The 69,764-nt window shown below is 42.1% G+C and overlaps 4 protein-coding genes across 11 annotated transcripts in view; 2 read left to right on the plus strand and 2 right to left on the minus strand.

Annotated features, from left to right (window-relative positions):
* Window positions 1–1,710: 1,710 nt before the first annotated feature.
* On the minus strand, window positions 1,711–20,080 carry LOC133271074 (MOB-like protein phocein). 5 transcript variants are annotated; one of them, XM_061456888.1, is made up of 9 exons: window positions 20,000–20,080; window positions 17,846–18,010; window positions 8,289–8,351; window positions 7,678–7,778; window positions 6,019–6,061; window positions 5,675–5,761; window positions 4,024–4,103; window positions 3,112–3,223; window positions 1,711–2,196 (listed from the first exon to the last, which is right to left on the minus strand). In XM_061456888.1, the coding sequence occupies exons 1-9, from the start codon at window positions 20,063–20,065 to the stop codon at window positions 2,065–2,067; spliced, it is 849 nt and encodes a 282-aa protein (XP_061312872.1). In that variant the 5' UTR covers window positions 20,066–20,080; the 3' UTR covers window positions 1,711–2,064. The 5 variants fall into 5 exon arrangements, with proteins under 5 accessions (XP_061312872.1, XP_061312838.1, XP_061312846.1 ...); XM_061456854.1 differs by lacking the exons at window positions 17,846–18,010; window positions 20,000–20,080 and adding an exon at window positions 10,365–10,541; XM_061456862.1 differs by lacking the exons at window positions 1,711–2,196; window positions 3,112–3,223; window positions 4,024–4,103; ... (2 more) ...; window positions 7,678–7,778; window positions 8,289–8,351 and adding exons at window positions 15,546–15,902; window positions 16,472–16,561.
* A 120-nt stretch (window positions 20,081–20,200) lies between these two features.
* HSPD1 (heat shock protein family D (Hsp60) member 1) lies at window positions 20,201–30,363 on the plus strand. The gene is made up of 12 exons (XM_061456828.1): window positions 20,201–20,348; window positions 20,967–21,142; window positions 23,944–24,196; window positions 24,755–24,837; window positions 25,506–25,601; window positions 26,017–26,110; window positions 26,506–26,674; window positions 27,027–27,126; window positions 28,033–28,278; window positions 28,595–28,769; window positions 29,271–29,449; window positions 29,540–30,363. Exons 2-12 carry the CDS (start codon window positions 20,969–20,971, stop codon window positions 29,690–29,692), a joined length of 1,722 nt encoding a protein of 573 aa, XP_061312812.1. The 5' UTR covers window positions 20,201–20,348; window positions 20,967–20,968; the 3' UTR covers window positions 29,693–30,363.
* Window positions 30,364–32,130: 1,767 nt separating this feature from the next.
* On the minus strand, window positions 32,131–43,454 carry COQ10B (coenzyme Q10B). Its single transcript, XM_061456842.1, has 5 exons — window positions 43,304–43,454; window positions 39,482–39,622; window positions 37,828–38,020; window positions 35,300–35,401; window positions 32,131–32,395 (listed from the first exon to the last, which is right to left on the minus strand). Exons 1-5 carry the CDS (start codon window positions 43,387–43,389, stop codon window positions 32,228–32,230), a joined length of 690 nt encoding a protein of 229 aa, XP_061312826.1. The 5' UTR covers window positions 43,390–43,454; the 3' UTR covers window positions 32,131–32,227.
* A 5,003-nt stretch (window positions 43,455–48,457) lies between these two features.
* The window catches only part of SF3B1 (splicing factor 3b subunit 1), a 23,606-nt gene continuing 2,299 nt past the window's right edge, over window positions 48,458–69,764 (plus strand). The window contains exons 1-23 of one of the 4 annotated variants that reach the window (XM_061456786.1): window positions 48,458–48,593; window positions 54,587–54,753; window positions 56,062–56,163; window positions 56,813–56,927; window positions 58,763–58,842; window positions 60,011–60,178; window positions 60,322–60,556; window positions 61,315–61,527; window positions 61,918–62,039; window positions 62,664–62,861; window positions 62,952–63,053; window positions 64,476–64,655; window positions 65,083–65,169; window positions 65,296–65,566; window positions 65,822–65,967; window positions 66,056–66,202; window positions 66,330–66,455; window positions 66,846–67,067; window positions 67,316–67,498; window positions 67,602–67,713; window positions 67,829–67,949; window positions 68,348–68,479; window positions 69,233–69,505. In XM_061456786.1, coding sequence (XP_061312770.1) covers window positions 48,566–48,593; window positions 54,587–54,753; window positions 56,062–56,163; window positions 56,813–56,927; window positions 58,763–58,842; window positions 60,011–60,178; window positions 60,322–60,556; window positions 61,315–61,527; window positions 61,918–62,039; window positions 62,664–62,861; window positions 62,952–63,053; window positions 64,476–64,655; window positions 65,083–65,169; window positions 65,296–65,566; window positions 65,822–65,967; window positions 66,056–66,202; window positions 66,330–66,455; window positions 66,846–67,067; window positions 67,316–67,498; window positions 67,602–67,713; window positions 67,829–67,949; window positions 68,348–68,479; window positions 69,233–69,505 — 3,530 coding nt within the window. In that variant the 5' untranslated portion in view covers window positions 48,458–48,565. The other 3 variants (XM_061456796.1, XM_061456814.1, XM_061456805.1) reach the window with 3 other exon arrangements.

Raw genomic sequence — 69,764 nt, forward strand, 5'->3', positions numbered from 1 at the left:
GTGTGTACACAGTACTCATGTAAACAACAGCAAGGGAAAATACAAGCAGTGTTTCACTTAGGCCTTCTATAAAATCAGATTAGTAGAGCAAGTTAACTTTACAGTGCAAATCCCAATGAGAATAAACAGGACCAAAACTTCCCAAGTTTTGTTTTGAAGTGAAACTCTTTAAAGCATAAGAGGACAAAAAGAGGTTTTAAACTTTTAATGCAGTCCTGAGCACCACATCGTTCTCTTCAATTTTGCAGAGGAAATGTCATTAGCAACACCAGTGACATGGGCTTACCCACCACAGTCACCATGGCCAACAGCAGCATGCAGTGTCTGCACTGCAGAACCACCCTGGATGGTCCTGCAGCGGACTGTAACCAAGCTAAATACATCGTACTCCATCTAGAACACAGTTCTCCTACCTGCAGCACCAACTTCACCATAGCTATCACAATCGAGTAACCTGGTCCATACACGGCAAGTTACAGCTACGTGTATAGACAGTAACTAAAGCTACTTTCACTCAGACAACATCTCATGCGATTACCCTGCTGACAATTAAATACAGTGATAATCATGAGACAAAAAGAGCTGTTGAAGTACTTAAGTTTAGTCTCTCCATTTTCTCATCGTTTAAATTCCCTTTACATCCAGGTGGTACAGTTGCTTGAGGTGTGCTTGATTCATAGAAAGAAAAACAGAATTTAAGGCATGTTTAGTAGTATTAATGAAAAATGACTTATTAAAAATAGGTGGATTCCCTTCTTTCCAAGTAAGTATAATGTAGAAAACAAAGTGTAGATTACCAAAACCAGCAGTGTTCACCCATTCTGACCTGCTTATAGAAATAAAACAAGGGCCCTTGGCAACCTCAGAGAGAAACAACCAGCTAACTTCTTAAACAGCTAAGTAAAATTCATATAACATAAGAACACTGCTAGTGCTTTTAGACCCTGCATTCATGTAGGCTTAGCAGTATGTCTGCTGTATGCATCTCAAACATTTAATTCTATCATTCTAGACAAAACACAATTAAGCAGCACTCATGGAAATTGTCAGTTATTGCAAATCTGCAAACACAACTTGAAATAAACACCAGATAGGGAACAGAAGCATGAATCCAAATCTTTCTGTCAGAGAATATAATTGTGGTGAATGAAGAAAAACAAAAATTCTTGCAAAGAATCAGGGTCAGTATTTCAGATACTTAGAAGGTTTATACTAGGAATACAAGCAAAGACTGATCTAGTGTGTTATGTAGTGTAACACAAGTATTGATGAGGTATAATCTGTAAGCAGTTGCCATAAATACACACAGGCATAAGCCATTGACTTCTCTGCCACAGTTACTCTGTAGAGAAGTTGTGGACTGGAGATCAGCAGAAGTCTGCCTTAGCAGGACGGAACCTGTCCCCTGCTGTACACAAACCTCTTCTGCTTACAAAAGTCCAGAGTATGTTAGACGTATAGCAAGAATATATATGTTCAATAGCATAGTGAAATTGTCCTTTTGGTATTACTAGTACTATAGATCCTATTAGTATTTGGATATACACATACAGGAATATGCACATCCAAAAAGTAAATCTTCAAAGCCATTTTAAAAAAATAGAAGCTAAATTAGGAATAAGCTACATTGCAAGAAGCTTCCTGCAGAATTATATATTTAAGGTAATAATCTTTGAACTAAGACTTAATATAGCTACTGCATTAAAAATGGCTTGCTGTGAAATCTTAATCTCACTTTATTCCCACCCAATCAGACACATCTTCAGGATTGTGATTCAATGATTGTTTAGCAGCAGTTTTAGAGAACTGTAAATTCTTTTATTAACAGGCATTATAAACAGATACTACTACTTTTATTTAAAAACCATGAGTGCCACATTGATGAATATACAGCTCATGAATAACTTAAAGTATTTCCCATATTAAAAGGCAATGCACACAGCATACAAAAAGTATACTAAACAAAGCTATGAGGATACGTGATTGAAGTGTCTAAAATGATATATACAGTACATAATTAATGTTTGCTTTATATTCGGTACAGGCTCTGTACTGCCATTCCCATCATGCCTCACTCTCCCCTGACACTGAGTTTTGCACTTCTTCTTCCAAAATGGGTACAATCAGGTTATCCTTGGACATCAGGTTGTACTTCATCACAAACTTAGTGAACCGGTGACACAAGAACGTTTCATTCTGGAGGTGAAAAAAGGGGAAAAACAATATATACAGAAGGAATATTTTAAACAATTGAGCAGAACATACTAAAAAAAATCTGCTTATACGTGAGTATTAGATTTACAAGTCTTAGACATAGTAATGCTGAAATGGTAGATTTATATTACTTCTTTTAAATCTTTCCTTTACTGCTTTGCTTATAGTTACTGCAATTAACAAAAAACCCTGCTGAAGTTCAGGCTGAAGTCACAGCTCCATTCCGCAGCACTTGGACAAGAATATATTCAAATTTCAGTGTAGTCCTGATCACTCTCCAAAAGAGAATGTTAAGGTATTGTGGAACCCCTCTTACATATGCTATCCCCAACAGACCAGGGCACAGCCCTCCCATAGCTATTCCAGCAGCCTTAAGTGAGATTGGCAAAGGTTTCTTCTTCCTCCAGCTATACCCAATACATCCTTTCTATCTGGAAGTTTCTACTTTTCCATAAAAAAAACAAGTTGGCAGTTCCTGGAGGTGCACAAGCTGACACCAGTTACTGTTTCTTTGGAGTTTTACAGTTCCTTAACTGTTGTGTGACATACATACAGGAACCATACACCTATAAGCAGTACTAACTACACCAAGCGCTGGCATACATTCAGGAATCTTCACGATGAATTTGAGTTGTTTCTAGAAAAACTCTCAAATTCTGACCTTTCATCCAAATGAAACCATAACTGGGTAAACTAATTCTACAAATTAATTTTCATTGTTATATATAGGTATAACATAGCAATTCAGTTCTTGTAAAACTGTCATCTACTATAATCAATACTTCACTTGAACACAGATCTTCTGCTAGGACTATCAGAAAGCATGTAATACAGTTACACCACAGTTATTACTTCAGTAAATGCCCTTCCTCCAGGATGTAATTTAAAACTACTTACTTCATATTCATCAAATATCTGCCGGTGATGAAAATAAGCATGTGAAAATATTCTGTAAATCCTTCGGCACACCGATCCTAATTTGGCTACAGAGGATTCCTTTATGCTAACCCTGTAAGCACCAGGACAGAGGTTACAAAACAGCTCTACCAAAAAGACGACTGAGATAAGATACATGTCGACACGAATTCTGATTGTTAAACTATACTAGAAAATTCCATTTGTAATTTAGACTTAAGTGTTACAGATACCTGTGTCTGCAGTTGCTTCTTTTTGGAAGGAAAATAGAAATGTCAGTACGTACTGCATATTTAAAAGTCATACTCTGCAAGGTTTTGCCTCTAGTTAAACACCACTCGTTATTCTGCTACAGGCTGTACTACTGGTTTCTAGCACTGATGGGCAAAGGGAAGAAGACTTCCTATTGTATCTCCTTTGCAATACTGGATTCCTAGATAAGCACAATTTTGACTTCTCCAGTTAGGTTTCTATGAGACGACATGTGGGCTGCCCATCAAGTACGCTCCATCTCTGTATTCTGTGGTCACTGATGTCCCACAGTGAATTGGTGTTGGCTTCTGGAGGCTTTCGGTGCCGTAGCATCCTCTGAGTCACTGTGTCTCTCTAAAAGCCATCCTGTTCTTTAGGTTGGCACTACACCACTGGAAGCCCCCTAACACTGGTACTAGTGAAGCAGTTCCCACCTAAGAAGGACCCATCAGCTCCAGTAAACGGCAAGGAATTCCTCCTTGGCTTAAATGTGACAACAGGCCTACCACCAAGTGACACATGCAGGACTTGACATGCTTTCAGTAGCAGTCCATGAAAAATGCCTTTCAATATACTTCCTAAGTGGCTAGGTACCACCTATTCCCTCCCTCTCTCCCTCCTCCCAAGAGAAAGCATTTTTACCTGCTGGGGAAATATTTATTGCTATTCAGGAGACATGCAGCTCCATCAAGTGTGTGTCTGGTATAGTCTATAGCAGGACACTACAAAAAGAGACAGTAAGTGAACACATGTATGAGTGTGTGCATGATGCTGTCATATAGCTTGTTGAAAGAGAAGCATTTTAATTATGTTTCCTGATGCTTTTATTCCCAGAAGTTTCACGTGGCTTCTCTGAAGGTCTAACTCCACTTCTTCCTTAGGCGAGCCATTTCTTTTCTCTCTTTCACAACCCATGTGAATCAATCAAGAAAAAAGTTACTATGGAAATGTGACTGTGCATGAGCAGTGAATTTCATGCATCTCATGAAGTAAATCTGTATAATAATACATACACCCCTTAAAGGAAAGACAATCATTACCTCGCCAGTCCATTTGTTTCCCACACAGAGTCAGTATTTTACAGGCTATATTAACACCTTATAAAAAAAACTTAACCAAAACCACCCAAAACAAAGCCAACCAACCAACCAAACCTGAACCTAAGTTTATCAATGCTTTTTGCCTCGGCAAAGAAAACCAAAATTAACAGATAACCAAAAAGCATAGTAAGAGTTCAAGTCCTGGCTCTGCAATAAAGTACATGTAGAGAAGGAAGAAAGTAACAATCTGAGACAGGCTGAGAGCACAGGAATGAATGTCTGTACATTTTGCCATTCCCCAGTTTCAGGAAGGACTTCTCAGTTGCAGATTTTTGTCAGCAGGTTGCATCACCCACTATCTGACCATTAGTTGACAGCTATTATTGATATGGAAAACAGCAGGTGACTGGTGCATGTTGAGAGAGAAAAAGCTGCCTGAAATTCTCCAGCCTAGCTGAATAAAACAGACTGAGTGCATGCCAATACACTTGGTAGCAACGAGCGTTAGAGGAAGGAGTGGAAAAGAAGTTGGCCTTCAGAGCTAAATAAGTCATCTCAGGAAACTACAAAACAAAAACAAAGCAAAAGGCTAAGGTTAAAAAAAAAACCAATACCTTATTCTGGAAGGGGAAATACAAAGATAAATATGTCAGACTGCCCTGCCACCATAACCAACAGCGACAGAGACAGACCTTCTGAAGGACAAGGAAAAATAAAGCTGTATCAAGTGCTTCAACAGGAGATCAGAACAAAATTAAAGTAACTGGACAAGCTACTGCCACGCTGATACCCCAACTGACATACAGGATTTTTACGACTCCACTACCTTTTAGGAGTAACTCCCCCAACAATGTGCACATGCAGCCACTCTCAGTGTCAGGCTCACATGCCTAGTGCTATGGATTGAGGCCAAAGTCTGAAGAGGACACCCTATTCTCAGCATGTACTCTTCTTTCTGTTGAACAAAGACCTTTTCCCACTCAGTTCCAGGCTATCTCAACACCAGTTAAAGGACAAAAGAGGGGAATATGCGAAGTCTCTAATACTGTGTTAAAAAGCAGTTTTTTCCTACCTCATCCCGTTCTTTCATAACCACTACAGAATGGGAAAGAAGAAAACCTTAAGTGATATTCTTAGCCCACATAAACCGTCAGTTTGACTAAGGAGCTACTATAATTGTCTCCACATGAACAAAAGAACTGTAACAGACAATCCTACATCAATAGGGTCAGTTTTCCAGAATACATCCATACCTCTTTGGGAGTTTTATGAGCTGCACAAAGAAAAATCCATTGTTCAGTTGCTGTCATCTGAGTACATGTGTCTGGGTGACATTCACTCTGTTAAAACAATTGTTCAGTCATGAAAACCACCCAACAGCAAAAAACGGGCTGATCTTTTCAAATCACTTTCTTGTCCTGTCCCCCACCAAAAAGGGAGTTTTGCCCCTTTAAAGCCCTAAAAGACTCTTACTTCAAACCACTGCTTAAGTCAGTGTGTATAAATTTAGATGAAAGCTCTGCAAACTCCGCATCTTACAATACAAAAACACAGTCTCCTCCCTCATACAACATAGAAACATCAAGAAAAGAATTACCTGCAGCTTGACAGCTAGTCCATTGAGCTCAAGGCAGAATTGCCTAAAAAATAATGAACGTAGCAGCATCAAAATCAATTTGGTTTTCTACTGGAAACATCTAATAAAAACCAAGGTGATACATTCTGATTGTCACAGATACCTTAACAGTTTGGGATTCTTGTGAAGTGGAAGAAATACAACAGCACATGAAAAATATACTTAATGGATATTATCAAATAATATCAGCTGTCACACCTGACCAGGCAATAGGCTAGGAATTGACACGCTATAAAAGGACTAGAGGTTGAGAGAAACAGAATTCATACCAGCAATTTGTACTCAGCAAAACTATTACAGTTTAATTCTTACCTGAGAGTAGAGGCTGAGCTTAACAAATAATTTAGTGGAAGTGTTTCAGATCCCAACTTTGTTAGGGAAGAAAGCACTACCTCAGGCTAAAATGAGGAACACTTCAAGAAAATGTTAGCATAATTTTTAGCGTAAGGTGTCCCTGCCCACGGCAGGGGGGTTGGAACTAGATGATCTTAAGGTCCTTTCCAACCCTAACTATTCTATGATTCTAAAATCAGTTTCTTAAGAATGTTTTAAATTCAGACAGCTGGAGCATTTCATCTTTGTAGGATATTCTTCCTCCAGGTCAATCAAGTGGCTAAAGCCCCATCACAGATCATTAATAGAGTGGGCTTTGAGAAACCCTGCCTTCACTGGAATGTACCTGAAAGTGCATTCTTCAACTTCAGAGAATCCACCCCTCCATCCTGCAGGAAAATCTGAATGAATTTTCCAAAAGCAACAAATATTTAGTGACCAGTCACTCCTGTGAATCTACAGTGATTTTAAGTGGTGTATGTGAAGGACGGAGGAAATCATACATATACACCTTTTATACTTTTGAGGATTCTCTGCATCTACTGCAACTATTCCAGAGCAGAGGAGAGAAAAACAAAACAGGAGGCAAAAAGACAAGATATTTAAATCTAGGGGTAGCTTAGAACTATTCCTATTCCTGAAAGTGTATTTGGCAATTTGTATTTATCAAAAAAGAATCAGGACACAAGGATACTAAAGTAATGCCAGGAAAAAAGGATTACTACACACGTACTAATAAGGTGTAAACCTACACTACAACTGAAAAAGACTTTCAGGCACAAACTATCAAGGCTGAACGTATTTGTTACACTGCATAAAACAAACTGAAGAAAGACAAAAAGTTTTGGGTTTCCTTACAACTAGGTAAAGAACCGTGAGACACAGGTACTCCTGCTTTCCCACCTAACGCAAGTTTCAGAAGCACTGGGAGCATCTGGAAATCACATTCCCAGTTACTGAAGATGAAAAACTGATGATACTAGGAGAAGGTTGCCATGGAAATTCATGACTGTATTTTCACATTCAAAACACGCTAATACAACTTCTGAAGTGAGGTACAAACATTTTCTTCAAAACCTTTAAAAAAAACACTAGATCAGAGCACATCATAAACCTTAAGAACAAGGAATTCAGAAAATAATCAATACCAAAGTATAATAATGTTTAATAGTAGGAATATCAAGGTTCATTTAAGTTTCTTTTGATTTGTCATATTCAAAAAGACTCAGTATCTATGAACAAAACTTAGAATCAGGACACTTATGTTGACAAAAGATGGATTCTCACCTTAAATGTTCATACTTCCATACACCTTCATCCTGGCCTTCAGGAGGTTCAAGGATCTTATCAATGTTGGAGCAGTCTGCCCTTATGTTTTGCTGAATATACTAGGAAAGGGGAGGAGAATAAGTGGCGATCTTGTGGCAATTATAGTAATACTGTGTATTTAGGGCATTACATCTTTCAGGGTCTTACTTTTTCTCTTTACTTAAGGAGTGACTGACAGGTTAAAAATTAAGAAGTAGACGGGCAGGGTAAAAAAACTGGTATAAAAAAAAAAAAAGCCAGATCTGCAAAATGCCTTTGCTCAATTAGAAAAGGTAAAAGAATGGGTGAATTATACAGCTTTTTGCAACATCCATCCCAAAACAAAGGAACCCCCACTATTTTCTTTAACCTGCTTTGTTTAAACCAGACATGGGAATTAAGAGTTATTTATGCATACACAATTGATAACTCCTTCCTTTAAAATCTGTGTAGGGTACTTATGAAATTCACTTCTGTTCAACACAATTCTGAGCAGACACAGCGCATACCCTGTGTTCTACGGGTTTTCACCAAGATACGAAACTTGGGAAACTGAACTTAATAACAACATTCCACAAAAGGAAGAATACCTGCTGAACAGCTAATGTGCTATCCATTTCTTCAAAGGATTCATCAGGCCAATTGTAGAAATCCTGTTAAAAGGAAAAGTTTAACCTAATTTAACAAACATGGAGGCAGAAGAAGGAAAGCACACAGCCTACAGTAAGCTTGGACATGCAGGAAAATAGATGTAGTTTATACAATTCCAGGAAGCTACATCTGAACAGAAGCAGCACAGAGTCTTGGCAAGAACAGGGACTTATGTTCCTAATGTTACAATACTGGAACATCTTGAAGTTAAAGTCTTGGCATATTGTCTTCATCATCTGTCCCCTGCATCTTCCTGCAGCACCTTTATGGCCTGTATTCTTTAATGCATGCAGTGCCCATTTCACATGTTAGACCATGTAAGACTGGGGAAGAAAAGAGGTCTGCAGAGAGCAGCATTGTACAATGGTTATGAAACTAAAAATCCCAGTACGTTCTAGTAGTAACACACCACTAAAAACACCTCTGAACTCAGGTAATGTAACGCAGCGTTGGTCTAACTTGGTACTACCCCTCTTGGTACAGCCAGTAGCTGCATAACTGGATGGCTATCAGCTGTGCTAACCCACAGTGTTTAATATTGTTAATTATAAAACCCTCCTGAAGTTTCACCTCAGATCCATCAGTGTTCTGCAGGAATTCACATCTACCTGCAGCTACCATCATCCCAGATGGTGTATTTGTTACTTGGCCACAGCCATCCTAGCAGACACAGTGACTGGATGGAAATGCTCCAGCTGTGAAGCTTAGCAATCTATTCTTGAGACAATAGTCTCATGTCCAGAGAACATATCTAGAGTGAACACATTCTGCTGAAATACCACTAACTGTATTTGCATACAGAATAGCCATACCACAGCGCCATCCAAAATTAACAATTTAAATACAGCCATATAGATTTTTTAACTATATGATTGCATCACTATACACAAAATTCTTCAACCTACATGAACTCTTAACAGAATAACAGACCAAACCTAGGTCTATGTCCGGTTTACCAGCTTATTTTTCAGAATACCCCAGATTTATCAAAGGCACACAATGTTCTGTTTCCTTCACAGATTAAACATGTACAGAGTGAACCCATGTACAAGGCTGTGCATTAATTTTACCTCCGTACCTTACGACAAAGCATAGAAGAGATGCATTTTTTCAAAAGCATTGTGTCATACGCTGCTGTTTCTGACCATGAGCTCTCCTCACCAGAGTGTGAGCATAAAGGCCTCACAGAGGATTACACCTCTGACACTATCTAAAACCCGCAGGTTACGTGTTTGAGATGCACCTTTTCACGACGGCCTTGAAAGCACAGAAATACCTTAATTTCTACGAACAGAAGCGCTCTCTCGCCGGCCGGGAGCGCAGGTTACGCAAGGGAAGGATGACTTGTCTCTCCTGATGCGCAGGCCAGGTATCTATCGCCTGTGTGACGGTGCAGAACTCCCAGCCCACACTCCCAGATCATACAGGGGCCTCGCTCAGCTCGATCCGGACCCAGCATTTGAACAGCAACAGCAGTCACACACGGTGGCTGTCAGAACAACACCCTGCCTGCAGGAAGCCCCGGGCCCCAGGAGCAGCGCTTCGCCTCAGCCAGCACCCGGTCATTCCACAAGAGCTCTCACGCTACCGCGGCTACCGGCGTCCCACGGCCAACGCCAGCCACCGCGCTCCGGAACGCCGCACGGCTCTGCCCGCCGAACCGGAGCCTGGAAACCCGAGGGAAGCACAGCGACCGAAACGTGCGGGCTGGGGGCAGGGGACGCGGTGGTACCGCAGCGACCGCTCTCACCGCGCCCGGCAGAGAAAGCAGAGCCACGACCCCCGGCCCGCTCCCCTGCCGCCGGAACTCGCCCAGGCCGCGGCCCGGCTGCGCGGAACAAAGCGATCCCGCGGAGCGGGGCCCGCCGCCCCAGCCCGCCCCACCGGCCAGCGCTGGGCCGCGGTAGGCCCGGCGAGACCCGCGGCGACACCCCGACCGCCAGCCGGGCCCGGCGCCTCTGCGGCGGAGCTGCCCGTCCCCGCGCACCGGCCTGGCGGCGGCGGCGACATCTCACCTGGGCCTTGGTGCCCGGCCTGTTCCTCCTCAGCACTGCCGTCCCCTCCGCCATGACCATAGTGACAGCGGCGCCAGGACCCGGATGCGGCAGCGCCGGGCGGGGCGGCGGAACAGGGGGAGGAAGCGGAACAGCCACAGGCGGGCAACGCGGGGAGCGGGAACTGCCGCGGGGCGGGGCCTCTCGCGAGAGGAGCCGGCCCTGGGCAGGGGCGGGCGAGCGGGACCCGGGCGCTTCCCTCCCTCGGCCTTCGGAGCGGTCCGTTCGGGTGTTGTTCCCGCTCCTGCCGCGGGGCGGCGCCGGACAGCCGTGCGGGAAGCTCCCCGGTTGCCCGGGACGGCTCCCTTGGAAAGCAGATCTGTGAGCCCTGTACTCGTGGGGAACAACCTCCCCTCCTTTTCCCCCTTTCCCCTGCCCCGGGAGATGGGGACAGCTTTAATGGTGGTTCCTGTCGCTTTGTGTCCTGCGGTGCCTCGCCCGGGTGAGCGTGAGGCCGGCTCCACGCTGGGCTGCAGGGCGGCGAGCGGAGCTGTTGGGCTGGTGAGATGAAGTCCCTGAGGTGAATGAGCTGAGTGGTTGGTGAGGAAATGCGTTCTTCAGGTTTCAGCCCGTTTCATCAGTACCGCACTGTCGGCATCTGACCGTGTGCGCTCCCACAAGGTCAGTCCTCCATCTGCACGACACAACTGAGGCTGTGGCATTTCATACAGTGTAAACCATAAGGCTGGGATTTTTACAAAATATCTTAAGCCCTAGATTAAAGATACGTATTTGCTAATGCTAAGAATAACGAATTTGAAAAACTCGCCCAACAACAGTGATTTGGGACAAAATACTTCAAACAAAGCAGGCCTGAAGTCTTCCAAGGTCTTCAAAGGCGGGATTGACAGCCTTGTGACTGGTGTGCAGAGGTCACAGGCTGCTGTGGTAATGGAAAACAGCTTAAGTTTCAAGGTTTCCTGTGTCAGGTGTTGACTGTATTTGGGAAGAAAACATAAAAAGGCACTGTTAGCTGAGAGATGTCTGATAAACTGGGCACTGTTAGAAGCAAGCAGAGACTTTGGAAGGCTCGAGTCAGTTGTTAGCTCTGTAGGATAAGTGAGAAGAAAATGTTTTGGAAGCTGTTCTGTTCCCAAGGGATAAGCAGTGCGAATAAGGACAAATGTAATACAGTGTAGGAGTACAGAATAAGTAAGGAAGGGTGAACTAATTCTATGAGTAAGAATGATGCAGCCCCAAGGTAGAGATGTGAGAGACAATCAGCAAGTAAATAGCTGCAGTTCAATGTTGATTCCTGAACAGTGGAGAGTGCTGGTACCTGATGCTGCTCCTACTTCCACTGCATTACAGGATGCACTCTGGGTGTTTCCCCCCACTGGGTTCATTTGCTTCCCCACGTTAAAACCTCTCCCTTCTACCCAATGAGAGCTAGAGTGTGCGCAACGTATGTGTATTGGAAACACTGGAAAATCCCTAATTAGGTTTTCTCATCAGAAAGAAAGTGCATCTTGAATATGTATTTCACTGAGGCAGTGCCATGAGCAGGATGTCTCCTTATTCAGGAGGTCAAGTTAGAGCTGAAAGCTGGGCAATGTGCGAGAGACCAGAAATAGGTAACGGGGTCACCTCCTGCATGGGTGCCTGCACCCACCTAAGGGGCTCCATTCACGTTATACTGTAACACAAAGGGGGCAGTCCAGCTGCAGGCACCCAGTTGGGTTTGCATTAGTTACATTTTTACTGCTGGTCAGCATTCCTGCCCCAGAATGTTAGCTGTTTGACCTGTGGTGAAACTCTACTCAGCAGTTTGTGTAAGAAACCATGGAAAGGTGAATAACCTCGGGAGAAATTGGGGCAAAGAAAACAGAGGGTACAAATGGCCTATTACTTCTCTGCCCATGGCAGGGGGTTGGCACTAGAGGATCTGAAGGCCCTTTTCCAACCAAAACCATCCTATGATTCATGAGAATTTATGAGATTGCTATTAGCCAGCTCTAAAATAAAAGCAATTCCAGCAGTCTTTAAAATTTAAGTCCTTTAAAATTCAGCAGCTTGTTTGGATTTGCTTTTTTGTTGTTTTGGCTTTACTTTTTCTGTCACCAAACTCAAGGTTTAACTGTAATCTAAACAACAGAGGAGTTGAGGATTTGACATTTCCATTTGTCCCTGACTTTAATTTCATGGACATCTTGCTTCTAAAATAGAAATAAATCTGGCTGTGAAGAAATACCCCCCAGAGATAAATATCTGTTAGCTCAATCTGCAGCTGCTTTGCAGAAAAGGGAAAGAAATGTGCAGTGCTTGTTAATGAAGATGTTAAAGTCTGTTGATCTGTTGAGTTGTCCCTTGATATTTAACCCGGTATTTCTGGAAGCTTCTCATTGTTTCTGTTTTATTGGATGTCAAGTTGGCTTTAAACAAAACGTGATCAACTTTGTTTGGTTTTCACCTGGTCCTCATTGCCTCAAGACCTTTGAGGGTGAAAAATGGAATATTTAGCCAAAATCTTACTGCCTATTCCTGTGCTGTTAGGGATCTGACCTTCCCTTCTCCTCTACTGGTGTGTAAAGGTTTCAACCTTTTCTTAGTATAGCAAGATAACAATGAGGATGATAAAGGTTTTATGGAAACAATATAGCTGCTGCTAATGGTGGTTCTGAAATGTTAAGAAAGAAAATGAATGGAGGTAGATGGAGTTCATCTTGTTTCCTTGTGATTCAGACAGCCTGAGGAGAGGCTGGGAAGGGCTGTATCCACCCCGAGAAGGAGGTAGGGCAATATATAACATTTTAACCAAAATTGAAGCTTTGGAGTAGAAAACAGGGAATAAAGAAGTCTAAATTCCTCCAGGAATGACACAGCAAAGAGCATTTATGATTGATATACAGAACCAGAGGGGTCTAGAGTTTGGCATTCCCTCATGGACTAGGGCACAGTAGAAGCAGATGGACCACCTTGGCTGTGTAACAGTTACCTTGTCCTTGCAGTGATAGCCTTGTGGTGCAAGAATGAAATGTTCTGTTTACCATTCCAGCAAATGTTCATGTATGTCCTTCATTGGGTTAGGCCGAGGAATACTTTGGGTTTGCTTTTTATCTACATCCATAAATTACTTATTCCCATGAAAGCTTTCAGGAAAATGTGACTTTTGTGCTTAATCAATTATGTGAACAGTAGCGGATATAGCCACACAAAACAGCTTATTGAATAAACATACCAAGCTGCTGCAAGCATGGTTGGGGTAGACCTGGGGGGGGACAAGCTTGTGTGGTGGGCACTTGGCAGCACTGCTGCATGGATTTGGAGTTCGCTGTGATCCTACTGGGGAGAGGGCTGGTACAGGGGTGCTACCTCGGCTGAGGAACAGCAAGTGGAGGTAAGGGAGGAAGTACTGCCTCAGGTGGCACCCTGACAGCTTGTAGTGCCTCCTTTTCAAGAACTGCAAATGTCATGAGACCATTTGCTGAGTGGGGATCCCATGTAATTCGTATCTCTGGAAGACATCATTGAAAGAAATGCTGAAAGGACTAAATGTTTCTCTGTTGGGAGTTGATTCTCACTGGGATGGGGTCTAGTTTCCATTTGTAAGTATGTTAAATATCTTCCCCCTCTTTGGTATGTGACTACAGCCGCATACCTCCCTTATCATGCAAGATAATGCTTCCCAATCAGTTTGCATTTCATTACACAATCAATTGTCTTTCAGGATGCTGGTAGTGTGGTAAGGTTCAGCTGTGCATTGCTGCAGCTAAAGTAAAGGTGCAGCAGGGCAGGTTTGAAGAGGTAGGCCTTTTATACTAAAACATGTATTTTAATATAACAACTTCCCTGGTAGTTACATCAAATTATTTGATTTGGAAAGGACCTTAAGTTCATCCAGTTCCAACCCCCCGCCATTGGCAGGGACACCTCACACTAGACCATGTCACCCAAGGCTCTGTCCAACCTGTGATCGTTCAGTGGTTTTTAACAACCTGAACTGTGTGACCTTTGCCTACAGATCTGCAGTAGGTAGGTGGTAACCAGCAGCACACCCCAGTTTTGGGAAGCAAAAGACATGATAGCCAAGACTGTCAAACACAGTAGCTCCCAAGGGAGTGGGTGGGTGATTAACTGGATTATCTAAGTACAAAAGTGGCTCTAGCTCACCTCTGTGCTGTTTATTACTGCTGTGGGGAAGAGCCTAAAACTGCCCTGGCGGAAAATACCTTGTTTCAGAATATGTCAAAGCTGCAGCCCCCCACTGCAGCTACTCAAGCTCTGAAAAATGTATTTCATTACAGTCCTTTCCTGCTACCTCCCAAGTAAGGCTTTTACTGTATCTAGCAATGTTAATTTTGTAGCACCTTCAATGGAAAGGAGAAAGAATTACCACTTAACTCCTGCTATTGAAGTTTCAGGAGCAGTAAGTCATATGCTCATTTATTTCACCTAAGATGGGATCAGATCTCAATGCAGAGTACATTCTTAGAATGCACTAGATCAATGTATACATACCAACTCTGAAAGCATCACTAAGAACACAGGGTATAAAGTCTAGGTTTGTGTATTCCTACACAAGCAACCTTGAATCCTTTTCCAAGGCAAGATAAGGGGGTTGCAAGTAAGCAAATGTGATTGCTTCAGCATTACTTAAATAAATGTCTTGATATTTAGAAATGTTGTTGCATTAAGGATAAAGGAAATTCAATTTGTCAGCTGAAGTTATGGGAAAGCTGGAGACCTGGCCTGAGATAGCAATTAGTGAAGAAGCATGCTTTAAAAAACCAGCATCAGCAGCCCAGTGCTTGACAGAAGTTACTGGCTTTCTAGTGGCAAAATTCAGTGAGAACCATGTAAAAAAACCCCATGGGTATGAATAGTACCAAGCTGCTTTCAGATGGCTGTGAGACAACCTGTTCATGGCAGGGCTCTTTGTGGGTATACAGCCTCTCAGCTGTAGCTAAAACAGGAGTTAAACATGTTATCTTAAGCTAAAGCTCGATGTACAAGAGAGGGCAGCTGGAGGTCCCTTCACCATTGCATCTGTATGTTAACCATTTTAAACTCGTCTCCCAATTCCATGCAAGTTTAGGGAAAACAATGCATCACTCCAATTGAAGTGTTTCAGAGAGATGAGTGCATTGAACAACTGAGACTCAGTTTCACTGAGCAACAGCAGAAACTGAGACAGAAGCAGAATAGTTTTAGAAGTTTATTGTAAAGACCTTTACACTCTCAGTACAGAGATAAGGATATAAAATGATGTTGTTTGGAATAATTAAGGCTGGTTGGTGGTCGTCTGACCTTCACTGTCCAGTGGAACTCAAGCAAGAGCAACTGATTTCTGACTGTACATGTTTTTATTTGCGTTCCATCATTACAGTGAGATCACAAGCTATTTCAGAGACTCAATGCCTGTTTACTATAAAATAAAGGACATTATTTACATGATGAAAGAAAAATTTCAGCATTTTAGTGGAATGGATGACTGATGCTGCAGCAGGTTTAGTCCACGTATTTCCCAAGAATATCACCATCTCTGAACAGGTAGTAGTCCTGCAAGGAAAAGGAACATTAGTGCCTGTTGTATGGGCTGGTTTGTTTGTCTTGTTCTGAAGTCAGGGCTACCACAGTCATGAAGTGCAAAATCAAAAGTGAGCTAACCAAGATTAGCTCCACACATTGACTTCTTGAACAGGTGTTTCTGGTCCTTCTGTCTCTTCTCCTTTGGGAAAGCTACCATGTTACTGGTTTTAGTAGTAGGAAGTACAAGAACTATTAGAAGACAGTTACATAAACTTTCTCTGGCAAAAGCTAGGATACCCTCAGCAATTTCAAAGCCTTTCTGGGCTCCTTCTAATACATGCTTGGCATGAGGAGCCACTTCATCTACTCAGCAAAGGTCAGGCTAGAAGTTTCCTTGGTTACTTCCTTTTAAGCCAGGGTGGAAGTAGTCAGTACTACAAGTACCAGAGGCTGGCTGAATCAAGCTGCTCCTATTCAAATACCAACCACTGCATTTCTTGGAAGCTGCTGACACTATGAAGTAACTACAGGATTTATCACCAGCAGTGCGACATTCTGGAAACCAGCTTACACTGCATTCACGAAGCTGGGATACTCACCTTATCTTCTAGTACAATCTTAGTACCGCCATATTCCGGTAGCAAAACCTTTTCACCAACTTTTACACTCACTGGCTGAATCTCACCATTCTGAAAGAAAAAAAGAAAGCCTTAGTTTTACACTATACAGACAGATGTAACAGAATTCCTCCAAACAACAGCGAACCATCCACATATAAAGCACTCAGGAGATCACAACTCTATTTTCATTGTGCAATGAAACTAGCATACCCAGGTGTACTAGGAAACCAAGCCACCAGTCAGTTGTCAAGCATGGGAGTCCTGCAATATTTAGGCAGCAGAACCACAGTGATTTTGGGTATATAACTGGTTTTCATTTATTTTTGAGTACAAATACAACTGTGAGGTCTTTCCTTGACAAACAAAGTAGGATTTCACTTGAAGAAAACCACCCAGGAAACCTCAGAAATTAAGTGACAGACCAAGAAACCCACTTCTCAAATAAAGGGAGAGTCCATGTCCATACTCTGTAGCCAAGGCTAATTTTTCCCAAATGCCAGTCAGACAAACCTTCCAATCTCTTACCGCGATCAACTTGTCACTGTTGCTAATGAATCAATTGTTTAGAAACACCTGATTAAATCTAATTGTATTTGTGCAGTATAAAGGAATCATTAGCATATTAGTTAAATATTAGCACCATTTCATAATACAAAGGTTTAGAATCAGATATGACACAAACCAGCATGACATGTATGGAAGAACCCAGAGTAAAGACAAAGGCTGAGTCAACATAGCCAAGTTGAAATTTAACCTGTTTTACACTATCACTTCTAACTGAACACTGCTTTGCTGGGGAAACACCTTCTGATGCTGAGGCCCACAGCCACTGGTGGCTTTGTGAAGTGAAAACAGTGTCTTTTTATGATCACAGATGCATATTCAACATGCAAAATTAGCAAAAAATAGTATCTGACATATTTATTTTGATTTCTGATTTCATTTTGTCCAGTAAACCTGATCCTTACAGACACAGCACCAGACAGGGAATGCTGCACTGTGGAATTCCACCCTGCTCGCAACTCACAGGAATTCAGGCATGTAATTGTTTTAACACAGAAGGCTGCTGGTGCTCCAAGGTTTTGGCTGAGAAGTGGTGCAGTTTAAAAGGCAGGTATTTTCCATTTTACAAACAATCCAAGGAATGCTGAAATTCAAGGCCAGAGCCAGTCAGGAGAATTTGAAGTTTCTACCTCCTCCCTGAATCTGTACTTCCAACTTCAGTCATCAGTCACCCATTTCAGTGAGCCACTGCTACACTTACACTGCAGCCATTCCTTCCTTATGATGATATTCCAGCTACCACCACACCATTACTAATCCAACCCAAATGTAATGCCTCAGGATATTTACCTTTCCTCTGGCTCCCGATCCAACTGCTACTACTGTTGCTTGTAGCACCTTCCCTTGAGCTTTTTCTGGAATCATGATGCCTCCTTTGGTTACTGTCTCAGCCGCACATCGTTCGACCAGAACACGATCAAAGAGGGGAAGGAATTTCCTAAAGGCTTTTCCTGCCTGTGGGAGTAATTTACAGTGAAACAAGAGGAACATTACAACAGAACAAACTGATGTCTCTTTTTCAGTTTAAGAAAGCTTTATTAATAGTAGCATGCAAAGGCCACCTTTGATTGCATCAGAAATTGCTGCAGACACAAGCAGATGCTGGGCAATCCTGACAATTCCCAGGAAGATGTACTGAAGCTGGGAAATGAACCAGCACCACATGGAGCAGCTGCCTCTTCCTCTGCCTGAAAAGCTCCATGGGTTTTAATCCCAAGACCTCAGTCACTACAGGATGGTGAAGGTAATTATCAATTATACGAGCTATATTTACTCAATTGACAACCAGATTTAGGACCCTTTGGGACAGTTGTGTTTTTAAAGTCTAGCCAGGTACCTTATGTCAGTCTTCTCTGGGTACTTTCAAGCCTCAGCATTTCACACAGCCCCAAGTTTGCAGTGAGAGTGGCATCACTCGTACTGACTGCTACAAACAGACTGCAGCTTTACAAGGACCTTTAGCTTTGGCCCCTAAAAAGAGGAATGTAAGCATATTTCTGTCTTCATTGCTTCAGTGTCTGCCTCCGCTGAAGTAGAGATGGGGGGGAGGTTGGTGGTGCTTGTTGAGTTGTTGGTTTTGGTGTTTGAGGTTTTTGGGTTGATTTTGAGTTTTTTTTGTAACTACTTACTGCCACTTGTCTGTATTTCAGGAAGAGCAGCCTAACTCCCATGCACCAGCTAAATGCAAGCACTGAATCCCAACAAGCAGGGGTTAGGAAGAAGGAACCTGCTTTGATTTAGGCAGGTTGCCAAGTCACACGGAGACAGGGCTCCGCTGGACAGGTACCCAGAGCCCACATGCACAGAAACAGCCAGAAACAAGGGCATGGCATCCACGTGCCCTTTACTGATGGCTCATCAGCGCACACAGACATGCTTTAAAACTGGGACAAGACAAACTGACAGGCAGAGTATGAAGATGCTACATGAGAGAGGAGTGTTCTGCCAAATAAGGTTATACCACAGCAATAACATTACACAGAATGACTGCTTTCATCCTGTGCCGATGGCATCTCTGATTCTGGGTGTTCTTTTTAGGTGTTCTGTATTTAACAGAAACGAGCAGCCAGGCTCATGACCGTGAGCATTCTACACTAAGAAATGCTATTTTCTCACGCTAGCAAGACTGCAGAATTAAGTATTACTACAATAGCGACCGCAACTCTGCCCTCACCCCATTCCCCTGCAAGGTCTCTATAAAAGATTACGAAAACCACATTGAGCACCCAAGCCCGCAGCACTGACGGGTTCCTTTCTGTCCCCAGGCTCTGCGCCCCGCTCCCTTCCCGCCAGATGCGGCCCCCGTCCGCAGCCTCGCGCTTGCGGAGTAACCGCTCACCCCCCGCGGGCTGCACGACCTTGCGGCGCCTCAGACCCCGCGGGGCGCAGCCCCTGCTAACGCACGGCCACCGCGCCGCCGTCTCCTTCCTTCCTTCCCTCCCTCCCTCCCGCGGCTCAGCTCGGCGCGACTAGGCCGCCACCGATCCCCGTCAGCCTGAAGAAACTCCCGCGCCTGGCGGCGGGGCCGCGGCCCACTCAAGGACCCCGGCCAGCGACTTGCCCACAGCCACAAAGCGGTGCTGCCGGCGGGTCCCGCCACCCCTTAGCGGAACCGAGCCAGGGAGCGGGCCTAGGGACAGTAGTGAGCACTTACCATGGCAGCTCCTCCACAGTCCACGCTAAGTGACCGCACCGCAGCAGGCACACGTGAGGAAGGTCACGGCCTGCGCATGCGCGCCCGGTGCCCCGCCCCAGGGCGGAGTCCCCCCCCCACGGCCCGGCTGCGGCCTACTCTGGTTCCGCCGTTAGCTTTGGGCCCCCGGGGCCGCGCCCTGCTCCCGCAGGCTGCCGGTGCCGCGGTGGTGCCGTGACCGGCGCAGTGCAGCGCCCGCCGGGGCCAGGGGCCGGGTAGCAGCCCGGAAGTGAGCGCGGTTCAACTTTGACCTTCGGCGAGCATGACCGTTCCAGAAGGTTCTGGAAGTGGTGGGCCCCAGAACATGGGTAGTTCATGCGTGAGCGCTCCGCGCATGCGCCTAGCGGCGCTGGCGCTGCGGCTCTGCAGGGGGCCTTGGCGCGGTGGCGGCCGCGCTCCTCCCGGCGGGGCGGGGCTTGCACGGCTATGCTGGTTCCCGGGCTGGGCGGTGCGGAGCCCCACATGGGCCGGCGGCTGGCGCGGGGCGGGGCAGAGGTAGTGAGTGCTTGGCGCGTTCCCGTTCCTGCGCGTAGATCCGCTCGCTCGGCTCCCGGTCCGGTCGGTGGAGGTGCCCGCTGCTTCTCCCCGCGCTGCCCCCAGGTGAGTGCGGTGGCTGGCGCGGTCCGGCCCTGCCCGGAGAGGGGGAGCTGCCCCCGGCCCGTTCCCCTTGCGGTACGGGTTAGCGTTCGGGGTTGGGCTGCCCGCGTGGTGAGTGGCTGGGCCTGCTCCGGGTGCGCGGCAGCGTGGCTGCGGGCCGAGGCGCTGGTGTGGGGCGGTGCGGCGGGGCCCAGCGCTGCAGCGCGGCCGCGCTGGCGGCAGGGGGCGGGCGGCTCTTGACCTTGCTGCTCGTGTCCTGACCATGTGGTCGGGGGCCCGCGGGGCCCGGTCCCGCTCCCGCCGCCCTTTGCATTTACTCGGGAGCCCGCGCTGGGCGGAGGCCTCGCCGCGGGGCCCTCCTGCTGTTTTGTGCTGCCGATGGGCAAGGCCTGGGGGGGGGGCAGCTCGGGCTGCTGCAAGCTGCTCGGTGGGTGCATCGGGGCTCCCCAGCCCTGTTAACTTAGTCACTTATATATGGCTCTACTTGAACCAGCAGGAGCGCTAAAAGCGCGTGGTCACTTGTTTTACCTCATGAATGCTTTTTACTCGTTTTTATGCCAGGAGTAGATGTGCAGAAATATAACGGGCACATTTTGTTCTGTATTTGTTTTAATCTTCTAGACATGCTCCGTTTACCGACAGTCCTCCGTCAGATAAGACCAGTGTCCAGAGCACTCGCCCCCCATCTAACACGAGCATATGCAAAAGATGTTAAGTTTGGAGCAGATGCTAGAGCTCTTATGCTTCAGGGGGTAGATCTTCTAGCAGATGCTGTAGCAGTCACCATGGGGCCAAAGGTAAGGGAAGAATTTACTGTATGTTAACGCTGTGACTTGGTTGAAGGCGCCACAGTAGAAAGCAGTTGTTTTAGCTTGATGGAGCCGCATTATTACCACCCGCAGGTGCATACCACGAGGTGTGGGGTATGGGCACACTGCTGCAAGCAGCCATGTTCTCCTTTTTGTCACCTGAGCAATGACAGTGGCGCCTGTGCTTTTCAAGGCTATCAAGTAAAATTAACTGGATCACTGAGAGAAAGGCAGTTTATTTGTTAAAGCAGTGTGAAGGTTATGGGGATGTGCACTGTAGGTTGCCCTGGCTCAGCTGATAGCGTGTGGCAAGGCAGTGGGTAACTGTGTCTTGACTTGGGTGAAATAGCGTGTGATTTTATAAATATCCATTATGGGTTTATATCACTTTCAATAGTACTTTCACCTTATTAGGTGAAAGGTAATGCTGAGTTCTCAGTTGGCTGGTAAATGTTACCAGCTTAAGTGAAGTTCCATGGCAGTGGCATTAGTTCCTGTGCCTTCCAGGAGAGGACACAGTGTCTGATCCCTGTAAGATCTAGGTCTTTGGAAGCCTGGCTGCTGTATTCTGCACAGTCATGCAATGTGCAGTAAGGCTTGAAATGAAATCCCTTTAGAAGGGAAAGACACCAGTTTTCTTTGGGCTCATAGGGATCTCTGTACACATAACAGTGTATGTATGTTAGTTCTTTGTAGGGCTGCTTGGCGTCTATAAAACTCATTCATGTATTTGTTGCACTTTTTTGGTGCTCTGTTATCTTTATTCAAAGCAAAGATGCCAGAAGCTGAGCAGATGAAGGTTAAGGGACTGTGATGTCAGCAGGCTGTGACTGATTTCCATAAAGGACCAAAGTTTAGCCACAGTGGGCTAATTTAATTCTTTTTTTTTTTTTTTGTGGATCAGATGGCTTGGAATGCCTCAGCATCACTCCAGTGGTTACAGGGCAGTTCCTGATGCAACTTACTGCAACCTTGTGGGGGTTTTGTTCCTGTGTTCTCACTTGGCTGTTCTCATGCATGTGTGAGATGTAGGGATTGCGCTGAGGTGGCTGATTCTGCTTCCAGCGTTTTTAGGAAATATCACTGTGGTGAGGAAAATTCCCTCTGGCACTGTTCTGTGGTGAAACAAATGTGGTTTGCAGTGTCACACAGCCTTTGGTATTGCAGCTGACATGGAGTTCCTTATCAGGACTAGTTTATGTAAATACTTGGATTCATGAGCTGCCGGACGTGTGTGTGTTTACTGGTGGGGCTTCTTGCTTCAGAAGCACAGATAAAAGGTGTCTGTTGAGTGTATGTGACTTAATACGATAGGATACGAGAAGATTTGTTGTACCGTTCTCCACATCAAGCAAACATGTGGAATGAGACCGTGTCAAAATACAGAATAAAATTAAGCAAAATAAATTCAGAGCTTACCCACAGCAGGATCCTCGGGAGAGAGTTTTCTTCCTCTTGAACCGCTCTGACCTGCCCCTCCTGAATCTCAGATAAAACGACAGCAAGGAGTCAGATGGTGCATTACTTTGGCATAAGTGTTGTAACAGCTAGAATTAGGTAAAGCTTTCACAGGTTCAAGGCCTGAAGCTTATCATTTCTTCAGCCGCTTCTGGGGCTAGCTGTACCTCAGAAGCAGCGCAGCCTCGTGCATGGCGGGAGTCCAGAGCTGGTTCAGTCCGTGAGGCAGCTGTGGGTGGGCTCTGTGCTAGGGAGGAGCCGAGGGCGCACACACAGCGGCAGCAGCGCTGCGCGGAGGCTTTAGCTGGCTGGCTCAGCACGTGACGCGCGCTGCGCTCGGGGCCCGATGCGCGCTGGTGTGTGATGGGCTGTGGCAGTTCCTGGGCACGAGCCAGCACAGTCATCCCCGAGCCAGGGCTGGTGAGAGGGAACTTGTGCTGCAGGACCATCGGGGAGCCATGGTGCTGAGCGAGGGCAGTTGCTCTTCCCCTCTGCTGACAGCTCCGGGTGTCAGGGTTGCTGGATAGTCTCAGGGCAGTGCTGGATAAAGGGGTGGCTCCTCCATTGCTGCCCCTCCAGCTCAAAGTGGCATGCGGTTGATCGGGGCAGCTGTTGAAGCTATTGAATTCATCTGGGAACAAGCAGTCCTCTTGTGCAGATGCATCTGCCACTGTCCTGTGTTCACTGAACGGTCCATAGTTTCCTGTATTAACTGTGCCTGTAGGTGCTGCATAAGATAGTCCAGCCTTTCAGCTGAGTGCAAGTGTGGGCTGGGAGAAGAAAGGCTTGTTAGCTCGCAGTGCTTGAGAAGTTATTGCAGCACACTAACAGATTTGTTAAGTGTTCTCAGTTCCCTTTGCTAATCGCTAATGAGGTTTGTAAGTGCCTGCTTCTCCCCCAACCCTGTGAATGTGCAATGAATTGAGCTTTCTATTAGTGTTTCTCAATCACGTAGACTTTTTATTGTGATGCAATGGAAATTCTGAAATTCAGTTCATTATGTTGATATATTTTGATTTTAGGTGAAAATATCATTGTTAAAGGGAATGTCTCCAATTATGTTTTTCTGTAAGGCCAGGCTTAGTTTAACTGCAGACTTCCAGGCCTGTGGGCATTATGGAGGGGGAATGGAGTATAAAACCTTGGAGCTGTTTTCCAGTTCTGCAGCACCTTGGTAGTGTCTGCTTGGGAAAAAAGCTGCAGCTGAAAGCTTTGTGCTTTAGGGTGATTCTGTTCTGCTGTGGCTGTTCAGAAGGATCTTGAGCTGAACTCTTAGTCGTATGCTGTGGATCATGTGCCTTTAATTTAATACTTGTTCTTTGTGCCCCCAGGGAAGAACAGTTATTATTGAACAGAGCTGGGGAAGTCCCAAAGTGACAAAAGACGGTGTGACAGTAGCAAAAGCAATTGACTTAAAAGACAAGTACAAAAATATTGGAGCCAAGTTAGTTCAAGATGTTGCCAACAACACAAATGAAGAAGCGGGAGATGGTACCACTACTGCGACGGTACTTGCACGTGCCATTGCCAAGGAAGGCTTTGAGAAGATCAGCAAAGGTGCTAATCCAGTAGAAATCAGGAGGGGTGAGTTTCTTTCCCTTCTTTTTAGTGTTTAAGCCCTGTTTTGTTGGCTTTTCATATCCTACATTTGACTGACCTCCTGAATAAGTCACGTTCTTTTTGGTGACCCACATGAAGCTTTATATGAAGAACAACGTGTTGAGAACCCCCTTGTTTCTGTTAACTTACTCTGAACTGTTCTTTATTTTCCTAATCTCTTTACTATTTTATATGCAGTTGTTTAACTTGGTACAGGTAAACTCCAGGTGAAGCCATTTCTGCATTTAATTAATTTGAGAAATATATAAATTTACTGGTGCTGTGTAAATAAAGTCGTCATGAATTTCAGTCATAATGGAAAGTATGTCCCACTAATTCCAAAACATCATCATTATGTGTACAAGTGACAATATATACAGAACTAGAACTGCCAGCCACTTGCTTTTGAATGTGCAGACTTGATCTGTTTTGCAATGTGGACTTTGGCTTAAAAGTTAAACTGCTAGGGGGTAGGTTATGTTGGCTTGTTTCTGTGCTGTATACCCTGGTTTATTCACTCACAAATGTTCTGTTTATCTTTAGGGGTGATGCTTGCAGTTGATGCTGTCATAGCTGAACTGAAGAAGCTGTCCAAACCTGTTACAACTCCAGAAGAAATTGCACAGGTTAAAGTCAATCAATAAAATACTTAAACCAAGTTTATATAGCTGTTCTTCAAAACATGTTTTGTGAGTTCAGGTTTAATGGAGTTAGGGTGTGCAGATCTGATGGTATTTTTCTTCATATAGCAAGGTTCAGAGTACGTTTGATTGAATGGTCTTCATGGTAATGGGTTTATTTTCTTGAGTTACTTAAAATTCCCAGTGTTCTGCCTTCCCTTACATTGCTAGAAGTTGGATAGCTTTCTTCAAGTTTCATTCCAGAATGTCTTTAATTGTCTTACTTGGGAAGAAGTGATGAGACCACAGATGTGGTTATGGATGGGAGATGGATGTAGACTTACAGGGGGTGGCAGATCTGCTGCGAGAGGCTCAGGTTGAGGTGGGTGCCTGGTGCCCAGCTGGGTCTCGGGCACTAGATGTGTTGGCCCTTGTGGCTTATTTCTTCTCCCCATGGCTGTGGATTGGGATAGCCTGTGTGAGCCCAGTGCAGGGTCAAAAGCCACAAGTTCTCATAGCAGTGGTGTTGTGTCCTGTGGGGGTGTCCTGCAGCAGCAGCCTGTCCCATGCTGTCAGGAAATGGGAAAATTGAAACGGGTTGTTCTGATTTTCTTTGTAGTAGGGAACCAAACCACTTGCTTTGTGAAACGAGATAAAATGGCTTTCTGTTTCAGGTTGCCACAATATCAGCAAATGGAGATCAGGAAGTTGGGAATATAATCTCCGATGCAATGAAAAAAGTTGGTCGAAAGGGTGTGATCACTGTCAAGGTAAGAACCAGCCAACATAGGGACCAAGTGCAAAGCAACTGTCTCCACTTAGGAGACATTGTGCCATGTGATATAGTTGCTGCTGCTCAGATAGTATCCTGCTGTAGTTCCTTCCTCTGCAGATCATTTAGATCAGGATTTGATCACTGTTCATTCTTACCATTCCTGGCAGTGTTCAAGGCCGAGTTGGACAGAGCCTTTGGTGACATGGTTTAGCGTGAGGTGTCCCTGCCCCATGGCAGGGGGTTTGGAACTAGATGATTGTAAGGTCCTATCCAACGCAAACCATTTTATGATCCTAAAACTGATGTGGTGCAGAGCCTTTCATTCTGTGGTGCATAGTATCCTAAAACTACACTTGTGCCTGTGTTGTAAATAAAGGATCTTTAACATAGACTTTCTTGCATCTAAACAGGATGGAAAAACTCTAAATGATGAATTGGAAATCATTGAGGGTATGAAATTTGACAGAGGCTACATCTCGCCGTATTTTATTAATACAACCAAAGGTGAGTTAATATTAAGGTGTCAGGTACCTTATCTTTATTTGGAACTTGCAAGAGTAACTGTTGCAAAGGCTCTGTAGTCTGTTACACTGTGTATAACAGCAAATGGAACAGGGGTCCTTCCTCATCAGAAAGTGTTAACTCTTGGTAAGAGGTTGGAGTCTTGAGGTGTTTTTTTTTTCTCTGCTGAGTGTGGACAGTGCTGGTGCTGACATTGAGCTGGCTCTGAGACATCCCAGAGCAATGTACAATTGAAACTGGACTCCTGGATGAAACAGTTTGTGTTCAGTGCTGTTGTGAAGTGCAACAGTTGCTCCAAAGTAACTCTTTCAGCCTAAGAGAATGCTTGATACATTTTTACAGTGGGATTTTTCAGTTACTGCATGTTGTTTCTGCAGGCCAGAAATGTGAATTCCAGGATGCTTATGTTTTAATCAGTGAAAAGAAAATCTCTAGTGTACAGTCCATAGTCCCTGCTCTTGAAATTGCCAATGCTAACCGCAAACCTTTGGTCATCATTGCTGAAGATGTTGATGGAGAAGCCCTCAGCACTCTAGTCTTAAACAGGTAAGGCTTAAAATCCATTCTTTTGGACAAATAAGGGTTGTTTTTTTTTTGCATATCCATCCTTCTAAGGGAACATATACAAAAGCATGTTGTTTGAATTTGCTGTGGTGCAGTGCTGTGGTCTGGTCTCTTACCAGTACCAAAGGAGCAACAGCTTTTGCCCACAGCCATACTTTGCATCAGTCTGGACAGAGCTTTGCTTGTTTCCAGACCACCTTTTTGAGCCAAAACCAGCTCAGTTCATGAAGGCCTCTTTGTTTGCTTGCTAGAGCTGTGCTGAAATCGTTTGGTTTAGTAATTAGACTTGTTCTGAACACATGTGAAGTGTTGCTCTCTGAATTATTCTCTTCAGACTGAAGGTTGGTCTTCAGGTTGTTGCTGTAAAGGCACCGGGTTTTGGAGACAACAGGAAAAACCAGCTTAAGGATATGGCAATTGCTACTGGTGGTGCTGTAAGTAATGATGTTTTAACTGGCTTTGTGCTCAAAGAAATGCTAATGGTATTTAAGGAGGAAAGGAATGTCTATTTTTAGGTCCATGGCTTGTCTTAGAGGACACAGTGTCCTCTTCTTTCAGGAATGTAGCAGTAGCTCTAATGTTTCAATCTTTTTTTTTTTAAATGCAGTTACTGGTAACTGCTGTGCAGTACAGCCCTGGCCAGCCATGACCAATATGTCTTTTTAACTGGCTGAAGTTACACACAACTTACTTGCAATGTTTACATTGTTAAGGGGGTGGAGGAACTTCATGGAAATTGCCTAGAAATAGCAAAACTTTCTTGATATAAAACTGATGGTCTCACAATTGCCCAGACTCAAGTATGGCAAATACAGTTCTTTCACATGTGTGGGATATCTGTCTAACTTTGCAAATAGTTGATGGGCTGATTAATGTCCCTTTACGCTGCATTTTCCTTATATACACTTCATAGCATGATACTGGGATCCAAAGGTAGTTGTTGAATTAAAACTTCATGTTTAAGCTTAATGGTTAATGTCAAGAAGAGGGGCACAAAGTAACAAGCCAACAAGTTGTAGTCTAGAGTCGGTTTAGTGCCAATATCCATAACTTCTGAAAGGCAGGACTCTAACACGGCTCCACTCTCCAAGCGCTTGGAATTGGTGTGTTACATGAGTCAGTCATGAATAGGATGGGGGCAGTTCCCTGTTCTGAGGGCCAGTTTGTGAGGTACCCACATGCTTGAACTCTGTTAGCAGAAGGGAAGAGTTTTGTTGAGCTTGGCTGCAGTGGTGTGATTGTTTTGCACTGTTAGCCTGCTGTACGTGTTTGTGTTTCTGAGTGAAAAATGCATGTATGGAGGAGCTGGGAATTCCAACCTTTCACATAATTTGTCTCAGGTATTTGGAGAAGAGGGTTTGACCCTAAATGTGGAAGATATTCAGCCTCATGACTTTGGTAAAGTTGGAGAGGTCATTGTGACAAAGGATGATACCATGCTCCTAAAGGGGAAGGGCGAAAAGGCTCAAATTGAAAAACGCATTCAGGAAATCATTGAACAGCTGGAAGTTACCACAAGCGAATACGAAAAAGAGAAACTGAACGAGCGGTTGGCCAAACTCTCTGATGGAGTAGCAGTATTGAAGGTGAGAAGTTAAACTTATTGGGAAAGGGCATCAGTCCTCCATTGCCAGTGCAAATTACGACTCTGTGAGGGTTGTGCAATCTTGGCAGCTGGTTGGGATAAGCACTTTGACTACATTTACAGTGCTATGATTCTGTATTAAGAACTTGTTGAGACACACAGCTGCAGTTGATTACTTTGGCTTTTAGGGTGCTGAGGTACAGGGGAGAGCAGGGGTTTGCTGTCTGGTGCTTTTCAGTGCCACTTAGTTCTGTGCAGCGGTACTCCCCCAGCCACGCCAAGAGTGTGGACCTTGATGTGTGGTTTGCTGCATGCAGGTTGGTGGCACCAGTGATGTTGAAGTGAATGAGAAGAAGGACAGAGTTACCGATGCCCTGAATGCGACCCGTGCAGCTGTGGAGGAAGGCATTGTTCCGGGCGGTGGCTGTGCATTGCTTCGCTGCATTCCAGCATTAGATGCTTTAGCTCCAGCTAATGAAGATCAGAAAATTGGTAAGTGTGGTTGGAGGTGTTAAGAACAGACATTCTCCTGTCCTGAGGCATTGCAAGACTTAAGGACGGGTTGCTTTCACTGAATTTGGAGTTGCATCTTTAGAAGCAGATAGGAAGTAGGAAGTAGCTTTGCTGCATCCCTGCTTTGGGTGTGGAGGAACCAGTAAAAACAAAGCAGCAGTAGTCCCTGCAGAGAACTGCAAACCATTAATGGAAGAATTGATTTGACTGGCACCACTGCAAGTGGATATAAAGTCTAAGAACACTTAAGAGATTGCGTGGCAAAGCAGATGGGAAAGGGTCTATGTTCCAGGACCAAAACTACGTGTGAATATCCTGCAAAGATGCCATGTATTGATAAGTGTCAAGTAGCAGATAAAAACGGCGCATGTTCTTGCTCAGAGGGTTCTGCATGTATTGATTTTCCAGCACACGAGGGCATGCCTTGGCAGTAGGAGCAGCATACGTAGCACGTAATTGTAAACATCCTTTTTCTTACAGGCATTGAAATCATAAAGAGAACACTGAGAATCCCAGCAATGACAATTGCAAAGAATGCGGGTGTTGAAGGCTCACTAATAGTTGAAAAAATCCTGCAGAGTCCCTCAGAAGTTGGATACGATGCAATGCTCGGGGACTTTGTAAATATGGTAGAAAAAGGAATCATAGACCCCACAAAGGTAACCTAAACCAGCCTTGATTCTCAGCTTTCCTTCCTCCCACCTCATGTGCTGGCAGCAGGGATGAAGTTCTTTCTTTCCTATTTTCAGGTTGTGAGAACTGCTCTGATGGATGCCGCGGGTGTTGCGTCTCTCTTATCGACGGCAGAAGCAGTGGTCACTGAGATGCCGAAAGAAGAAAAGGAGCCGGCGATGGGAGGAATGGGTGGGATGGGTGGAGGAATGGGAGGGGGCATGTTCTAATTCCTGGGATGGGGATGCATCATGAGCTGGGCTGTCAAAGACTTGACAGTTCTGATTTCAAGAACTTGAGCTGTCAGTGCGGGAGGGTGGATAGTGACTGCAGTGAGGCTGGTGTTGAAAAGAATCACTGTAACCATCAGTTACTGGATTTCATTTAACACACATGTAATTGTTTACAGTCATTGTCCATGCCTACAGATAATTTATTTTGTATTTTTTGAATAAAGACATTTGTACATTCCTGATAACTGGGTGCAAGATCCATCTACCACGCTCCTGATTGAAACTTAATTAAGGCACTTGATATCCTGTTTTGGAATTTATTGGTGCTTGCCAGTACTAGGAAGAACTTGGAAGCCACTGTGCGTGAGACTAGAGAATTGTGTACGAAGTAGGCAAATACACAGTTATGTGACCTTTCTGTAATAAAACAAGCTGCTCAAAAGTTACAAACGGTATCACCTTATTCATCTGCACCCAAAGCCACAGTCACAGGAGAACCTTAAACCCTTGCTGCTGCTTCTCAGATTTACTAGAAAGCTGACAGGGCCTTTCCCTCCAGGAAACATTCCTTTGTCCAGAATGTTTCTCAGAACTACAAGCGACTTTACTTTTGGTAAGAAATATCTTACTGCGGTTCTTTGAAATATTAAACTATGCTCTGAAAATCAGGCCCGTGCACTGACTTTATTTTGCCCTGTCTGTACTGCTTGTTTGGGGTGCTGGAATGGGCGGTCCACTGCATAGCTGGGGAGGAAACGTGCCCTGAGGATATGAAACAGGTAAGTCCTCTTTGCTAAGAAAGGGCTGTGGGTTTTTAAATACTTCTCTTGCTGAAGTGTAATATGTGGTTATCTCCTGCCTTGAGCCCTTCAGTGTCGTCTTTCAGCTTCCTGGTAATTGGCTCAAGGATTTAGTTTGAATGACTTTGCACTAGATGCTGCTTTCCCTTATGTTATGGCTTTGTTTGCCACATGCTGACCTGCCACAGCTTTTAACATGGATGTGTAAAGTCATCTCTGCTTTCCAAACTTGTTCGTCTCTCATTGTCTCGGCAACCACCATCACTTCTCAGTGCTATAAAACTGACCTCTCAGTCCAGCTTCCTACCTTCAGTAAAAGCTATCTTTCACAGATAGGATGTGTGAAATGTCAATTGCTCTTTCTGGAAAAGTGGTCTGAAACTGCTCTGGGGCTGTCTGTCCTGAAGGATACCTTCCATGTCATTTAATACACCAGTCTGTAGTAGCCACATGGATTCCAGACACCGGAGAAAGGACCAGAAGCGTCACCTAATCTTCGCAAAGAAACTGGGTAATGCAAAGCAGCAGATAGACAGGTTTTAAAACCTGTTCAGACCTTATTCACTTACGTTTCTTCAGGGATTAAAAAGAACATCAGGAATAGACCTGCTAAAGATACATCTTTTTTAATCAAGACAGCTTTTACTGTTGTAATGGACTGATAATTAAATAGTAGTATGGTACTGAAAAAACCCACAGAACTAAGATTTAGCCCTGTTGTATGGCTTGTAGTGACAACTGGCCTTGGGCATGCTTACCTGCAGTAAGTGGAAGACATCTTGTTCCTTCCGTCCAGGGAGGATAGCTCTGTGTACAGACTACTGTGTATCTGCTCTAGTTCTCACAGCTGCAGTGCTCATCTACTTGGGTTAAAGTTGGGTTGGAACAGGGAAGTGATTACATTAGATGAGATGTATCTATCCCAACCCCAGTGCAGTGTGTGACAGTGAAAGTTGCAGTTCAGCAAGTTCCACCTGCCAAATGTACTATGTGTTCAGTGGTGGCTGAAGCCTAGACAGCTACAACCCACTGGCTACCGCTGGAATCACTGCACTTGATTTATGGCACCCCTCACATTACATATACTCCTTAATGTTTAATTACTGGAAAAATCAAGAGTGTTCAGATTGTGGTGTTCTTTCTATAGCAGTTATTGTTCAGAGTTAAGCAGCAGCTGGAGACTCCTGACTTAACCCTTGTCTCTCCCTTGGCTGACAAGCACCTGCTACTCCATGGCTGACAGACTGTTTAATGATCTGCAGACCCAGAATGCGCACTTCCCTTCACTGGGGCAGAGGTGGCCGAGTTGATGCTGTTAAGTTAGACTTATGCTAACAATAACTTAAATTTGAGGTCATATATTACAAAGCTGAAAAAAAAATAAATCCCCAAACAAGTATGTTACAAAGCTGAAAAAAATCCTCCCATAACCTTAGATAAGGCAGAACTTAGGCTGTGATTACACAAACTGTTTGACAAGTTAATAAATGGCAGCCTGTGACACCTTGTGTTATAGAAACTGCCAAGTGTCTGTTGTTGATAAGGCCTTAAGTTTGTCCTGATCGTGGCTTGAACATTCTGTATACATCTGGCTGAACCAGTGTGGTTTGTACAGTATAAAATTCCACACAAAGCTCAGGTATGAAATAGATGCCCCGAAGGAGGAGCGCAGCACCTCTTGAACAAATGAAGCGTACAGACAAGTTTGTAATGGAGGTTCTTGCAGTTCCCTTTACGTCTGATGAACTTCATGGAGCATTAGCTCCCGAGGTATGCTTGTTTCTGGACCGTGGAGCTTGGATGCTCTTCTTTCAAAAGCAGCTACCATCTGCTTTATCACTTCATCAAAAAATAGCGTAGCAAGTTTTGAGTGTAGAAGTGAACGAAATTCAAAAGAAACCTGTTTAAGAAAATAGAGAAGAATTGTTTTTCTATGTCTACCATTGTGGTAAAAAATGCTGTTAGAAGAAGACAACTTCATTAAAGCATCTCCAGTTAGTCTGAAAGCTGCAGGAGAAAGAACAATTAAAACAGAGCTATAGGTGAGTGTGTCTGAGAAGAAAAGCCTTATTCCTTTGTCAGAGGACTGTCTCCCCAAGCTCTTCAGTTAGAATCCCTTCTTTCAGTTTTTTGAGGTAATCATTTCCATTTATCTAAACTCTATTTTACTTAATAAATGATGCATCACAGTCAGGATAATGAAAACTTACTGACAACAAATAACTCAGTTACTTTGCACACAGGATTCACCCGGGGGCCATAAGTTCTCTGAAGAAAGTCCTGCATGGCATGGCAACAGACTTACAGGTAAGCTGGTGCAAACCTAAGAGCCATTTAAACCTAGCTCGAAATAGGTAGTTGTGAACTACCAGCATTTTAAATCAGTCTTTCCATCTTGGTAGCTGTAGTTATGGTATGTTCAAACGAGATACAAATTTGATTGTGTGTGCCAAAACACGCTGTCCTGACACAGGCAGGCAATGTCAGCCTATAGCCATAAAGGTTAAGCTCTCTGTTCTGCACCCTTGGGCCTCTTACCACAGCACTAGAGCTTCTGCATTTTCTTCTAGCTACTGAATCTTGCATTTTAACTGAAGCTAATGCAGCAGTTAACTGTTAAGGCGGGCATGCAGGGAACTGCCTTTTCTCTCCACCCTCAGAAGAAAAGGTCATTTTTATGTCTAATAGTCTTCAATTACATTTTTGTGCTGTGCTGGCCTTCAGCCTAGCTAAATACCATTCCCCTAAGGCCATGGAATGGTATTGTTTAGGAACACAAAGCTTCCCAAAATGATTACAGACTTTTCAGGAAAAGCAGGTTGCTCTTCTGCAATTTTATCAGTCCTGCTATAGCATGTCTTTTGGATTGAGATTGAAGTATTTTTGTCACTCCTGAAAAATCAGCAGATTAAATGCTATATTGAGTAAATGCAGCTGCTCTCAAATAGCTTATGAGTAATGCACATTAACTGCAACACAGGAGCACACAAGTAATTAAACCACTTGGCTTGTAAGCCAAGTGTAGCTTCACTTACAATTTGCCTGACCTCAAGCATGAGTAAAATTAACGTGCCTTTTGAAAGTATGAACGCTGTAGTTCAGAGCATGTAGAGTTGTGCAGGCCAGGGATAAGGAGTTTGGCATCATGTTCAGTTACTATGTAAAAACTTCAGGTACAGTACACACAAAGTTTGCACATGGTAAAAATGGTGGTGGACTTCAATCTATATACCAAGTCATTTAGGAGCTGAAACCAAACTAGTTCTCTGCTGCTTGTATATGTCTTCTGCCATCAAGCTAGCAAAACAGGATACAGTAGCTTGTGGGAACCAGCATAACCCAAAACTCATATTTTGTAAAGCAAATGAGCATTCTTGAAATCAAAGTTTTCTCTCCAGTATCTGTAATAGCACAGTATGTTTTGAGAAGGTTGTTGTGAAATGCTTATCATCCCTAACTGCACAGGCTCAGAGGCAAGTAACACAGCAGGTCAGTAACTAGCAAGGGTTGGAGTCCGTCAGGACTAGGCTTTGTTGAAGCAGTCTGCTTCTCAGTCTGCTTCTCAGCTGGCTACATTTGCTTCTGCCACCTCAAAATGGGGTAAGCAGTAAGAAGTAGAGGTAGTTTTTCCCCAAGAAAGTGAAAATGTCCACATTAAGCCCAGTTTTGGCTCCCTTTAGCTGGAATTCTTGATCTGAAATGTCAAAAGGTGGTGTGGGGAGTTCTCCTCACAGACTCAATATTTAGATGACAGTGTTTAAACATTTACATGTACTGGTTAGTAGCAGGATTTGACACTTTTTTGCCTGGAGAAATGAAAATACCACAAGCAAGTAACATGCAAATGTCATTGGCAAATCCCATGAGAAATGTATTTGTTGGACTGCCTATAGATTAATTTTTACAGTTGAACTGTATGAATTCAATAAGCTGAAAGTTGCTAACCTGAGGAAATTAATGTGCTAGTTTACAAATACTCCAAAAGCTGGTTTTTTTATTCACGGAAGACAATTTTTAAAGCAGAGAATCCCAGTAGAGGGCAGCAGGATCAACCCATTTCTGTGCAATTTTGCATCCCGTTCTGAACTCCAGTTTAGTTACATGCTCGATGCAACACCTACCCTTAACACTATAAAATGTGAGAAAACAATGTGATGACAGACTACATAGACAAAATGGAAAAGCAGTAACTTGAGTGAAAGACAATTTGTCTAGGAGTAACAGGCTAAATCATGTACTGGATTTAAAGAAGGATAGTTTTGAGCTGCAGTGATATCCCTTCATAGAGGTGCAAGCAAAAAATCTGTTATACCTTCATTATAAAGGAAGGTGTAAGAGTAAAAATACATCAAAAAGTAAAACTAGAAGCTAGAAAATGAAATTGATCAAACTGAAGGCCAAACAGAATACCTGCTTTCTAGTACCAAGAACACTTAGGTTATAGAGCAATTAAAGGGGAAATAGCAAAGTATGTTTAGTATTTCTCCCTTTGTATTTGACTAAAAACTTCAGCATGTTTAGAATTGTAGGGTAAGAGATGCCAGTCCTTAGACTGTTTCATGATACATGGACTCCTCACAGAAGACTGCTATCTCTACAGGACATTGTAGTGGTTTCCATATGGTAAACTTTCCAAAAGTTTTTGGCTAGTAGTGACTACAACTAACTTGCTTTCAGGGTATCTGTTAAAAAAATAAAAACAAAAACGAAGGAGTACCACACATTTAATTAAAAAAAGCACAGCTGAAGATACTGTTTCTATGCCCTGTTCTGAGCACGTGATAGTCTGAATGCCACTACTTACTGAAAAATCCAATGTACATGTCCTTGGATAACCAGGGATACCTGGGCTGAAACGCCACACTGTTTCCAAGTGATTAAATAGTCTCCCATCAGTGCAGGATGCCTAAAATAGTGAAAAAGTGAAGCTACAATTAGGCTTGTACAGATGTGACAAATTGCTATTACTGTAGTTTGCATTTTGTTAGAGAGTGAAGGTCACGAGATAGTTAAAATTATTCTCATACTGCAGCCAACATGAGATCCCATTTGCCCAATGTTATTTATGGCAAAATAACTAAATTCCTTTTAAGGGAGAGGAAAAAATCTTGTTGAGAGTCATAAAACAGATCTCTAGCATGATGCACGGAACATCAGAATAATGCTGTATACCAGAATTTTGAACAACACTGCTTTAAGCAAAGGATACGGATGTTAACTGGGTTTGTACTTTTTTTCTTTATATACTGATATATGGACTGGTAGTCTCAGGATGCAGGAATACTTAGCATCAAAATAAACCTCACTGAAGACAAACTTCAAGCATCACCTGTCACAAGATACTATTGTGATCAAGAGCTACCATGAAGGCAGTAAGACTTTACACTCAAGTTCATAATCAGCTTATATGTTGACTTTTAGTTACCAGTAAGCCATACCTAACATTTCAGGAATGCTTGCATACAATCCTCCTTCAAGACAACAAAGTATTCGCTGTAGTCAACTTCATAGTTTTTGTGACAATACTGATTTTACTGTCACTGATTTTTCTTTTGGCACATACAGCTAATTTTGTGAGGCTGTAATCTCAATTGGCTCTGAATTTCTAGAGAGAATTTCTCTAACTTTACTTTTTTAACTTGTTTTTACAAGTTCTTCCTGCTACCACAAGCAGCTCTGCTCCAACAAGACTACACATAATGAATAGGTATTGCTCATGCTTTGAAAGCCATAGTAAGGTAAGCCATCTCCAAGATCAATCAGCAGCACAAAAATGCCTACATTTTTGTGCCCAGGAATGAGATGCAGTACCTTGCTACTTCTTCAGCAGAAAGGGGAGGAGTGGAGGGAAGATTGGCCACAAAGGGCTGGGTTTGCTTTTCATGCAGCTGCCAGAAGGGCAAAAAGAACAGGAAAACTGCCACTGTGTCCCCCTTCCTCCCAGCCTTGTAAGCAGCAAACGCATTCCATGCTTCCCTGGTAGCTGCTGCTACCAGTGTGATTTTTCCACTGCTCATTTTGTTGTCATCCATAGCCTGCTATGCTAGACCAGCCTGCAAGATGCCTTTGCCCAAAGTTATTTCTGAGGCCAGTGAAGTAGTCCAAACTTCACTGTCCAAGCAACAAAGTAGTTGTTTCTCTAGAAACATTCCTATAGTTACATGAATATAATGAAAACTTATGAGAAAAACAATCCCAGCAGAGAAAAGGCTAATAAGTCAAGGAGGAAGAATTCTAAAGAAACGGCTTTCCTCACCCCTTCTGTGGTCTTTTCTGAGACAATAATTCCCCATTTGAGTGAATTAGAAGGGAAGAGAGTCCAGTCTTGTCAGGAAAGAGTAGAAATGGAGAGCAGTCAGCATGTAAAATGCAAATTTTTCCATTGTAGCTGCTCAACTTTCTTAGTAAAGTGCGACTTTTTTCTTTCCAGAATCAGTAAGTACCTTGAGTAAAGGCACTTAGCATATTCCTTTCTAAACTTATGTCTCTCCTGTACTTAAACCTATACCTATTTTCTGTTGTAAGCAACGTCTTTTAACAGGAAGCCTAAAAAAGAAAAGTGAACTAGGATATCTAAACAATTATCTTGAGCAGCAATAACTGTAGTATTTTCACTAGTTAATCCAAGAAATAATCAAGATCTGCCAAATGAAGGGAGAGGCAGTTTTGCTGTAAGGAATCTGTTCTGAGCTGTTCCTTGCCGAAACAGATTTGAACACGTAAGGCAAACAAGTAGTTAGAAGATCCAGGCACCATTTAAAATTTCTCCCTTTATATTTTTGTTTTAATTATTGCTCTTGAAAAGCTGAAAGGAGGAGAAATACAACTGCTTCTCTTCTGAACAGAGTAATTCTAAAACATGGTGTTTAAATCTACTCTGTCTTCAATACACTGAATAACAAGGTCTTCAGCTCGGTTTTAGACTTCACATATTAACTAGTTAAAATTGTCAGAAGTAATGACAGATACCAATTTTGCTAAGGCATCAGAAGCTACAGTCAAAGATAACTTTTAAGTCAGTATTAATTTTGCATTTAGAGAGGAAAATTATAACAAAACCAAAAAAAATGGTATCTCTTATTAATGGTTGCAGTTTCTCCAGCAAAGGCAAATTAAAATGGAACTCACCACCACCATTTGCCCGGTTATATTATAAAAGCACATTAAAATTCTCCCCAGTTAATCTAAAATCTTAAAAGCAACACAGATTTTGAGCCACATAAAGCACTCCCCTTACAAATTTTGTTTTGAAGCAAGACATTTCTGGAATATTTGATTTTCAAAGGTTACAGAAAGTTGCAGCTAAGAAAAAACCCACAGCAAAACAGTTACCTTAACTAAATGAGGTCTCACTAGGGTAACAATCGATGTATACGTCTCTACGACAGGAGGGAATCCGATTTCTAACTGTGCTTTGCAGTATCCAGAGCGCTTTGTTAATACATCTGATCTTTTACACCAAGGAACAAATAGTTTGTAATTCTCCACAACAGCCACAACTTCATACATTTCCTGCATAGAGTACCTGGAAACAGAAACATTAACATTTGTTACAAGGTATATTAACCTCAAATTCAGTATTTAAAAGTTTCAAAGATGGTATAAATGGCATAGGCAGTTTGAAAAGTGAACATGCAAGTCACCTGCAAACACTACACTTGTTTCTGGAAATTAAAAATGCACCTTTGCTAACTAAGAGGGGAAAAAAAAAAGTAATAAACTGTACAAGTCTTTGCTTTAAGAAGCAAAACACCACACAACATCCAGCAGTAAAGTTAGTGAACAGTGAACCTGGTGTCTGCTACTTTTTGTATTATCAGGTAAATATGCATATGTTTCAAATGGGAAAAATATTTTTCCCAGCACAGCTAGTCTTCATTTAGGTCAGTCTTAGGCATTCCACATAAAGAACCCACACTTCATGGCTACAAAGAAAAGGTGTATCAGAACTGAAGTACTATATTTCATAAGGTTTAAATAGAGGAACACTACTTTCCTTATTTTAGCCCAAATAAAAAAAGCTTAATTAAAAATACATGCAATGGAAAAACTTCACAGAATAGCTGAGGTTGGAAGGAAGCTCTGGATATCATCTTGTCCAACTCCCCTGGCTCAAGTAGGATATTGAAATCACATGAAAGAATATGGTGGCAGTATTTTAGTTGATTCTACTGTAACGTGGCAAAGTATTACATAGCTATGGTTTTTAGTTTTTAGTTCTGACTCAGAAAAGAATCGAAGCACACGCTTAACTCCACCTGCGTTTAAAATGAAGCATATGTTCAACAGTACTCAACAGTAAGTACTGGACAAAGGCTCTTTTTAAGTGAATATGGGAAATCTGTTGCAGTTCAACAACTATCACATAAATGAATGTTAAGCATAGTAAAAACATTATGCTTTTAAACAAACAGTTCATACTATTCTGGATCAAAGACTGGGGGCAGATCCCAGTCTCATTAAATGAGCTGGAATTTTCCCACTACCTTTAAGGTAAACAGGATTTCAAAGTCTTTTTCTATATGCCTAAGTTTCTTCATCACACAACTAACTAATTTCCTGCTTTCAAAGAGAAGAAAATTTTGAGGAGTGAGAAGTACAACATAATGTAAGTGCAAACACTGGCATGGATTTGGGACAGAAGGGAACAGAGTTTTCACACTTGCTGATTTGTTCCCATTTCACCAGATTAAATCACTAGTGTATTCTTCCCTTTCAAGGTTATTTTCATTTTTTCATGGAATAGAAGGATTATTTCTGCAGTTTCTTTCTGTGAGGCAAGGGTTTGAGTTCCAGTTTCAGACTGGAAAAGCCTGATTTCTATAAATTCCAAAAGTCAAAACTCCTTTCTAGTCTCCAGTTGGGCAGAGTCACTGGGGCCTGTGTGTTCAGGGATGCTCAGTCTAACTTCTAGCATTTTGGATTAACCACAGCAAACACAAAATCAAGAAGCACATAAATTCTCTTTCCACACTTCTATACAAACCCGATAATTCTTCTTTCAGAATATTCTTTTCTTTTGTTTACTAGCGGTGCAGCAATGTTGAAGAAGGTTCTTGAAAAGGCATGGCTCCTTACAGGAGAAGGAGAAATTCTGGTCATCAGAATACCACAAGAAGCCAAGTGTCTGAAACAGTAGAAATGTTCTTAGATGCATTTAATGTCAGCAAAATAAATAACAATACATTCAGGTGAGACAATCTGTTGTTTAACGTTCCAGAAAACGTCAGATTCAGACGGAAAAGCAAAAACAAATGCTTGTAAGAGAACACGGATCATTAAAAGCACAAGGGGGACTTTTTTTTTCCTTAGGAGAAACTAAAAATAGCCCCCAGTCACGAGGAAAGTAAGTGGCAGAGTAAAATACAAAGGCCCTCATTAAACACTGGCAGCCTGAGTTCATGTACAAGCCTCACAAGCACTTAGCTTGCAGAACAGGCTTCCTTAATAGCAAAAGCAACACACAGTCTGCAATACTTTACCCCTCTGGAATATGCAAAGAGAAGGTTACACCTGGAGATATGAAGCTGAACTCTGCTACAATCCCTCTGCTGCCATCCTTCTCTTAGAAGGACAATCTCATTCTGAAAGACCTTTCAGAAAGTGCATCATTTACCCAGCTTTCTACATATCCTTCAGAATATATCATGCAAAACTTCAGACACAGTGTATTTGTAAGTAAAATGTAACAAATTACCTTTAAAAATGCTAGTAATTCTGAGATTGTACCTCTGTGTTCTTTGTGAACAGCTACACTAAAATCGAACAAATACCCACTGTGATTAATAGGTCTATTTTGCTAAATCACTGATTTTGCCTAGGTTAAGTCAGTTAAGACACAAAATGCTACCTCAAAGGCTCTGATTTTTGGCACAAGGAAGCTAAATATGCCACTATTTGTTGTCAGTGATTCCACAGACATAAGCTAAAGAGCAACCTAGGTCTTTCTCTGTTCTTTCTCTAATTAAACAATCAGGACCATACTTCTAGATTCACATAGTCAAAAATGGAACCAACCTTCCCCACTTAGCATTACACTTGTTTGGTTGTTTGGGGGTATTTTTTAAACTCAGTGAACAGATAGATAGTATTTTTTACTAACCAGCAAAGTAGTCTAGTGAGTTAGAGTTGCCAATTGTAAACAATTTAAATTATTATTCTGTTCATTAAAAATCAATGTAACTATGAATTCTAAAGAAACACAGTAATAATCTGGGCCTGACCCCATTGGTTTATATGGTCACTGTATTAGGAGACAGGCAAATAACAGATCGGTATTGAGTTCAGAGGAAAATAATCATCAGCAGATTAGAAACAATCTGTGCAGACCTTTTACAAATAAATACGCAGCTGTGATACAGAGAGAGTTTTGACAACAGAGACTGTAATCTGTGCAGTTGAAAAGGAGTTACTTAAAATGTGACAAGTATGGTATCAAAAAGGTTAAATAATAGGTTGACTTTAAAAGTCCAGACAAGTAACTCTGCAAATGTTTGCAGCTGCATCTCAAGGTATGTAGAGAACATAGTTTGGATTTTTTTTCCACACAGACTGGACAAGACTGTTAAGGAAGAGCATTGCTTTCATAGAAATGCTGGAGGGTGCCAGTAACATTGTAGCTGCCCCAACCAGGTTTATAGAAAGCGTTCAAATGCTTGGACCAGACTTCATTCTGGAGAGCTAATTTAAATTATTTTCTCCATGCAGGACTACATACAGTACACAGTCCAAATTAGCTGCCAGGTTTCTATTCTTGGTTTTATTTTTACTGTAATGCTATGCCAGTATATTTTTTTATGCAGTTTTATCTAGAGCCATTTCAGTTACAAGGCTGAAAAACAATATCTACACGTAATCTTTTAGCAGCCGTAAGACAACATCCCTTTCACAATTACATTGTCGTTCAAGGAAGGCAAGGTTAAGAGAGGCTATAATGCTAACAAACATGGGGAGGCTTCATCTCTCCCACGATTTTATCTGAAGAAAAACAGATGCTGTGACAGTGTGCTAGGCTTGGTTCCAGTTCAGGAAAGCACCCCTCTTTTCAAGAAATCACAAAAGCATGGATTCCAATGGACTCTCACACATGGTTTTGTGAACCTGATCAAGGCTACAGAAGAAAAGCCAAGCCCTTACCAGCATTCAGACACAAGGACCACCTCCATATTATCCTCCAGCAGTGACACAACCGTATCTGCTCACACTGCTCTGGCTGGCATTGTTCAATTCCTGCCACTCACTGCTTTCTCTGTAAACATTTGGGCACTGACCACTGTCTCACCTTAATTCCATGGCCTGAGAGGAAACATTTACTGGTCTATGGTATATGTATGTAAGTGATCTGTATTCAGTGATCATTTTTAATAGCTACAAAAATTTCTAAGCCTGAAGATTAATTTATTTTTGTAAAAAGCGATCTTGAACTCCTGACTATAAAAACTGAAATTAGCTGTAAGAGCAAACTGTTATCATAACCGTTAGTTCCATCAGGTTAGTGGTCCCTGATGGCCATTTTATGGTCTGTGAGACATGAGCTGATTCAAATTCTCTGTCAACAGCTGTTCCCATCCCCCAAAAATGAGTGTTGCCAACAAGTGTCATCTCAGTCTGAATGAGCCTAACTTACCACCTGAGTTCTTGAAGTCTCAGGACCCTACTCAGGACTTCAAGGGGTCTACTGAGTTGACAACAGGTACAGAATGTGAAAGCATCCCCAGCTTCAAAGCTACAAGTAATATAGTGCTGTTTTGGATTCAGCTTGTACTTGCTTAAAACCAGCTGCAAGATGGTTCTGCCTTACACAAGAAACATTTTCAAACCCAGTTTGCAAACAGTTACTTAATGAGCTTCCCTGTACTGAATATCTTCTCAGTCATTGATTTTGCCCTCAAGACTCTAATAAATTACTTTTTAAAATAGCAATTACGTTTGGATAGAACCATTTTAATACTGCAAACACAACCTAAAGGATGAAAACACCCAGGATAATAGGTGAGAAATGGTGGTCCAAGTTCACATTATACCGCTGCAGAGTAATAATTATGCCAGATGCTTGAAATTTGACATCATGAACCAATTTCTATTCCACTTTTTCACTGGTTTATGAGGATGACAGTAGGACTTCGAATTTAACAAACACACTGCTGCAACATTAGAACCCCTTTTTCTCCTAAGGTTTTAAAATAACACCCTCTGCTTGTTCTTTCAGTTACAAGATCAACCCTTCCCCCAAAGCATATTTGTTTCTCAGGTAGTTCCAGCCAGCCTTACATGTGATCAGGGGATAAGGAACTTGTTGCGTTATCTGAAGTGGAAAACATCCGGGCGCTTTACTCAGTTTTTCATCTCTGTTACAGATTGCTCAAAGTTACGCAACCGCCTCGAGCAAAGAGGCAACTTCAGAATCTGGTAATCGCCTGTTCTTCCAACGGCACTGGCCGCGATGAAAGGAGCCAACAGGTACCGCAGCTGAGGGCGGCGCCTCAGCCTCCCCCCACTGAACGCGGACCCGGGGCTACTTCTTCTTTTCCCAAAGCCACCAGCGTCCCTCCCGCCCCGCTCCTCGGGCGGGACGAGCCGGGCAGGGGCTCGCCCGGGAGCTGCCGCTGTGGAGCGGGCTGAGGGAGTGGGCGCCTCAGGCGGCCCCACCCCGGCCTCGGCCCTGCTCGTGGCTCCCCGGGGCTACCGCGGTGCCACCCGGCGGGCGGCGGGGACCGACGCGGCGGCGGTTCCGCGGCACGGCGGTGAGAGGAGCCGCGGTGGGACCCTATCTGTCACCCCCGCGGCCACTCCGCCTCGCCCCGCGTACCTGACAGCGGCCGGGCGCGCTGGCGGCGGGGCGGCAGCAAGCCCTCCTACCAGCACCCTGCCGAGCGACCGGCCGTTCCGCGCCATGTCGGGCCCCGCTCCTCACCGGCTGCCCCGCCCACCGGCCGCGCGCTGCCTAACGGCTGACAAGCGCGGAGCCGCGCCCCCGCCGCGCGCGCCCAGCCGCCTATCGCCGCTGAGGGGCCGGCCCGACATGGCGGGAGCGGCGCGCGCTCCGTCACGACACTGCTGCTCCTGATTGGCCCGGCGGCGCGCGAGCCCCGCGCGCGGCTATAATAGGGCTTGTGCGAGCGAACTCCCGCCCTTCCCGCGTGGCCCCGCAGTGCGCGTGACTGGGGAGGGGCGGGGCAGCGCTGGCTGAGGGCTGGCTGAGGGTTGGACCCCGCTTCGTCCGCAGGAAGGACTGCGGGAGCAGGTAGCGGAGCAGCCGGTAAGAGCCCTCGGCGGTCCAAGTGGCTTAGAAAGGCCCCTTGGCACCCAGCCGGGCGGGTGGCGGGGCCCTTGCGAGGGTCACATCGGCTTCCCTCAGCAGAGGGCTGCGCCCGCGGGTATGCAGCGCTGTGGTGGTTAGCCTGCTCCCGCTCGATGCGTGTGGGATTACCAACGTCATTAAAACCTACCGCTGCCTCCGCAGACCCGGTTACAGTCGCAGAGCATCGTTTAACTACAAATAGACATGAAAAAGTCGTGTTGTTACTTACGCTTTCTCATAATTTAGTTTTCAAATACAGGCTCCCTTAACAAAAGTATGTTTTACAACTGCCCTGCAATTGAAGAGCCACTATTAAGATACTGTCCAGTCACACATTTTGTATTATATGCAATCATGCGTTACACATAAGTTGTTTAAAAGTGAGTCTACAACACCTATTTCTATAAAACAGTATTTTTTTTTTTTTAATTCAACAGTTGGTGGACTATTCAGCTCTTGACTGGGGACCTTGAACTGGCGCGTAATACTTGAACTCAACCTTATACTTGCACTTCGCAGTGTTTACCCATCCTTGATTTGCACATAGATGATGATAAGGTTGCTAGTCACAAGATCTGCAAATGACACAGCTAGGAATTAAGGGCAGATGAACTATTTTGCATTTAACTGAATTCATCAGGAGCTACAATGTAAAATCTAGAGGATTTTCATGTATTTTGCATAGCACCACTGCACTGTTTCTGGCATAGCAATAATGAAAATATTTGTCTGTAAGCCTGTTGTGAAAAGGATTACACTTGTTACACTTTCATAAGATTTTGGTGGGCCTGAAAATCAAAAAAACATTGAAACTTCAGTGTGTACTCACTGCCAGTTTTGAAATCCAGCTGCTGTATTCGCACCCTGTCCCACTCCCAGTGCAGTACAGGCTGTATTTATTTTAACTACTCAGGAAGAAAGCGATCAGCTCCAGACACCGGCCTCAGGTTCTCTCTGCTGGAGGAAGGCTGTGATGTTTTCTGCTTCTCCAAGGGGCTGGTACAGTCCTTACCCATCGCCCTCCTGCTGCCAGCTCTGGGGTGCTGTGCCAGTTGTGACATAGGCCTCCTGCGGGCCTGGAGCCCGGCTCCTCTTTAGATAAAGTCTAGGAAAGGATCCTCAGGCACCCCCAGGGAACACATTACCTTAGGAGCACGGATGACTGCCGCACTCCATCTTGCATTTATGTTTGTCAGGCTGCCCTTACCAGCAGTGACAGGCAAAGTGGGGATGGTTTGTGCTCAGGTCATAGACTACAAACCACAAAGCAGCTCTCATTCAAGCACCTTCAAAAAGTTCATAATCAGAAGTGTGGTTTTTTAACTCATTTTGGCTTTTCTGTGAGGAGGAGGATCCTTTCTACCTTACTATTTGTTGACATCAGAAACAAGGGACTGGAAGAGATTTTATTTTGTGCTATTTTTTTCTTGCTCAAATTGTGTGAGAAGCTTTATGGAGCTGAAACGTAGATGCTGCTGTGAAATATTTCCTCTCTTTAAGAATTTGTTCCCTTTAATAAACACATAAATATCAATAAACTGACCCCAGCACATAAAGCCAAGCACAGACCTGGGGTAAATCAAAGGATTGGAACTTTAGACCAGGTTTGTGGCTTTTTGCTTAATGTCAGCTCGTGCTGGGTGTGGGGAAAAAATGAATACCAATAAGTTCTTCTGGGGAGAATCAGCAGGAGGGTGTAGTCATAAGCATGGCTTCTTTGAGTGAACCAGTGCCAGAAACTTCTAGGTGAATCAAGGACAGGCAGAGTAGTTGGATACTTCTTGCTGCAGCAGTGCCAGATAGCGATAGCTTAATCTGTCATGAAATTGGACCTGAAACTGTTACGTAAAGCAGGACCTCACAAGTCTAACTTGGGTATGCTTCCAGATCTACAAAGCTTATGGTCTCTTAAATCCAAGCTGTTTCCAACCCATACAGGAATGTCTGTGAAGTGTACGTACATGCCTATGAGGGGGAAAGGGACGGGAACTCGGGCAGGCAAAATAGGACTGGTACATTACTACCCTGTCAGTATTCTGTGACAGAAGGATTGTGCAGGAAGCAAAAGTACATATTCAGGGCTTTGACAGGCAGACACAAAGAAACTAGGGCAGCATACAGAATTTGGCAGTGGGGGGTGGGGGACAGTGGGAGAGACACAAGCAGAAAGCAGTTTTCTCATTGCTCATCACAGTGCAATTCCTGTTTGCTCTCATAGCACAGAACTCACTTTTATGTCGGAAATGGAATATTCTAAAACTGCTATTTTGAAGTGTTCCCTGGGGCCGCAACCCCTGAGCTCAGTTCAGTTTAATACCTGAGGAACTGTAATATTGCAACTAATATTCTGCCTCCCATAAGTTGGAAGTCAGGCTGAAGAAACAAGAGAAAGTTACTGCAAATTGATCTTCATCATGAACCCGAGCATGTGACATTTACTTAAAATAGTTACATGCATTAAATTCTTGCGGTAGGGAATTACTGTGTGCCTCAATCTAACCCTCACATGTCAGATGGACAGGCAGATGGCTAGATCAGTTGAGCGATCAAACATACATATTCACACAAATGCACAACCTTGGCTTTATTTTCTTTAAGACAATCCTCAAAAAGCCATAATGTGAACTACCAACTTCTATAAAGGGAATGATGAGTAGTGAATATGTGTTTTGCCATCACGCATTTATCACCCTTTTTGCAAATAATTTACACATTTTACCTTATCAGAAGTTCTGAAGTTGGCTCAGCTTAGCTTGTTGCAAAGGCTTCTGAGGAGATCAGAGACTTAACAGTTTCTGATGATGAATAAAACAATAAAACTGCATGATAGTAAATAAATTATATAAAATTACATGTTACACTGTGTTATAAAATATCATTAATGTGCTGTATGATCGAGCAGTCATGGACTTTGAACTTAAGTTGTGTCTCCAGCTTTGGTGTTTTACTTAGGTATGTGCTTACTACTACTAAAGGTTGAGGAAGTAAAAACATCACCTTATTCACAACACTTGACTATAAGGTATCTTTTCCAGGGTTTTGCAAGTGGACAAAATCAATCCCATTTAGTTATGATGTGTACTGTAGTCAGTGATGTTGAAATATGTATATATTCCATCAACAGAAGTGGGAAAAAAAGTTCATAATTTCCAGATGAATGCAGAAGCTGCATAAGGACAGTTACTGTAGAACAGCTAAACAATTTCTGTTTACATTCTCACCTAGCTCATATTCCATAAACCTCTCATCATTCCTCCTACTCTCTTCTAGGCTACACCAAGTTTGTCTGTGTCTTTGTTGAACTGCAGAGTCCCAAAATGAACTCCATCATCCTGTACTCCATCAGTGCTTCTGACTGTGCCAAGTAAAGTGAAATGATTGCTTTCCAGGTTTTATAGGCAATGCCACTTTCAATGGCCTAGAATTAGATTTACTTACTCTGTGGCAGCATGTTGCTACTAAGAGATATTTAACTTTGATTTGCTGTCCACATGTGATCACTTTCTGATTTTTTTTTTTTGGCTACTTTCAACTCATACTTGATTTCAAATTCCAATACATAGTACTTTGTCTGTCATTAAAGTGCACCTTGATCTTAGATTGTTTCTTGTATGGATCAATATAAGATTATTCTGAATTCCTTCTTCTATCTGCCAGTGGTTTTAGCCAGTTTGGTGTCATCTGCCAATTTTAGAAACCTAACTTCCATTCTCTTTCAAGCCTTTACTAAAATACTGAATAGACTTGATTGCCTGAAGTGTTGTCTAGATCTGCCCGCATCTTGTGGCAAGTATACATATATATGCTTTATTCTTGTATCTAGCAATTCATCTGTTGGTGCGGGCCAGTTAGCCTGGTAAAACGAAACAAAGGGCAAGCAATTTGGCAAACATAGCAAAGCATCCAAATTCCAGTGGGACTGAGTATTGGAAAGAGACTGGTATCTGGAGAAACAAGTTTCCAGGAAACAGTTAACATGTTTGGTGTCTCAAGTGTGAAGAAGACTGCTTGTAGCCACATAGTGGAAGAATACCACTGATTGTCTTCTCTAGCCTGAAGATAACAAGGGAGCACTGAAGTGCTTCATACCTTCATACACACAATAGCTTCTTGCCCGAAGGCCACTAGAAAACATTGTCCCTCATCAAACGGCCTGAAAAGCACGGAGGGAGGGAACCTGGACAGTTACGCAGATAAACCCTGGTAGTGTGGAAAGATGCGCATCTGCACAGGCACAATGCTGCCTGCATCCCACCCAGATCACCTCCCCGGCACCCCAAACGGCTCAGCTCCATTCCGAGTCCTGTCCCTCTCTGTGACATCCGGCGGCCGCTCTTCCTGAGGCCAGCGCCAGCCGCCCCTTTCCCGCCGCCAGCCGGGGATGCGCCATCACCCTCCCCGCTGTCAGCCGTGCACCGGGCTGTCAGGATAGCTCTCAGCATACCGTACCCACTGCCCCAACACCGGGCCCGTGACAACCCGGTACCGGCCGTCCCAGCGCCCGCCTCAGCTCCGCTCAGCCGTGCTGTCACTCGCTGCCCGCGCCGTCCATCACGCGGCGGGCGGAGCTTGGAGCCCGGCCCGAGCGGCCGCCCTGTTAACAGCGGCGTCGGCTCGCCGCGCCATTGCGCTTGCGCTTGGCGGTTGTTCCCAGCTGCACGCGGCTCAGCTTTGATCTGCGTTTGCGCACTAGGCGCCCGGCCTTCCTCCTCGTAGCGGAAGTGGCGGGGCCGCGCCAGTTCCGCCTCGGCGTTGTTCGCTGTGGACAAAATGGCGAAGATCGCCAAGACTCACGAAGGTAAGGAGCCTGAAAATCACCCGCGGCGGCGCGGCGCGCGGGTGTGCCTCTGGCTTTTTGATTGTGTTTTTCTTCGATTCTGTGCGCCGCCAGGCTCGGCTTCTCGGGCAGGACCGGCTGTGCTCTCCCAGCGGCGGTCGGGCAGGGCCTGTTTGTAATGGCGTCTGCGCCTGTGTCAGCGCCATGCCCAAGCTGCTGCTTGGCGCTCGGGGCTGAGGGGGTGGGGCTGCGGGGCCCGGCGGGGGGAGCCTGACTGAAGAGGGGCTTTCGCTGTGCATGCGTGGGGGGGGTGGCCCGTGATGGTGCTGCCAGGCTCCCAGGGGAGAGCTGTGAGCGCGATGGTGTCGGCTGGCTCCGCGGGACGGACGGGTCCTACCGGCACAGGGCGAGCCAGAGCAGCGCTTCCACTCGAGGCCGCCCGCGGGACGCTCCTCGCCTCCGCTCCTGTCGCTGCGCGCTTTCGCGCGGCCCCGACCCTGGCCCGTTCTAGGCGCTCGCGTCGAGCCTTCGGCAGGCGCGCGGAAAAATCTCGCATCGTAAATGTCAATAACACACGGTTGTTCTCTCGGCCGAGCCCTTTGGCCTGCCTCTGCAGTAAACAGGAGGCTGAGAGGAGAGGGTGAGCCGCTGAGCGCCGGCATGACCTGGTCTATTACCGGATGCTTGAGAAAATGGCCCGAAGGAGGGAAAAAACAGCGTGATGTCTCAAGCACTTCATCTGCCAGTTTAGCACTCAGACTTCTGCCGGCTGGGTATTTACATACGAGAACTGTGTCTGAGCAGTTTAGTGAGTGAGGGCTTTCATAGGCAGTGTGTTATTCTCGGAGGTGCTATGTAGCTACGTTCGCTATTGCTTCCAGCTCCTCATAGTGTGCATCAAAGCTTTCTTCTTGGGCAGTGTCTTTGCTTTGCTCTGCTGTTAAATATCTTCAGGCAAGGGGATATAATTTTCAGAATCCTACTGCTTCTGTGTTTTTGCTTTTGGGTTTTTGGTCATGTTTCTGTGTATAATAGGTGATCCACTGTACTTTTTGTTAATTTGCATCCATAATTCACTAATCAAAACGTACCCTGGCCTGTGGTTGTATACTGTGAGGTAGGCAGAGCACCCGGATATTTACTGCTTTTGGGGGAGGGTGGAAAGTTTTGCAATGCAAAAACTTCTCAAATGGAGCAGTATCATTTCCCATTGACGTGGGGTTAATGTAGTCTTCAGCACTGCAGACATAATCTGGGTTTATGGATGAGGAAAGGCTTAAACGGTTGTCCTCGCTTTTTTAATTTAAATTTAATTTTAGTTTTAGCATTCTAGAACTTTTTTTAGAATTACAGAAATTGTCTTTTGTTTATATGCTGTGACTTGAGGTTTGTGTGAGCTAGTACTACCCATCACAGTGCCTCTCATTACCTAAAGAGCTTTTAATAACAGTACAGAATTGTTGGGAGTTTATTGTTGTTTTAACTGAAATTCGCTGTTTATTGAAGCAAGTGGTGGTGCACTAACTTTAATGAAAACATTGGCACACTTCCAGTTGCATATGTTTTTATCAATGTTGTATCAGAGAAGGATTTAAGGAGGTGTGTAGGTAGTTGAATAAATAATTTTGTTTAACTGGGTATGATCATGTAATGCTCTTGTTTCTCCCAACATGGAGGTATTATCTGGACAGCCTGATTATTTTTCTTCTGAGTTCTCTTTATTTTTAGTGTCTAGCTGGCTCTTCAAAATGAGTTGTTACTAAATTGTCTTAGATTTTTCACATCTTTGCACTGTTTGCTAAATGTCTATTGATGTGTCATAGACACAGCTTGAAAGAGATCTCAAAATAGTGTTCAGTTACCTAGTTTAAGGGAGAATTCTTTGTTTTAAGCTGCAAGTAAAGTTTAGAATGGCAGCTTATAAGGCCTCAATAAATGCTTGAGTTTTGAATGCTATCGAAGGTAGGTTTTAATTGCATCCTTTTTTTTTTTTCTTGCTTAGAAATGACCGAAGAAATCTCCATTTGTGAGGGAGACCTAACTTTTATGAGAGTGTTAAAGTAGCTAGAAATGAAGCTGCACAGGGCAAGCTTCATGCAAAAGTATAAGGCATGAAAACATAGAACTATTTACAATGTAAAATACTGCTGCAGTATAGGGTCTGCTGAATAATGTCTTAACACTCTAGATTCTGCAAGTAAAGCTACATATATGGTAATGGAGTATATATTTTGAAAGCCTGTCGTAATCTGGCTGTGACCTAGATTTTCAGTTACTTCTCAAATATGTTAACTGTAATAAGGTTCAACATTTATGGTATATTTCAAATCAACTGTGCATGTTAAAGTTCCTTTTCTTAAAATACCAAAATGTATTGCATTAAAACGCAGAAAAGGGAATGAGCAGGATATTATCCCCCCTTGTCTTAAAAAATCTCACTCCCCTTAATGTTTCTTTGTCTTTAAACTTTCTGCTTATGTATTTGTTGACTAAATCAAAGTAAGTCGAAGGAGTACTTTGCTTTACACGGTGTATTTTTAAGCTCTGTGATTACTCGGTTTGTATTTAAGTGCTTTGTTAAATAGGGTGTGAACTTTTTCAAGAAAGTGCCAGCTATATCAAGGAAGGGTAAACACATCTTTAATGCCCTTATGGTCTTTTACAGCTATATATCTGTTGTGTTCTAAACTGCTGGTCAGTTAACTTTCTGTTTAAAGGGCTTTGTGGTACACCAGACGGGTGTTCTCTTCAGAGTGCCTCATTTAAACTATCACCTAGTGACTGTGTGGCCTTAATTGAAAATTTTGGTGGCTGTAAGTGTGTGTGTGGGGGGGTATTAACCCTATAGACCCTGTGCAGACTTTTATGGTGTAGATAACGTAGCAGGTCTTGGTGTCAGAAAATGAGAATGCTCCTTAGTCTGCAAACAGCTATGTAGTCCTTGAAATTTAAAGGAGAAGACCAATAATAAATGATATCTGTACCCTCTACAGTAAATATAGCTATCTTAAAAATAAAATAATAAGGCCTTAGTATGTAAAGTGTTGATAAGAACTGTTAATAGGAAAAGATTTTTGTATTAACACTCTTGCTACAGAAATTCCGGTTGTTTTGATAGACTGTTGATGGTGGTAGTGGTGGGAGCCCATGCACAAGCAATTTCCATGGCCCATCCTGCATGGCAGGGTGCTTCATGGTGCTTGATTTAGCAGAGCTACATGATTAGATTTGTTCAGCAGACAGATGATGGATGATCTTGCATTGTAGGCAAGATCTGTAGGCTTTTTGGGGGTTGAAGTTGGTGACAGCTGTGGATGTGCAATCAGGACGTAATATGCCACTAAAGAGGCAGTGTGTTGTTCTGGTAGCTGCTTTTTAGAAAGAAACAATGTCATTGTTCTCTAAAATCACTACTGTGATAGTAGTATTGTCCTTGGTAGCAACTGAAGCTTCGGGTATTCCCTTTCACCCCAGTGCTGCATTGCACCAGGCTGCAGAAGGAATCAGGAACTTGATCTGCTCTTTGGAAGAAACAGAAATAACTGAAATATCTTAAGGTGTTTTAATTTTTATGAAGTCATCCTGTGGTGTGCTTTTGAAACTGATACAACTCAAATACTTTTCTCAGATCTTTTTTGTGAGAACTAGTAAACAAGATACAAACTAGTATGCCTCTGAAGATCATAAGAGACTCATGTGGGTAGGACAGGGATCCCTAATTCTGCTGCTTCTCCAGAAAGTAACTAACATATTGGGATGGAGTGTGTCTCAAGTTCTGGACTCGCTGGAATCTCCTGGGTTATACAGGATTTTAAGGGAAGCTGAATGTCCCTGGGGGCAGGATTTAGTATGTGATAATGGCCAGCCATATAAGGCTTTTATTAGGTTTCAGCTTCTTATAAGTTCCGGGGGCAGATACCATGAGTTTCTGTAATGCGGAGGTGACTGTCCAAGTTACCCTGTTGTAGATACTTGCAAAACCTTGATGGGAGCCATTTGTCTGGAGGCTTTATCATCTAGTATGGTGTATCTTCTGTGCATGGGACTGTTGCCAAGTTTAGAAACACAGAGTCATAGAATGGTTTGGGTTGGAAGGGACCTTGAAGATTATCCTCTTCCACCCCCCCTGCCACGGGCAGGGACACCTCCCAGTAGACCATGTTGCTCAAAGCCCCATCCAGCCTGGCCTTGAAGGCTGCCAGGGATGGGGCGGCCACAAATTCTATGGGCAGCCTGTGCCAGTGTCTCACCACCCTCACAAGGAAGACTTTCTTTCTCGTGTTTAATCTAACTAAATCTGCCTTTTTCCAGTTTAAAGCCATTCCCCCTCACCTGTCACACATGCCCTTGTAAAAGGTTCCTTTGCCGTTTCTTTCCTTCCCTACTAGACAGCTGCAGGAATTGCAGGTTTGCTGTCAGGTTTTCTGTACATAGAGTGGAGTTGGTGTTTCTAATTGCTTGCAGTCCTGCAGGCTGGACACAAACACTTAATCTGTTATTCTTACTCATAGCTATATAGCAAAGATTTGTCAGGCAAAACTACATGCTCAGTTACCTTAATTACCTTAATAGAAAAAATGCCTTTCTTTCCCCCAGCCCCCCCTCCCCCCCCCCCAATGTCTTTTTTAAGTATCCTGATCTTTCTGACATTTGTTAGCAGATGTTGTGGTACAGTGTGTTATGCGAGATACCTCACTGGGAAACCAGTGTGAAATTTATTTATTTTACAAAACGAGAAATGAGCAGCAGTAGTAAAAATAGAGTGAATAATCAAGAGTTAAGATTATTTGTAACTAGAGTTTCCTGTAGCTTTTGTATATTGGCAAATATCTCTCAGGTTAATGTAGCAGCAATACCCCTTCAGATAGGAATAGTGAATTACAGAATCAGTGAGGTTGGAAGGGAATTTTGAGTTTACATATAATCCCACCTTCCTCACGCATGACCCTTGGTACTCCTTCAGCCATGAAATCCAATTCTTGGGTATTTTTTTTTCCCATGAATAATTGTTTGATCTCCAGAAATTCATATTATGTGGGTAATTGTCTTTACATGCCTATTGAATCAAATAGAAATCAGATGGAAATAGTAATAATTTATAAAGTTAGCTGTGCCTTACTATACCTACCTGACAATTACATTTGTTGAAGACAGCTGGATTACTGCAGTTGATTTTTGTGTTGCATTGCAGCAGGGAAGGAAAGAATGGTTTAAAGCGTGGTTCCTTGTTTTCTGGGTTAACAGGTTAATATTAATTTCTCAAAGTACCAAATTTCTAAGGTCAAAGATGGCCACCAGAGTTGATTAGAGTCACATCCTGACATCTTAAAAAGATGTCACATCTCCCATTTGTCCTATTGGGGTTTGAAAAATGTTAGATAACGTAATATAGTGTTTTATGTTCACATGTTCTTAGATTGACAACTCATTTAATAGGTCTTTTGAACAGCTTTGTTTAAATCAGCAAAATAGGTTTGTGAATTGGTGATAACATTTTGAAAGGCTTTTATAAGGGCAGAATTGCATTAGTTGAGGAAGTGTTGTGTTAATTTAGTGTTGAGAAATATTAAATGCCCAATTCCTGTCAGTGTTCAAGGCCAGGTTGGACAGAGACTTGGGCAACATGGTCTAGTGTGAGGGGTCCCTCAGAGGGTTTGGAACTAGAAGATCTTAAGGGCCTTTCCAGTCCTAACTGTTCTATGATCCTGTGATTACTGTGGTGTAAATTACCTTCTCTGCTATCTCTGTTGAAAGATGAGATACATTAACAGTGGGTTTGAATTGTTTGCCTTAGGCCATACAATTGAGGTAGTCTGTGCTAGATAATACTACAACTTAAGGAAAAGCTGTTTATAAACATAATGATTTCATAGTTTTATATGTCAAACTTGTTTATTAGAGATAATATTTAAAATTGGACAAAAACTCTGTTGTGCGTAGTAACATAAGTATTGAATTTTGTATATATGTAAGTATAAAAAGACCTCTTAATTTTTTTTATGCTTTTATGCTAGATATTGAAGCACAAATTCGAGAGATTCAAGGAAAAAAGCCTGCTCTTGATGAAGCGCAAGGAGTAGGCCTTGATTCCACAGGATATTACGATCAAGAAATTTATGGTGGCAGTGACAGCAGGTTTGCTGGATATGTCACTTCTATTGCAGCAACTGAATTGGAAGATGTAAGTGATCTTATGTATTATTTTGGTTAGGACATTTTTTGTAAGTATTTTGAAGTTAATTTGAATAATTTTTAATGGCAGTTGCTGAAGTCAAAAGTCATACTGGACCAGATATTTCTTGCAAGTCAAGTACAGCTTGTACTTCATGAATCATGCTTCGAAAGTCATGTAGGCCCAAGGAGAAGGGAAAAAGTAGTGGCCTGGTGCTTAATCAGAGTTAGCCTTGGCTGGAATAATTAGCTTTGTTCTGTTGTTGCTGGCAAGATGAAAAATTATGGTGGTGGTGGTGGGAGATACCTAATACTCCTTGGGCCAGCAGGCTTAAGTGACTGTGTTACGGTTTGTATTTCTACTTCATTTCAAATTTCGGAGCAGTTTTTTAGAATTGGCTTTTTCACTGGATTATGTTCTCTGTGTGTATCCTGCTTGTAAGATTACTTTATGTTAATTTCTGATGTTAAATGTTTGGCAACATTTTCGGTTGCAGGAGCAGATACTACAGTTGTAACCGTAAATACATAAACAACTGCGTATTTCACTGAGTGAATTACCTTTTTCAAAGGAAGGTTGTTATGTCCAGTTTAGTACTAGCCGATACATTTATGTGGTGATGTACTTATTTAGTTTCTTGCTGTGTGTCAGTAAAAAAAAAACTATCCCAGCTGAAACCAAGATGGTCATCTGCAGGCATCTAAAGGATTTGTTAATTTAAACTTCCAATTACAGGCTCTCACTGAAATAATTTCATGGGTTAAAGCGCAGTTTTTCTTGCTGTAAATTATTGCACAGAAGCTGGCTACTAAAAAGAGAAAATAGCAAAAGCATCTTGCACGTACTGAATTCTTGTTATTGCCATTGTGATTGAGAAGGTACAACTAAACTAACATGAATGTAATTGTGAATTTTTCAGTGTTTCTGAATATTTTTAATGGGGTTACTCACTCAAGGTTTATTCTATATCTAGCTGGGTTTCAAGAAAAATGGATTTGAATTTCTCTGCACCAGTTTTTGCATGCAAACTAGGGAAGTATATATAAAAAGTTTGAATATGAAATGCAGACTTGATTAAATGTAGCATATTGAAGAATATTTGAGCTTTGCAGAGAAAAAGTTCTGTTTTTAGTGATGTGAGTAGGTTTATCTGATTCAGCAGTTTGGGATTAATAAAACAAGCTGTATGAAAAAGCTTTGTAATTAACTATTCTGGTTGTCCGTTTTTGTGTTTTCTTTGACCATAGGATGTTAATTTGTTATTTTATCTAAATATAATATCAACATGACCAGTTTGCCATGTCTTTGTACTGACAGGATGATGATGACTACCCTTCTACAAGTTTGCTTGGCCAGAAGAAGCCAGGGTACCATGCTCCAGTGGCATTGCTTAATGACATACCACAGTCTACCGAACAGGTACATCTTGATTGAAGGCAAAATAAAATACTGTTGTAGGTATTAGGGGAAAGAAGTGTTAAAGTTTTTTGAGACCAGGGCTTGTCTTCTGGAAAAACAAGATGTGTGTAAAGGGCTTTGGTATTTTAATTTTGCTCTAAGCTTGTCACTACTTTAGTTGAGAATTCCACAGGGTGATAAAAGTTAGCACTTCTGCGTGGAAAGGCAGTGTGGGCACTTACACTGAACTATTTTTAATATGTCAGATATTTAAAAAATGAAAACAACTTAATGTCCTATATACTTCTATTTTTGTAAAGAAAATATAGTCACTTAGGTTTTCTATTCCTGGAGTATTTTTCTGTGAAATTTAAAAGCATATGAAGTAGCATTAAGTTCCCCTGCAAAAAGCGGGAGGAAGGTTGACAATATGCAGTGCTTTTGTAACAGGTGAATAAACGTGTTAAAATAGCAAACAGAAATTACTTCATAAGATATTCTGTGTTGGAAAAGTTCCAGGTACAGAAGTTAACATTTTTATTAGCACGCCCTTCCTGCATAGTTGAGATTAAAAATAAAGTTGGCCTGTTTAGTAATACTGAACATGAATACAGGGTTATGGTCATATTCTTTCTAAGTATGTGACTAACAAGCTTTGTTTGGTTTTCAGTATGATCCTTTTGCAGAGCACCGTCCTCAAAAGATTGCAGATCGGGAAGATGAGTACAAAAAGCACAGGCGGATGATGATAATTTCTCCTGAGCGTCTTGATCCTTTTGCAGATGGTAATTTATTTTAACTTTTCTATACCCTTTATGGAATTTGTTGTCTTTAGCCCTTTGATTTCTGTTGGCATGCCTGTAAACTTAGTTATGTTTTAAACATCCCCTTTTCATAGAGATTTGGTTGAAAACCTAGATGCCATATTCTTCATCTTTATAATACGAGTTTTCTTTCCAGGTAGAAGGACAAGAAAATAATGAGCCATTGCCATAGAAACACAAAGGGTTAAAGGTTTCTCTTTTCATTTTGTTTTGGGTTGTGCATTATACTTTGAACAACTTGTGTATTGAGTGCTCAGATTCTTTCAGTACCTTGAAAGTTTTCATTCCAAGTCAGAGATTTACAGGGTTACTGCTTTTGAAATGCTAGTTCTCAAAATAGAGCACCTAATTCTTACCATCCTATGTAATCTTAGGTGGTATAACTAAAAGAAACAAAAGCATATATAAGACTTTGATACTATTAATAGTTCAAGTCTATTCTGATAATTTTAGAATGGAAGTCAGGAAAAGGGGTATTCGTGGGTCTTCAGGTGATTGAGTTTCACGTGTGGCAATGAGGTGCCTGTTGGCTTAAAATCAGTAGCTATTTTGCAGGTTTTACAAATGAGAATTTCAGCCTGCATGAATTAATAGGGATATTAATTATTTTACTTGCTTAATTGTAATTGATATAAACATGTGTTGTCAGAATTCACAGGCCCATACTAACTGTCCTTAATTTCTTTCCTACAGCAGTACTGCTATATGCCAGTCCTGTCTGCATTCTTAAGGGTGCAGTTCAACACATCCTGTGTAGATTATGGTGAAAAAGTATTCCAAAGGAAAGTCCTATCAAAGCTAGTGTCAGAGTGACACAGCCAATTGGGCAATGATCTTCAGCATAGAAATGTTTAAGAGTGTATTATTCTCCCTAAATTATAATGCTATACCACTTGTATAGCAAATTTGCACATTTTTCTTAAAGAAAAGTGTTTTTCTTGACAAGTCTTAATTTTTGTAAAGTTGGGCTTCTTGTAAAGTATTTAAAAGTTTACTTAACGCAAGATACACAGCATAAAACAACATATGGTGTACAAAACCCATTACCTGTGAGTATCATTGTGGTGGTACGTGTACTGTATTGCAGTCAGCTCCCAGTCACAGTTGTCCTTTGAGAAGAGAAGAAGGGGAAAGTGTCATCAAGTATTTTTTATGGGTTTTTTGTTTTGGGTTTTGTTTGGGTGTTTGTTTTTTTTTCAATGAAGCCCTTCTACCATATGACACTAAAAGATCTGGGAGATGTGTCCAGATTTGTCAAACTTAGAAAAGGGTCTTTATGCTAAAACATTTTAAATGTTACTTAGGTATGCGATAGTTATTTGTAGTCAGATAACAACTAGGATTTAACAGCTTACACAAGGTAATGTTTTGAATATAAATATCTTTCCAAAGTGTTACTAATGGTAAAGAGATAATTTTCTAGGCTTCTATTCTGCTGCTTGAAGTCAGAACTGCTGATGGAGACAAAGGCACGAAAGTGTACGTATTCTGGATTAGCAACCCAGGAACCCATCACTTCTGAAGACTCTTTAACTGTGTTGTCATTTTACCATTTATATCGGCTTTAAAATATTTGTTTGAAACTGCAGTAGTTATGTTTGTGTTCAAACAGGTTAAATTGATCAGCAAACTGAATAAACGTATGATACATGTAATTTAAAAAATTTTCAATCAAAAAGTAAAATTAAATGATCATGGAATAATATAATACTAGAGCAGGACAATAGAAAAAGCCAACAGTTTCTACTTATCCTTTACTCATTGTTCTCCATTCCTGTTGCTGTTCTCTTCCACAGGAGGGAAGACACCAGATCCTAAAATGAATGCCAGAACGTACATGGATGTTATGCGTGAACAGCATTTAACAAAAGAAGAGGTGTGTGGAGAGGGGAGCGTTTTCCACTTGAACTTTGTTTCATTTTACAGCCTTTGAAAGTGTGTTAAGAAAGTGGGAACAGAAATTCTGTTGACTTTTTGTCTTGACACGGAAGTCCTTTTCTTTGTAAAATCTTGTTCTTCACATGTTGGAAGTCAGTAGAATTTGACAGTGAACATCTGTTCTATATAATACTTGAGCAACAGGGGGAGAAATTGTCTCAATATATTTTAATTCGGATTTTTTTTATAGCACTTGGACTTTTTGTTATTTATTTCTTTTCTACGAAAAAGCAGTGACTATGGGGTATTCTGTGGCAGATATGTTTGGGGTTTTGAGGCTTTTGTAAAGGCAAACCAAGAAGGTCTTGAAAGGCTATTGTTGAAGCGCTTAAAACAATGTTGCGGTACTAAGATCTGGAGTAAGGTTGACATTTGGCTTTAAATACTAAAAAAGTCATAGTAAAAGTACCTGCTTTATTCATGGCAATTAAAATTAACATGTAAGAAGGTATTGGTAATATAATCAAATTTCTTGTGTAATACCTACAGTGCCATATTATTAATTGGATCAAGATCTTGTAGTTCAGTGACCTCTGTAGAATTACATTGATTTATCTTGACTTGCCTTAATGGAGGAATTAGTTTATAATTCTGACAGTCCTAACTGCTTATGGATCCACTGATGAGTGAAGACCAGTCTGGGCTAGTGCTGTTTTAATGCTATCATCTTAGAATTTTAAATAAGAAATTTAGGACTTCTTAATGTTGTAGGATATAAGTCACATGAACACAATTTCCAACTCATCCACTTTTAATTGACTAAAGCGGAACTTGCTGGAAACAGATGTGTAATGATTTTAAGGCATACATGTAGGTGACAGAAACTGATAGCGCTCAGAATTCTCCATGCAGTTGCATTTGCTGTAATAGTGGCTTTTATAAGAAATCAATTTTAAAACAGCCCTTCCCAACACGCAGCTGCTCTGTCAGTGTAGAGGAATTTGAAACAGGAGTGACCTTGAAATTAAAACAGCAGGTAATTGCATGTTAGTTGAGCAAAACCTCGAAAGTAGCATAAAATATATGATAAGCTGAAAAATCTCTTTTAAAGATGTAATTCTCAAGAAGTCTGTTTCTTATGTTTGTCTTTTTGTGCCCTTGAATAGAGGGAAATTAGGCAACAACTAGCTGAAAAAGCTAAAGCTGGAGAGCTTAAAGTCGTCAATGGAGCTGCATCTCAGCCACCTTCAAAACGCAAACGGCGTTGGGATCAGACAGCTGATCAGACTCCTGGTGCTACACCCAAAAAGTTATCCAGTTGGGATCAAGCAGAGGTAATAATCCTAGTGTTCTTATCTATGGAAGACATTAATGCCTCTTGAGTTTCAGAAGTTTGTTACTCTACTGAAAAAGTAACTTGCAATCTTTTACTCTATACTATGAGAGATATTAATACTTCTGGGTTTGTCTTGTGTAGACTCCTGGACATACACCATCTCTGCGATGGGATGAAACTCCAGGCCGTGCAAAGGGTAGCGAAACTCCTGGTGCCACCCCAGGCTCAAAAATATGGGATCCGACTCCAAGTCATACACCAGCAGGAGCCGCAACACCCGGTCGGGACACACCTGGTCACGCGACACCAGGCCATGGAGGGGCCACTTCCAGTGCACGTAAAAACCGATGGGATGAAACACCTAAAACAGAAAGAGGTATCTGTGGCAAACTGGAAAGCACATAATAAAATTTGAATGGTTAACTGAATAGGATTTGTTTTTCCTAGGTTCAGAACTGGGGCAAGAAGTGTAATAGCATTCTGACATCTAGTGGTTGATGTGAAATGATGTTTTTGTCTGAGTTTGCAGCATTGAATTGTGCCCGTAAGCTTAATTCACATCTGTGAAAGGACCTCAGTTCCAAAATGGAATCAAAGTTTTGTGGTATACCTAATGCATGTTGCAGGTTGGGGTTTTAATGTGTGAAGGAGCTCACATTGAGTAGGCTTTTGTGAGTTTCTGAACTGTTTAGTGTTTTTTTTTGAAGAGGTTAGCATTAAAACAAGTTTAGAAGCATTTTCTCATCTGCCTAATTTGAATTAGGCTCATGTGTTAGAGAACATTGAAACACCATTGTCCCCTTTTACTTTTAAAAAGGGAGTACGTGGAGTATTTTGTGTAATTTCTAGAATGTGAGTTCTTTTGTATGTTTTAGAATTTTATCTGTTTATCCTAAGATTTAGTAAGAAGATTATATGCTCTTTTCATAAAATTGAGTTCTCTATTGGATATTTTTAGTGTAATGCCTTTGACTTTTCCATGTTCACCAAGGCAGGCTTTACTTTTTGTCTAGTGTATTGGTTTACTTGGTTCTTGTTGATTTGTGTCAGCAAGATACTGTAAATGGATTTGGATACTGACACTATACCATATGTTGTTAAGCTTTCTGCTAAAATTGCTTTGTTTTTCCTTAGATACTCCGGGACATGGCAGTGGATGGGCTGAGACGCCTCGTACAGATAGAGGTGGTGATTCCATTGGTGAGACACCAACCCCAGGAGCAAGTAAAAGGAAGTCACGATGGGATGAAACACCCGCTAGCCAGATGGGTGGCAGCACTCCTGTTCTGACACCTGGCAAAACACCCATTGGTACCCCAGCTATGAACATGGCAACTCCTACACCAGGTAAGTCTGGTCCATTCCTTAAGGCTTCACTTTCTTTTGTGAAATGAAATCTTTACCTTTAAATTGTATTTTGAAATAGATTTCTGCCTCGCATGTTCACCTACCTGTATGAAAGCAGTCATTATATGCCCAGTTTACCATTTTAATACTCACAGCAACTGGAGGGGAATTAGGACTAATGTTGTATGTCTGTTCAGGTTAGTTCTTAAAAGATTGATAAAAGGCTCTAAAAGTTTGATATCTTACTGGCTACAAATTTCAAGTGCTTTGGAAACTTTGGCTCAAGAGAGCACTGAAAAGTTAAGTAAACAAATAATCTCCTTCTGCATACGAAAGAGTGGTTTTTTTTTTTAACTATTTTAAAGTATTTTTTCTTCTGTTTGAATATAGGTCATATCATGAGCATGACTCCTGAACAGTTGCAGGCTTGGCGTTGGGAAAGGGAAATTGATGAGAGAAACAGACCACTTTCTGATGAAGAATTGGATGCAATGTTTCCAGAAGGATATAAGGTAATTAATCTGAATTAAAATATAGCTGAACGTGATGGGATTTTTTTCTGCTGAGGGATATTGATTTATTTTTATTTAACACAAGTTGTCCCAGAAGTAAAATGTTTCACATGAAGTATTTATTATTGATTGTAGACATTTATTGAATTTGATTACTGACTTATTGTAAATCTATTAGGAAGAACTGAAGGTGATCTCAAAAGCCAGTCATTATTCTGCTTCTCAGTGTTGGGAATGCCTTGTGAAGGCCAGAACAGAGCTCTGAACAGACAGAAATATGAAGTCCAGATGCAGAAAAACATAGAAGGGAGTTACAAATTCTGAACCAGCAAGTACACTGTGTTGATACAGATATTGAAGTGCTTCTGTAATACTTTGTGAAGCGCCTTCAAAGTTTATTGTCCAAGCTTTCAGAAGGGGAGTGCGCTTTCTTCTGAAATAGTGTCAGTTCCATATAAACAGTGAATTTGTTTGCATTGCTGTGAACATGGGATCTAGTGTATGCACTCACACAAATTCCCAAACAAATAAAGTGGAAGATAGAAGTTAAGTAGTTTTTTTGTATTTGCAGCCTTCCTCTTTTGTATCTGTTGTGATAAGATAAATCTGTCCATTCTTCTGTAGGTTCTTCCCCCACCAGCTGGTTATGTACCTATTCGCACCCCAGCTCGGAAGCTTACAGCAACTCCAACGCCTTTGGGTGGTATGACTGGATTCCACATGCAGACAGAAGACCGGACTATGAAGAGTGTTAATGACCAGCCATCTGGCAACCTTCCATTCCTGAAACCAGATGATATCCAATACTTTGATAAACTGCTGGTAAATGAGATTTCGCTCATGCTGATTCAAGTTTCCTACTTTCTTTTGAATATGTAGCAAATCTTCATATTTGTCTGGAATTACTTGCAGGTTGATGTTGATGAATCAACTCTGAGTCCTGAAGAACAGAAGGAGAGAAAAATAATGAAATTGCTTCTGAAGATAAAGAATGGCACGCCTCCCATGAGAAAGGTAAGATTTGTTGTCAGATGCATTTATGTAACTTCATTTTCCTAAAATTTGCATTTGTTTTCAGATTTAGTTGTCCATGGGATTCTCTGTAAAACCTCCTAAACAGCGGTATTTGTTGTTGTGGCAACTGATATGGCTAACCCCAGATGGCAGCTAAGCACTACACAGCTGCTCACTCACTCACTCCCCCACGATGTGAGGTGGAAGAGACCCAGAAGTGAGAAAACTCACAGGTTGAGATAGAAACAGTTTAATAATGGAAATAAAAACATATAATGAGAAAAACTGTAATGAAAAGACACCCCCCCCCCCCAAAAAAAAAACAAACACAAAGCCAGCCCCGTCACCGTAAATGAAACCTAAATGACAAACAGCCAACATAAATAAAAACCAAGAAAGACAAGTGATGCAATTGAAAAACAATTGCTCACCACCAATTCACTGATGCCCAGTCAGTTCCCTAGCAGTGGCCTCTAGCCAACTTTCCCCTAGTTTATATGCTGAGCATGGTGCTATAAAGTATGGAACATCCCTTTGGTCAGTGAGGGTCAGCTGTCCTGGCTGTGTCCCTTCCCAACTCTTCACGCACCCCCAGCCTACTCACTGGTGGGGGTGGGGTGAGAAGCAGAAAAGGCCTTGAGTCTGTGTGAGTACTCCTTATTAGTAACTAAACATGCCTGTGTTACCAACTCTGTTTTCAGCACAAATCCAGATACAGCCCCATATCAGCTACTGTGAAGAAAATTAACTGTATCCTAGCCAGAACCAGCATACCTGTTCAGTGCTTTCTTCCTCTTCTATGTCTGTGTGGCTTTTTGTTTGTCATTCAATGTAACTTAGTATGGCTGCTCTTTGTACAGTAATGTCAGTCACTAAATAGTATGTGGCTTATGTAATTTTTCTTTTTTTTTTTTTTTTACAACTACGAGAAACTAGATTTATAATGCTCATGCTTAACAGGGCTTTGTAACTTTCTACATTTTGTTTCTTAAGCTTAAATTAGGAATGTAGCTTTTAATTAAATTTCAGTCTTACACATCATGCAATATGTTAGTTAAATTTCAGTCTTACACATCATGCAATATGTTAGCAGTCTTTTTTGCACAGTTCTCTTTACAGCAAGCTGCCTAGATGCCAGTGCTGTGTAAGCTGCTTTTCAGATGGAGCCATTCTTAAATATTAGGCCAGTACCATGTTTTTCCTGAGAATTGAACATCTGGGAGCTAACATCAGGGTGGATCTCTCCACATATTACTTTTTTAATAGATGAGCATGAACTTGTTTGAAGCAGAGTTTTGTGGTGGTAGGAGCAAATACGTTGAAGCCTTTGGTTACAGTTTAACTTGATTGATATCTAGCTGTTTTGTAATTGTTCAGTGTTGTTTCCTTAGTTTAACTGATGGGCTGTTTGGTTTTGTTTAGGCTGCGTTGCGACAAATTACAGATAAAGCTCGGGAGTTTGGAGCAGGGCCACTGTTTAATCAGATTCTGCCTCTGCTGATGTCCCCAACGCTTGAAGATCAAGAGCGTCACTTGCTTGTCAAAGTAATCGACAGAATTCTTTACAAACTGGATGATTTGGTCCGACCATATGTACATAAGGTATTTTGCAGGTTACTGTTTCAACTTTGATTTGCTTTTTTCTGACCACAGCTGGGAGAAGCGTGTATTTTATTTGCATATCAGAAGAGGATGATAGCTTTTTTTTTTAACATAATTTCCTGTTTCTTTTTAAGACAAATTTAAGTTCTTGTAGTGTGATCAAAATTTGGGCTTAATAGTATTAAGACATGATGTAAAAATGATAGACGCATACTTGGGGTGGAAAGGGGCTCTTACCTGATCTGGGTATAATCTCCAGGCCAGGTCCTTTACAGACAAAGAGCTCTAAAAAAAACATAGTAGATTTAAATTTTTTGGGGTCATCCTAAAGCTTTAAGCTTGGATCCTGTTTCATTGAATCTAGTAGGACTGGAAATACTACTGAAAGTATTAACAATAGAAAATATAATTTGTTCATCTTTTTCAGATCCTTGTTGTCATTGAACCACTGCTGATTGATGAAGACTACTATGCTAGAGTGGAAGGCAGAGAAATCATTTCAAACTTGGCTAAGGTATAGTTCCAGCCTTCATTAAGGCACCAAGTTAGCTTACATATAGCTGCATATTTATAGGTATGGCAGAAGAATCAACTATGTTGTTCATAAATCCAATTAGTATGTTGTTTGTTTTTCCTTCAGGCTGCTGGTTTGGCGACAATGATCTCCACAATGCGACCTGATATTGATAATATGGATGAATATGTCAGAAATACAACAGCCCGAGCCTTTGCTGTTGTTGCCTCTGCTTTGGGCATTCCTTCGCTGTTACCATTCTTGAAAGCTGTCTGTAAAAGCAAGAAATCCTGGCAGGCTAGGCATACCGGCATCAAGATTGTACAGCAGATTGCTATTCTTATGGGTTGTGCTATCTTGCCTCATCTGAGGAGCTTGGTTGAAATTATTGAACATGGTAAGTTCTGCTGTCCCAGGCAGAATTTGTCATTCACTTTGTATTTGGAAAATTTTTCATACCCCAGTGGGCAGAGTGATAATAAGGTCCTTTCTTATGTGTTCTTTTGACACTGAAAAACAGTTGGTCTGACTCGGAAAGAGGAATAGAGGTTTGGTTTTCCTTAAAATAAGTTAGTCCCTTTTATACTTCCTCTGTTTTTGCTGTTTTGAACTTAAGTCACAAGAAGTGGTACTAAACACTGTTCTTTTGCAGGTTTGGTGGATGAGCAGCAGAAAGTCCGCACCATCAGTGCTCTGGCTATCGCTGCTTTGGCTGAGGCAGCTACTCCCTATGGTATTGAGTCATTTGATTCTGTTCTGAAGCCTTTATGGAAGGGTATACGTCAACACAGAGGAAAGGTATATCTAAGGTACTTTCTTTAGTTTGAACTGAAATGGTTGTATATCTTCTCTAATTCATTAGAGACATATTTCTGCATTTAAATAGGGTTTGGCTGCCTTTCTGAAGGCTATTGGTTACCTGATTCCGCTCATGGATGCTGAGTATGCAAACTATTATACCAGAGAAGTCATGCTAATCCTTATCAGAGAGTTCCAGTCTCCTGATGAAGAGATGAAAAAAATTGTGCTAAAGGTATGTGCAAATGAGTAGCATAATTATTAGATATGTATGTTTTTCTTAACTGGCAAAATCCAAAAAAAATCACCCCATCCCAAAACCTACACAGAACTAAAATGGTTGTGTTTTTATTTCCTGGCAGGTGGTAAAGCAATGTTGTGGTACGGATGGTGTTGAAGCAAACTACATTAAAACAGAAATCTTGCCACCTTTTTTCAAGCACTTCTGGCAGCACAGAATGGCATTGGACAGAAGAAATTACAGACAGGTATGTTGTTTTTTAGTTGGGAAATGATTTTCTAACAGAAGCAACATTCACCCTAGAATGTTCGTGCGGTCTAGATGCTTAATTTAGTCTGAGTGTCCTGAAACTGAATTTCTTTGACTAGTGATTTAGAAATTGCATAACGAGAAGATTCACAGGTTCTTAGGAAGCTATCGAGAGGTTTTACATCTGTGAATGAGTTGACATCAGTTGTAAGGTGGGGTAGTTCACCCCATTTGTGTTTAAGACACTGGTTGATTTAAAAACAGTTGTTTCTAGTGGGTTTAATGTGCATGATGCTCTTTCTCCTCTTCATATTAAGGAAATTTATTTTCAAGATATAAAAAGTATATTTTTAACAATGTTTGCTCACTTAACATCTGTGTATTTCAGTTGGTTGATACAACTGTGGAGCTCGCCAATAAAGTTGGAGCAGCAGAAATTATCTCCAGAATTGTGGATGATCTGAAAGATGAGGCTGAGCAGTACAGAAAAATGGTCATGGAAACAATTGAGAAGATCATGGGAAATCTGGGGGCAGCAGACATTGATCATAAGCTGGAAGAACAGCTTATTGATGGTATCTTGTATGCCTTCCAGGAACAGACCACAGAGGTATGACCAAGGATATTTAGTATTTGGTTCACTTTAATTGTAAGCTAGCTTACTGTTAGTTATACATGAATTTGTGCTTCTAAATTAGACTTTTAGACTCCTTTTTCAGATGTCAGTACTGTAATCAATGAAATCCAGAAACAAGCTCTGGAATGTTATAATTTTAATAGCAATTTTAGATTATATTGTTTAATTAAAATGTAGTGTTGCTGTTAGTCTGATTTTTCCTTTGCTGTTTTTATACTTAGGATTCTGTGATGCTGAATGGCTTTGGCACAGTGGTTAATGCTCTAGGGAAAAGAGTTAAACCCTATTTGCCACAAATCTGTGGTACAGTTTTGTGGCGTTTGAACAACAAATCGGCTAAAGTTCGGCAGCAGGCTGCTGACCTCATCTCTCGTACTGCAGTTGTTATGAAGACTTGTCAGGAGGTATTGTATTGACTTCTCCTACCAAATTTGCTGTAATATTTGTGACATAGTAATGAGAAGGAAAAAAAAAATCTAACTTCCAAATCTTTTTGATTGGTTGTAGGAAAAACTGATGGGACACTTGGGTGTTGTGTTGTATGAGTACCTGGGTGAGGAATATCCTGAAGTACTGGGCAGCATACTCGGAGCACTTAAAGCTATTGTGAATGTTATAGGTGGGTTTGTGTAGTGATAACATGCCTGTTAACACTACAAAAAGTAATGCTAATGCTTTCTAGAGCAAAATCAAAAGGCATTATAAAACTAAATATGCCTCTTCGAATTCAATAGGTATGCACAAGATGACACCACCAATCAAAGATCTGTTGCCACGGCTTACACCTATTTTGAAGAACAGACACGAGAAAGTACAGGAAAATTGTATTGATCTTGTTGGGCGTATTGCAGACAGGTAAGCTGCCTGATGATAAAATATTTGACCCTCTGTGTGGGCAGTTATTGTAGCAAAAGCTGAAGTTGAGCATCAGGTTTGGTATTTGTGTATTTATTGTCATATCTCTTGATATTTCTTAAGCATAAAACTTAAGATGAAATACTTAGCAGACATTTTGCAAGCACTTTGTAAGAAGTATGTTATCCCTTTATGCAAACTTAGAATGCATGCAATGCAATAAATCTTGAGTACACCATCAACCAGTGGAGGTCTAATGTTAACAGATACCAAAATATGGAAATTGTTTATGCAGTGTCCCTCTGTTGATAGCAAATAAATAGGAGCTGCAGCTTATGTGGCTTTATTTAAAATCCTCTGACATCACTAAAAAGATAATTCACTTTATTCTCTTTCAGAGGTGCAGAGTATGTTTCTGCAAGAGAATGGATGAGGATCTGCTTTGAACTGCTTGAGTTATTAAAAGCTCACAAGAAAGCTATCCGAAGAGCCACAGTGAACACTTTTGGTTATATTGCAAAAGCCATTGGGTAAGTTGATTTAATGCTCACCCACTTGTACACACAGTTACCTAACATATTGATCATTGTGAATTTTCTGGTGAGAGAATATTTGAACTTCTCTATATTTAGTGTGTTAAATGTGTAGACTTTATTCTACTTGTTTTGTAGAAGGAGGAATACAGTCACCTATCCTTTGTTAACATGCACTTTTGACCTTAATTTGTGGGCTATCAGGGCTAGAGACTAATTTGGTAGGAAGAGCTGTTTGTCTGATGAGTTTCTGATACTGTGAAATGCATTCAGACCCCCTCTGCTTTAAATACTCAATCTGTTTTCTTATTTTCCCCCAAATCAACACTTTTATTATTCTTAATTAAGTGACCAATTACTGACTTAATGTAGATGCAGCAAGCAACCAAGGAATGCTATCACTTCATTTATCTATACAGGACATGCCTTTCTCTGTGTGTATGATCTTACAGAAGTGTGTAATTACCTCTGAGATTAGCGTAGTAGAGGGGAGGCTACTGCTATCCTCCAGAGTTTAAAAGAGGCAGAACAGAAAGCAGGAAAAAAAGCTAAGTATAGAGAAAGTAAAAAATATTGATTATGAAAATAACATCATGCAGTAGCAAAAGCTGTTTTAGTTTCATGGTTTATGTTGTTTATCAGTTATCTTAGTGTTTTTAAGGGCTAAGCCATGCTTTTCTGCAACTTGATATTTGAAGCTCAACTAATTTTGTCCAAATCTTCACTGAATGTGTGTATTATCTCTTCCAGACCTCATGATGTATTGGCTACACTGCTAAATAACTTGAAAGTACAGGAAAGGCAGAACAGAGTATGTACTACAGTAGCAATTGCTATTGTAGCTGAAACATGCTCACCATTCACAGTGCTGCCTGCGCTCATGAATGAGTACAGAGTTCCAGAACTGAATGTCCAGAATGGTGTATTAAAATCTCTTTCCTTCCTGTTTGAATACATTGGAGAGATGGGAAAAGATTACATTTATGCTGTTACACCATTGCTTGAAGATGCTTTAATGGACAGGTGAGTGCGCTTATTTTTATCTATGGTACAGTTAGCTGTAGTCATGTGTTTTAACTGTATAGCTGTGTCTTAATGATGGCAAATAGTCACATTGCCTTTGTTTGCTAAAGATCTTAAAGATCTTTGACCGGCAGAATTTGTATATACTCCTTTTTTTTGTAATACTTATGAAGATTAAAATGATACAAGCATCTTAAGTGAGTCAAGGCTTCTTACATTCAAACTGGTTTTGATTATTGCTGTTGTTAGTGCTTCTGCT

Source organism: Pezoporus flaviventris, unplaced genomic scaffold (genome assembly GCF_033815535.1).
Source record: "Pezoporus flaviventris isolate CSIRO_AGI_PZ_B2104156 unplaced genomic scaffold, CSIRO_AGI_Pfla_v1 ptg000001l, whole genome shotgun sequence".
NCBI lineage: Eukaryota > Metazoa > Chordata > Aves > Psittaciformes > Psittacidae > Pezoporus > Pezoporus flaviventris.

What these genes read in the sequence shown, in the direction of transcription:
- LOC133271074 (XM_061456888.1), bottom strand. Translation starts at nt 20,065, where the DNA reads ATGAACTACCCATGTTCTGGGGCCCACCACTTCCAGAACCTTCTGGAA. An exon ending in AACGGTCATGCTCGCCGAAG is followed by an intron (nt 18,011 to 19,999) that starts GTCAAAGTTGAA and finishes TTACTCCCACAG; the next exon opens with GCAGGAAAAGCCTTTAGGAA. An exon ending in GCACATTAGCTGTTCAGCAG is followed by an intron (nt 7,779 to 8,288) that starts GTATTCTTCCTT and finishes CCCCTTTCCTAG; the next exon opens with TATATTCAGCAAAACATAAG.
- HSPD1 (XM_061456828.1), top strand. Translation starts at nt 20,969, where the DNA reads ATGCTCCGTTTACCGACAGTCCTCCGTCAGATAAGACCAGTGTCCAGA. An exon ending in ATGGAGTAGCAGTATTGAAG is followed by an intron (nt 28,279 to 28,594) that starts GTGAGAAGTTAA and finishes TGCTGCATGCAG; the next exon opens with GTTGGTGGCACCAGTGATGT. An exon ending in TAATGAAGATCAGAAAATTG is followed by an intron (nt 28,770 to 29,270) that starts GTAAGTGTGGTT and finishes TTTTTCTTACAG; the next exon opens with GCATTGAAATCATAAAGAGA.
- COQ10B (XM_061456842.1), bottom strand. Translation starts at nt 43,389, where the DNA reads ATGGCGCGGAACGGCCGGTCGCTCGGCAGGGTGCTGGTAGGAGGGCTT. An exon ending in GCGCGCCCGGCCGCTGTCAG is followed by an intron (nt 39,623 to 43,303) that starts GTACGCGGGGCG and finishes CTACTGTTTCAG; the next exon opens with ACACTTGGCTTCTTGTGGTA. An exon ending in CATGTACATTGGATTTTTCA is followed by an intron (nt 32,396 to 35,299) that starts GTAAGTAGTGGC and finishes TTTCTTAAACAG; the next exon opens with GTTTCTTTTGAATTTCGTTC.